General features: G+C 38.3%; 1 long non-coding RNA gene across 3 annotated transcripts; it reads right to left on the minus strand.

Moving 5' to 3' along the window:
- Positions 1-26,333: 26,333 nt before the first annotated feature.
- Positions 26,334-28,791, minus strand: LOC108638837. 3 transcript variants are annotated; one of them, XR_001920103.1, is made up of 3 exons: positions 28,712-28,791; positions 26,667-26,723; positions 26,334-26,557 (listed from the first exon to the last, which is right to left on the minus strand). It is a non-coding gene; the product is annotated as an uncharacterized LOC108638837 (long non-coding RNA). The 3 variants fall into 3 exon arrangements; XR_001920101.1 differs by having other exon boundaries at positions 26,334-26,569; XR_001920102.1 differs by lacking the exon at positions 28,712-28,791 and adding an exon at positions 27,042-27,121 and having other exon boundaries at positions 26,334-26,569.
- Positions 28,792-72,089: the final 43,298 nt, after the last annotated feature.

Below are 72,089 nucleotides of genomic sequence, written 5' to 3' on the forward strand. Positions count from 1 at the left end.
TTAATGCTGACAAAGAAAGAATAATGATGGTCTGTACTGTAAAGCTCTGAGCACTTTCCACTTCTTTCAAAGGCTTGGATGAGACCTTGACAAAGCTAAAAGACCTTAAAAGTACAAAGGACATTTTATATTTTTACTAGTTCTTTGTGTGGGTTTTTTTTCTTCATGTGCATCAGACAATAGTCACCAGATGAGGACAGGTTGACAGACCTCTCGTGTGATGGGAGTCTTCAGTCTCAAAATATCTATGGAGAAGGAGAGTAATTTTTGTAAGTCAGCAGTGAATGTTTTGGGGTTTTTTTTTGGTTAAATGCTTTTTTTAAAGGTGTCATATCTTCAGTAGATATCAACAACATAACTCCAGAAACAAATGTAGCTACAAGGAATCTGTATCAGACCAGAACTTAGACATCTTCCTTTTTCCATCATTTTTCCAGGAAGTATCTAGCCATGTGGTCATAAAATTAGGAGCCAGGGGATTATAAGTACTAATTTTCACTCTTTTCCTCAGTAACCTTGGATATTTCGAGGGAAGCAAGCCCCTGAAATTAGCAGTAAGTTTCAGATATTATTACTCCAACACAGACTATCAAAACATGGTTTGTAATTCCCATGTTCTTTAGTTGTCAAACAAAGAAAAACTATGTTATACAAAATGTTATACTTTCCAGCCTCAATGTAGTACTCATAAACTACAGATTGCAACTATACGTGTGAAAAAATGCATATCCACACATTGTATATTATATTCTATGCACATTCCATTTTTTCTACTGCTTGAGATAGAATTTCAAAGTCATGTCTAACCCTTCATTCACAGGGCTTATGCAAGTTTGCATTGATGGATGAAACTCATACTCACTATATATATGGGAAAAAGCACTTTGTGTAATCCTCATAAATCCTGTAGTGATGTGAGTGCAGTTTCAACTGAGATATTCCAAAGGAAAACGGAAGATCAAATTCCAACTGCATGTGTTAATTAGATAATATTCCTTTTTGTGCAGTTGTTATCTCATGGGACTTGTATAAGAATAAACAAATGTGTGGTTGATTGGGATATTGACTGATTGTCTCTGGAGGCCCAAGTCCTACCAAGAGTCACATGCATTCAGTTATCTCTCTTACTTGTCCAACAAAACCATGACTTAATGTGGTAAAACTGGTTCTTTTTGTTCAAGGAGAGATCAAGGGCTGTCCTGACAGAGATACTGTAGTTCAGGCCTGAGATGTGCTGGAAGGTTTGTGAGGAGGAATCCAGCAGAGCTGCTTCTACCACTATGCCCTGCTTAAGAAAACGTATCTCCATGGGGTAGTGAGGAGAAAAACTGGAAGAGCACCAGGAGCTATTTACACAACTGGAACCATTCCACACTCAGTCAAGTGAAGTAAAAAGCTTTAAAAGCATTTTCTATTTCATCCATCCAAAAACAACACCACAAAGTGGACATCATGAGAAGTCAGTTGCCATGGGCACACAAGTGTCTAACTGGGAGAACACCCACAGACACTGAACTTTGGTTCAGCAAATTTAAACTCCACTTCTCTTTAGTGCAAGTGCTGCTATCACTCAGCTTTAAAAGCAACCTAGGAGCTTCAGGAAAATGTATGGAGACATTGATAGATCCACCTCTGAGATGAGACAGGAAAGAGGCAAATACTTAGACAGAGGTGGGATGTCTTGTTTTCTCACACCAGGCTCCACAGACACTGGTTCCACTTGACTAGCTCTTCAAGTCTGTGTGTCCAACCTCACGCAGGCTGCCCAGTGTTCAGTTCTCAGGGAGTCTTTAGATAAATTCTGATAGTGATGGATAATTGTTGTAATTAATTCTAGAACTAGAACCAAAACCTTGAGTGAAACACTCTTTGGAGGCCCACCAAGCTTTGAAAATCTTACCTATGTTTTTTCAGTTTTGAACATGGGTAGCAGATTTCTTCCTCTGCTTGACAAACCCAAGAAGCAGAATTTGACCGAACTAGTTGGACAGTAAATTCCTGGTTTTACACATTATTAAAGCTGGACTAAATGAAAGAGGTAATTTTCCTTGTGGATGCTCCTGCATGTTCTCTTTATTTTAGAAACAAATTGTTCCTTTTTTTTTTCCTTTGAATGAAGAATGAACATAAATTCCTATAGCAGCACAGTCGTTCCATACCAAATGCAATAAAATGTCATGACAACAAAAGAAATGATAAGTAATCATTTAAATCTGTTGCCTCCCTTCCTCCAAATTAAGCTTCCCTCTCTGTCTGCAGTGCCCCCAGCCTTCCTTTCTACTCCTCATAAAAGAAGTGATTGGAAAAGATATTTTTAACCCAGGGCCAATGTCTTTCCCTAGACTTTATTTTTTTTATTTTTTTTTCTTTTGGACTTGCATCTTTCTGAAGAACATAACCTTTGCAAACTGCCAAAGCAGAGGTTTCATCTCAGAGTCCAATGATCCAAACTGAAACACACTCACCTAAAGAATATGCTCCACAATAGCCTCCTGCAACAACTTTATGTCCCAACCAACAGAAATCAAGACTGTTACTCTTTGGAAAACAAGATCTGCAAATATGTTAATTTGAGATGTGATCTCTGAAGTAAGCAGTTTGAGTATTTAATCTAGGAACACCTAGTTATTGTAGGTCATTTTTAGAGTTCAGCTTCTCTCTAAGTGAATTCTACGTGTATATTCAATTTTGGCTTTAGGAAACATTGTACCATGGGAGTTGTATTTATTCAAATAAAGTAAAGCACAGCAGATGCAGTGCAGAACACAGTCTTACTGTGATACACCAGGCAGTAAAAATAATATCTTCTACCTAACATATACTTTGTCACTCTCTGATTTGGCTTCTTCAGATTTCTCCCTTGCATTCCCAAAAATTTCTAGTGTGCTTTCCATCAGGAATTATTGCCTCACTCTATCAAGAAGCCCATATATCAGTCACCTAGCTACAATATGGATTAGGTGATACAAAGAACTTTCACAATAAACAAATGGCAAAATAGTGATGTATGGACACAGTAAAGAGACCCTGAACTGTGTCATGCATCTGAGAAAATTGAGAAACTTGAATTAGGTTAGGTTAGATTAAATCTAAGAATAAGATTTAAAGTAAAATCTGAGCAATTTTTATTTTTTTTTCCTTCTTTTTTGAGAAATGGTAGAACTCTTGAGTTCTGTGTCCAGGAAATTTTATGAATTTGGAAGGAAAAAAACTAGTTTCTTAAATCTGCCTTAAAGACAAACAGAAACAATGTCTCCATTTTCACTCAGTGATAGTAGAATTCATCCAGAATTTGGAAAACAAAGGATCAAATTTGTTTTCTAACAACAAAAAGCAATTCAAATTTTTCTTCTCCACAGGAATCCTCTCAGTGTTCAATAAAACAGGGTATGATTTCAAGTTAGTATGGCAATCTTATAATGTCAGAAATTTTGGAGGTTCCTCTAGTCTCTCCTTTGAGAACTCTGATTTAAATATATATTATTCCATATAAAAATATTAGCACTAGTTATCCCAACCACTTTTTTTGAGTAATTCACTTGGGAAGTGATAGTTATGCTCCACTTTTGTGAATATTTATTTATAGAACATGGAAGAGTTGAACCATGATGCTGCCATGAAGTTGCACTTGGAGTATTCTTCTGGGGGGACAAAATAGGTTCAAATGTCCTAAGACTGAGTCATGCATTGAACCTGACCTTAAAACCCTGAAAAATCCTAAAAACCTTGAATCCTGCCCAAAGATCTGTTAGGCTATACTGACAACATATCAAGTCAGAAGAACGTCAAGCTATTTTCCAGTAGTAGTTTTTTTTCAGAACTCTCTTTTAGATTGGGTTCCTGGAGAAAGGAACAGGTTTTCAGTTTTTAGCCCTTCCATATTTGAACTGATTTGCCTCCTGCACCTAGTCATATATGGCCTTCTTTTTCTCCCTCTCTCCTTTTGATTCCGTTGTGGAACGGAAAATAAACAAATTTACAGGTCTAATATTTTCACAGCCCTCCCTCCACCTCAGTCTATGCCAGCTAATTTTTCTCACACCTTTGTGGGCCTCACAGTTGAGACAACTGCAGGAAAGTCTGGAAGAAGGAGAAGACAAGGACTAGTTGTGTCCATCAACGCACAAGGAGGGCACAGAGCATCGCCCCAGGCTATGTCACTGGGGACTGGAGTGATAGGCAACAGAAACTCAAACTGAATAGGGATACAGCTGATGCTCTGACAGCAGGAAAGAGATAATGGACATAGCATGATCTATCTGTGCTCAGGCGTGGTAGGATGAAAGGAGACCTCTCCATTGATGCCAGTAGTCAAGTCAGCTTCAAGACAGAGTGTGTAGGCAATCACATATTGAATGGGACAGTTTTCTTGTCAGTCACATATTAAATGCAACTTTGGAGGAGCAGTCCAGTACCTCTGAAGAGGCTGCACTGTTCATGAATAATATGTAATGTTTTGCTGGTTTGGATGCTTTGGGATACGCCTGTAACTCAGTTCCCCTCCTGGTTTTTCGTAACATTTGCTGGCTGTTTTCCCTTTCTCAACACCAGACCAGTTCACATAAGAAAACCAGCCAATTTTTCTCTATTAAAAAAGAATCAGGATTATAAGAACCATAAAATTACGTAAAATACTCAGCCAAAATATCTGTCAGTGATCAGTTGAAAATTGTCCCCACAGTAAGAAAAGGCATATCTCCAGCTCAAAGGAGACAAGGGACCCTCTAGTACTACGCCTTCAAGAGCTGCAGAAGTGCTAAATTAGGTTGGCTTGTGATATTAGTGTAATGTTCACATTTAGATTTTATGCTGCAGTAATTCCCATGAGTTTGCCTTTAAATTGCCTCAGCTACTGTAGCAGAACAAACTAGTGCAGAAACAATGAAGAATTTTTGCATACTACACTTCCAATGACTGTGGCAGTGGTCTCATCGGAATAAACACAGCAAGGGTTACAATCTCAATCTGAATGAATTTGTCAGTAAGTACCATTTCAACTCTCTCTGTCAGAGAAAATTGAATAGTTATTTTATTTCATTTTATTTATTTTTTATATTTTATTTTACTTCGAAGTCACTGGGAAGACTGTGACAAGACCTATCCCATTGTTGCACTGCCATTAAGTTAGATTAATTCCCTGGGGAATTTTTAAGAGCTTTGCTGATTCTGCATGCCCAGCTGTGTGAACAGAGTTTAAGAACTTGGGTTTCATGTGGGAAAAAAATTTATTTTCTCCCATAGCTTTGTGATAATTGACTTTGGGAAGAAGAGGACTTCAATTTTTAATGTTTTAAGTCATTTAAGAAAGCCACAATAAATACATTGAGTAAAATTATCTGCTCCTGTTAGCTGTAATCTGGGCACATTCTTAAAATACCCACAATCCGAGTAACTGTGCTGGTCATGTACTGAAGCTGTGTGGAATCTGCAAGATATGTTTAATTTTATTGACTAAAAAGGTCAATATTCACAGTGTATATATTCAAGATATAAGGAAATCATGATGCACTTTCCCTGCTTCATCACAGAAGTCCCAAGACAGAGTAAAAAAGTTAAAATACTCAGTGAATTATTCTTTTTTTTGGGAAAAATGTATCTCTAGGGGAAGCCATATTGTATTGTCTTAAGGTCCAGCTTTAATGAGTGGAAGTTCAGGATATTTGGAGCCTACTGGGACTGTGCTGGCTGTTTGTGATCTTACCCACTTAGCTGGTTTGGAGCAGCAGGAGATGCTGTCTGCAGAAGGATCTGCCATTCATGTTAAAGTTCACTTCTTCACCAGAGTAACTGGAAAAAGAAAAGTAAACTTTCTCCAGGTTCATGTTAAAAAAAAAAAAAAGAAAAACAAGGAAAACATCATGAATCTACTTACAGTTTTTACATGTAAATTAATTAAGGTGGGACAGTTTCGATCTCTTTGCAAAAGAACATTTAATACTAATATCAGAAAGAAAGTGACTTTGCTGAAGGTAGGTTTATTTCACATTTATTTTCATGTTGAGGGGATTTGACCCTTCTCCTTAATGCCTTTGTCATTCAAGTTATTACTCTGCAGAGACCACCGGTCTAAATTCAAGTGATACATTTGACTTATGATTTTGCACACTTTTTTGCTGGTTTTATTCCCTTTGTGGTTGTCTTTTTCAGAAGTACATCAAGTACAACTTGCTTGTTCTTATTTTCAAACTCTTATGAGTCTATTTCTAAAGTTTCTCACATCCCAAAGGAGATGTTAGTCTCAACCATAAGGCTGTTATATGGTAATCAAGTTAACAGTAGTCATCTTTGCAAAATTACTTTTCTGGCATTTTTTTTAACATTTTCCCAACCCATGGTACAAAATTCAACATAATAGAGAGTATTGAGCATTTTATGGGGTGTGTGTGAAAGAGCGCCTGGGAAAGGTCAGGCTTCCACAAGGCAGATCAGCCACCAGTGGAGCAACAGAAATGTGCTCTGCTTCATCCGTGTCCCACCTCATCAGTCCTTATTTTTGTATGAGAGTAGAAATAACTTTTTGAGTGTCTCCAACAGAAATTATGAAAGGCACCAGTATGGGCAAGGGATAATAACAATGTTGCCAATGGTTGTTCCTTTATAATTTTTAAAACTAATGTGTATTTCTGCCTGTAAAGCAAAAATTGACAGTCCTGCCCTATCGCCTATTCTCAGCATTTAGGCCCAGCTTCCCTATTTCTTTCATCTTAACCACCACATTCTAGAAAAACTCTTTTTAAATACAGTCCAGGCTATGCCAAGATAGACAATATTTCTCCAGGTGATGCACTGCCTCACAAAATTTCTTTGCTGTGGGTGGATACTCCACTGTGTTCCTCTGTTGTCACTTTTCTTGTGCTTCAGCTGCAGACTCTCTGGCTGTGTCTGTGTCTGTAACAATGGACAAAGGCTGTTCTGTGCTCCTGACCCCCAATGACACATGGCATGGCCTGACTTCACACTTCGTCTCCTTTCTCTCCAAAGGACACCAAGATGAAAACACCCAAACAGCCCATGGGAAACAGACACAGACATGTGCTGTCCCTTGAACTGTGCCCAGGTATTGTCTGGTCAACGCTAAATGGCACAAGGCAAAACAGTGGCAGGGACCATGGCAATCGTTAAATAACAGAGGCATTGCTGTGCTCGTGCTCCTACCTGTTCCTTGGTCACAGTTTTGTAGACTATTTACTACCATAAACATAATCTCTGGAGCTGGGACCAGCTTTTATTTTTGTTGGTGAAACAGTGTTAGCCCAACAGGTTCTTTATTACTGACGAAAGCTCTTTGGAATGATGGAAATGGTATCCTGTTACTACAGTACACTTCTGATTTCCCTGGGAAACTTGGCTGGTGAAATTAGAGTAGGATGAAAAGGAGTTTGCAACGATATTTTTCTGCATTTTTTTTAAATTGTTATTTTCCATTCTGTAACCTGAAATAAAAAGTTTTGTAGTCTTCTGAGTGAAACTACTAAGACTGTTTGCAATATTTTATGTTCAACTGGAAAACAGAGAAACATTTTTCTTTCTGAGTACCATCGAAAGTGTGGCTGTCCACACAGCCCCTGTCAAGAAGTAATATGGATGATCTAAGAGAAAGAAAAGCAAATCAGGAAACTGCCTGCAGAGATAAGAGGGAGGAGGATTTAAAAGGATAGTGTTTCCATAAATCAAGGCAACCGGTGACAGCTTTAAAGTAAGGGTCAAAAACATTGCGAGAGGTGTCACTTGGATAAGAAGTTAATCCAAGTTTCCATCTCTCTGTCTTTAGTGCTTGTTCAAGTGGAAGTTAAAGAGCTCATGGCATTATTTCAGGATCATAAGAGATTGATATCCTGCCCAAATTCTCCCTTTCAGAATCATCAGAGACCTCTGCACAAGTATCAATACACACAGATTTATGCGATTACTATAAACAAAGGAACACATTTGTCTGCATACCATGGCCACAATTTATCCTGTTTGCATGGCACCAGGGAATGTTAAACGCATGGGTTCGCAATAAGAAAAAAAAATATAATAGAACTCTCTATCACAGAGGATTCCAAGCAACCATGAAAACTGAACATCAATCTCCCAATATCTACTGAACCAAATAAGAGGTTTCGCACAAATTTCTCAAAAAATTCCCTGAGATACACTGTCTAGGGAAATATGTTGTCACATTCTAATAGAAATGACTATTTCTACCTCAAAAAGGTGGAAAATACTCTTGGGGATCTGAAACTAAAGAACTGAAATGTCAACATTATAATTTAAGAACTCTGATTTTGCATTGCCCTACACAGAGTAGCCTTTATTCACAGGGACATCCTTTAATGCAGGATTATGTTCTTGCAAATAAGTTCAGTTGGTAGGTTTTGAAATGGAAAGTATATGAGATGATTGGCCTGAGAAGGAGGCAAATGGTGCTTGTGTTTCAATGAAGCAGAAGTCAAACACGTGTGCTACTCCCACAACGTATCCTCGACAGCATACGTATGATGTAAAAATGTAAAAAAGAATTCTTTAAACTAATCTCTAGAAAGTAAACTAATCTGTAGTAAATTTAGGTATGACCTAATCCTGATTCATCCTTCCTTTATTTTACTATAAGTCAGTTGAGCTGCTAAAGAGCTTTCATTAGTAAGACATCTATCAAGTGAGTTAATTTTGAAACTAAAGCAAAGACTGGATTTATTATTGCTTTGTTTAAAAATAATAAAAAAGGGTGTTCTGTGTTCATATTATTTACAAAAAGAAGGTATATACAAACTTGCTAAGGGAGTATGGTGCTCAGAAAGGGAAAACTGAAGGCAGTGCTAATATGATTTCATTGCTATAGTGCTGCCATGAGTCTTACCCTTCTATTTTCATTATCCAAATGGAAAAGGGGGAAATGAAAAAGGTCAGGGAAGTGACATTTTTTCAGTATTAATAGCAAAAAAGAAGGAAATTAACTGAAAGGTATTTAATAGCTGGAAAAATTGAAAATTCTGAGTCTGATTTTCCTCTTACACCAGCCTTACACCAGTAGAACTCACTCCATGGGATCAGACTGTTGGACAAGTCTCAGGGCTTGATTCCCAGAATGATGATGAAGTGGAAAGGAGTTTCTTTAGGTGGCTGAGTTCCTTTCTAAATGATTATTTGAATGCTAAAGAGATTTTGGTCTAAGTGGACTTCTGGTAACCTGCAGTCTTGCAGAGAAGCCTTTATTATTCAAATCCCAATATAATAAGTCTTTTTTGAAGACTCTTTTGGCCTCCACCAACTATATTCTGACTTATCCCAGTGGAGTGAAAGCAGTTCTTTCTAAAGGGAGCAATATTGCAGGTGTAAGGAGGAATTTAAGTGGCTGCTCTAAGGGAACACACAAGCTGGAGAGGTTATGATGGGGAATGTCAATTCACAAAATCCCTGGGGTGGCAACAAGACAATTTGGATCTGTATGAGATGATTTCAGTTTTAAATTGAAACACATGTGTCAGTGAGTTTGAAGCAAACTGACAGTATCTTTTTAATAGAACGAGCAGCAGGAATGGCCTGACCCTACAGAGCACTAACATTTAATCTATTTATCGAGATAACAATCAAGGAAGAATCAAATATAAAAACAGTGGGGTTCCTTTCCAGGTAACAAGTAAATAAAGGGGAAAAAAGGCTTCCTGATTGATGCTTCAGTGATTCCCCAGATTATGGTAACTGCCTTTGCTTTGATGGCTAATTCCTGGTGGACACTGAGAGACTGCTTTTGTGAAAAGGTGTTGAGGTAGCAGAAAGGCTTAAACACTTGAACACTGGTCAGCTGCACTCAGGGTAACTAAACTCACATTCAAGACTATGATTGAAATCTATGCAATACTATTATGAATTCTTAGAGTGAGGAAGCTGCCAGGATTAACTCAGCAAGAAAGCAGAAAACAGTCCAAAGAGTCATTACTGGAGCACTGTATGTTTGGAGTAATTAGAAGACAAATTAAGCATATAATTATATTTTAAGATATGCAGATCCCTGCCATCAATAACAGTTTTGAATTGTACTGGAAAATTATTAGTTTAGTTAGGGAACCTTTACGTGGCATGCAGATTGTAACAGTTTGCTGTTACATGAGTATTGTAAATTATCTTTAAAATAGTCATGGGCAGCACAGCTGGAGACAGTAGGCATCACAGCTATCTGTTTGGGAATTTGTTTAAGCTCTTAGGGCTGCAATGAGTACCATTGCCACCTCACTGATGAATGTGTCACTCTGTAAATAAATCCCCTGTAATTTCTTAAGTGTTATTCTGTGTTATCCAGGAACAGAGAGAAGTAGAAGAGTGTCAAAGTGTCAGTGGGATGCCAGAAAGAAAATATTACCCGTCCTTTCTAAAGAAATAAATTAATTTCTATAGAAACACTGTGTTAAAAATTGACTCTTCAGATAAATTATATTTCTTTTAAAAGCTTCTGGAAAAGCACTGGAAATTATTTAATAAGACTTTTCACATGTTTGAATATGTGAAAATTAATATAATAATATAAACAATAATAATTTTATTTGAGATAGAGCCAAAAAATGACTTGCTGATCTGAGAAAAAATATTTTGTTCTTAAATGGAAGCAAGGGCTCTTTTGAGCAGTGAACAAAGAAATCAATAGTTCATAGTTAGCTGCAGATCTTGGAGCACTCTGAGCAAGAACCACAGTTCCCATACTGCAGATAGGGTGGCAAATTGGCTTCATTGCAGCTTCTCTGCAAGTCCAGGATTAGGGTGTGAACAGAGCTGGAACATATCTGGTCTCCCCAGGAGAGTGAGGCCACGCTGGCTTAACAAAGCTACTTTCAGTACATCGAGGTGTTTGTTTCCTGTGACTGGGGGATCTCTGTGGGTTAAGTTGCCCAACCACGATCAAACTGTTTGCAGGTCGGAGATCTCCCCATTACACACTGCAGACCAGAGAACAGATTTCAGGTACCACATTGGAAACTTTACCTTCAAATCACAGCTCTGTATGTCTTCCCGCACTGCTGCTCTGTGGTGTTTTGGGCAAATGTGGGTTCTTGGTCATGAAGCAGCTACATTTTCAACTTTACACTCGAGTTTCTGCCCCCAAGCCTCTGTGTGCTCCTGTCTCATATTTGATGGGGACAGAGAACTCCTGCTCTCCTGCAATTGTCCCTCATGGGGACAATTGTGTTCAGCCTTTGTGATGAGGGAGGGTCATAATTTACCTCCCTCTTCACTAGGTGGGTGGAAATGCATGGCAGGCAGCTCTCATTTCTAACAGCCAGCTCTAAGCGGAAAGCAATCAGTGCCTGTAAGAGAGCTGCCATCAATCATTTTCATGCTCTCAGGGAAAATGTGGACCAGTTGGATTCTTGTTGTGCCCTGGGAGCAGCTATGCTCTTCTCCCTGCTCAGGCTCACATTAGCTTTAAAACTGAACTCAATTCAAACCTTTTTTTTTCCTTTTTTTTTTTTTTTTTTTTTTTATTTAATGGCATCTTCTGTAAAATTCTATTCTATTCCTTCAGTTCCTATTTTTCAGGACAGTTCAAGTATTGCTGGCTGCAATACTCAAGTCAGGCTTTGGTTGGTTGGCATTTCTGTCCCTGGGGCGTTTTGCTGGATTACTCTTCTAGTGCCAGTGCTGCTACACTGTGGGGACTGAAAAGTGCCAGAACAAATTCAGGAAGATGTGCCAATTCTTGGTACACACTAAAGAATCCTGAAGCAACAACAACATTTGGCAGAAACAGAAACATTGTTAATACAGCAAGTTACTAAAATCTGTGTTTAATCATGAGAGCACCATCTCCCCACTTGCAAGAGAATTTTAAAATGAGAGGGAAACTAAAAAGACAGCCTAAAGTGTCACACAGAGTAGGAACAAAGTATGGGCTCAGAGGTTTAAGTCCTTAGAGCAGAATTTCTCCTCTTAAGACATTTTTGTTTTACAAGTTGCAAAAAGATCAGGCTCAGGTGTACGTGGTTTTATCAGAATGTGAGGGAAATGACCATATTTCAGTTAAATCCCCAGATACCCACTGGACCATACTTGTGTTGAAGGAATTTTTTAAAATATGGAAGTAAAAGCGACCTATTAATGATACTTCTGTTGGTTTCTACAGACCATTATCTAGTATTTTGGGTGGGATAGGGAAGTCACTGTTAGCTCTAGTGAAGACAACTCCTTCTTTTTCTGTGAGTAGAGAAATTGTCTCATCCACACTAACATATTGCCCCAGATTTGTATTTTTCTATAGGTCTAATTTGTAACTTCCCACCACACACACCACTGAAAAGGAAGTTTCATGCTTAGAAATTGCTGCAATAGCAGAGGAATGCAAAATAGTCAGCAAGATACGACAGATACAAAACCCGTACTGGCTTGTTTCTAATATCCCTCCATTTCACAAGAGTGTTGGGGGAGGGTTACTGTTTTGTTTTGCTTTACTCTTGCCAGGTTAGGTAAGTCAGTTGTTGTTTTTAAGGTATGCAAAACATATGGCAACTGGAGATGTGAATCTGCCACTCTAAACAGAAATGTGATGCCAAGTTTTCCATCCCAGATCTGCAATGCTATGACCACAGCTTTCAAGAATCACATACTTATCAGGATTAATCAGCGTTGCTCACTGAAGATTGGTGAATTTACAACAAGTGAGGATGGAGACCCTCTTCTTAGCCATGTGCAGTATAATGATTGCTTTCCACTGAAATGCAGTGTGCAGTTGTGAAATGTTTGCCAGGTAGAGTTGAAAAGAGTAAATAAAGTTATATATGTGTAATCCTTCCACCAGACAGTTTTATAGGTCAGGTTAAGTTTCTAGGATCATTAATAAAAACAAATTATATCCCCAACTGAGGATCTTGGTAAAATTATAGCGAACTATCTAGGTGCTCCTGCAATCAAGGAGACAAATACACCGTTTTCTGAAGGTGGACTTAGAAATGTGGAGTAATAAAAAATAGCATAATATACAATAAGAAGTTGTTCTTTGCCCAAAGTACTTCCGAAAACATTTCAGGTCTTCTCCTTTAATTTCTTGGGAAGCAACTGCGTGGGCGACTGGCTGCTTCCCAGACATTCTATATTAATGCTCCATTCACGATTTGCAGTTTCCAAGGTTTTGACAGCAGTCATGAAATATAGTAAGGACACATCTAAGTTCCAGCTGACCCAGAAATGTGAGCTGCCATTCACTGTGCTGAGCTGCTTTGCTCCACTAATCACCTTTATTTTCCAGTGATTTCTGCATTTTACTGTACATGTAGGAGAGTACTTGTAGGATGAAGGACCACACACAGTTCTTCCTGCTAGGAGGAGACTTAATAGTCTCTTCAATATTTCCTTATGGTTTGCGACTATTGCACCTCTAAGCCACAAAATGTTGCCCTAAATTAGGGTAACACCTCAGCCCAGGCATGCCTAAACATAATTAGTTTGTTCAGACTTTCACAGATGATTATTATTACAGATATAATTTCTTCCAGGTTACAACAAGCTAACGTAAACAGAAATGTTCCCAAACACTTTAGTGAAGAAAAATCCAAACTGAACTTGATTCAAGCTTTCTCCTCAGACCCTTTAATTTAGCTCCTATCTTCACCACTAGATTCCAACAGAGTTCCTCCATGCTTAGGTTTCCTTCACTCTGAATGTGTTCTGCTGTTGGTTTGGGGGTTTTTATTTTTTGGAAGTTTATTTTATGCTTCAGGTTTCAAACACCAGAAGTACATACCTGAAAATATCAAGTACTATTGCAAAGCAGACAGAAAGAGGCACACAGTAAACTGAAATAATGTCAAGCATTTCCGAAAAAAATCCAGCGTCAGGAAGAAAATAAACACACTGTGCCCAATACAGCTGTAAAAATGAGACAGCAAGGGATAAATGCTTTTCAGTTACAAGAACAAAATTCTTCTTTGTATTTATTGAGTTGCCCTAGTATTAAAAAAAAAATCTAACCATGCCTTGATGTGAATAGCTGTCTCCCAAATACATACTTTGCTTTCCATAAGTTGCATTGTGTACTTTTATATAATGTTACCTTTTCTCTTCAATTGCATAAATGCACATGAACAGAAAAGATTTCATGCAAATGAAACTAAGAACACATGTTGCATTAATGCAAAAATTGTGCTGGACCATTTTGTTTCCAAAGGGATCTCTCCACACCTGATATTACTTCCACCAAACTAAGACCAGCCTCCCATCAGGTGGCCTGGACAGCATTCCATTTGGAACTGCTGTCTAACCAAGGTCATTAGGCAGCAAAATACAACATTTTGGGACTGAGCACACTCAGGAATGTTTTTGGACTGTGAAGCACAAAGCCAAAACCACAGGTCAGCTGGTCTCTTGTGAATTAGTGTGGAGTGCTATCAGCTACTGTTGTCCACTGCTGACTTATATCCATACACTAGACACTCTCAGCAGTTTTCCTGAGTCTGTATGTTTGAACCTGGTTAGGTGAGAAGCATGTCCCTCTGCAGGGCTATTTAGATCTATCAAAGGACTGTCATAAATAAAATTTATTGACAGTTCAGATTTAGATTGTCTAAAATGCATGTAAATTGAGGAATATGCATGCAGATTTTTATACATCCAGTAGCTGTCTAAGATCTCATAATTATAAACAGAGATTTTGATAAAACACCATCAAAAGCATATGGAAAAGCCATTCAGCTCCTCTGAGAATAGAGATCTATGTATAATATATGCATCCAATGCCATGTAAGACATGCTGTTTATCAGGTGATACAGAACAACAGGGAGATGTATGTTCAGATAGAGTGAGATACTATGAAATATTTCAAATGGCATTAGATTAGGTTAGTTTAGACAACCTGGCTTTTGGGCAACTGTGATTTCTAGCTTCTACTATATTGAATTAATTTATCTAAATGAAGGTGTCTGACACCAGTTGAAATGCCTTAGAGAGTCTGAGACTGTTGCACAGGACTGAAAGATACATCACAATACCCACAGGAGAGCCATGTCCTTCTCAATTGGCAGAGGGAGGCCAAGCAGCTGCCATAAGGTACCTCAAATGCCACCAGATATCTAATAAGACTAAAATCAGGTGGTGCTCTCCATTGATTTCTATGAGAGACAGAACAACATCTCTCACTCACCTGAAGATATTTACATCATAGACTCCTAAATTTAGGGGTCCAAATTTAGACCCAAGTCCTACAAATTACTAACTGCCTAATTGTTAACAGTTCTCATTTCCTCCGAATTTTTAATTTCAAAGTAAAAATTTGTGGTTTTATTTCAGGTTGTGCAGCACAACACCATTCTGATTTAGGTCATGGAAGTAACAGTAAGGAAACTTCTGTGATTTCCGTTCAGAAAATCTGTCTGTTAGTTACTTTTAAAATTAATTTCTTCTTATTCTGGTATATATTTTCTTCTTTAGTTTGTCTGATTGATATAAGTAAAAGTAAAAGGATAATATCAAGATAATAATTTGACATTCCAATTAAAAATGAAATGTGAAAAGTGAAATGTGGCAGATGACAACTGACAGACTGCTCATAAAAAAGACAAACGTTGTGATCAGTGACTGGTTACACTTAGATGGTGGACCTCATACACAGGGCTATGAATTAAGCCTAACAAAAGGACAAGGTCTGGAAAAAAAAATGAAAGAGAATATTGTGCTGCTTGTCTCTAACGTGTTGAAGAAGGCTAATTTAGTAGTTTCCCTGAATGGGTCATCACCAGTGTAAAGACTGATCTAAAAGTATAAACCTTTGCTCAGGATTTAGTAGTCTTAAAGACTACAAGTCAAAATGGTCTGAAATCACTTTATCTAATTGCAACAAAGAATGTGACTTAAGTTTAAATTATTCTAATATTAACTATAACCCTACTGTACAGCCACATTTCCCATGAAAATTCTTTGCTTTGCTGAAGCTCCATCACTTATACCCTTATACAGTCTAGTTACAAAGCAAATTTTTCTGCTAAAGAACTGTTTCTAATTATTGTACTATATAACTGTTCTGAGGTTTTCTACTTGTACAAAGTAAAAGTGTTATTTACTGCAACAAATTCAGCTGTATGGGAATAGGTTTCTATGTGTTTTAGCAGTATCTGCATTTATGTCCATGATATAAAAATTAACATGGAATTATAGACAGGAAAAAAGAAATTGTCTAAAGCTCTCAACTCTTTAGCTGAAATGTTGTTCAGCAGAGCAAGCCTGCTGATGCTGTACATCCCACGCAATGCTGCTCCAATTCCCATTTGTTTGTTTCCATTTTACCCAGGTTTTGTTTTGTCTTGCTTATCTTAGATTGGGTTGTATGGGATTTTTTCCATGTATCAGATAACAAAACTTAAGATTGACCAGACAGAAAAATATTATCCAAGCTCTAGTCATCACCATTGAGTGAAAAAATTCTCCAAATGAAAAGACCAGAATAGTTTTTTCAGGCAAATGAAACACAAAGCTATTGGGTTGGTTTGCTCTGCTAGATTTCTGAGGACCACATGAAACAATCTTAACTTAAGAAAAACAAGTCCTGGACAGTGGAATTTCTTATCCAGTTACTGATAAGGAACAGTGGTTGACTCCGGGGATGTATAGTAAGATGATGTGTTTCAGATGATGTGTTTCTATTGTAGTACTTAGATCTCCAAGTCTTTCAGGTGTCAGTATTAATTAATCCTACTCATTTCTCTGTGAATAGAAAATATTTCATAGTAAAGTACAATAATTGAAATTTTCCGGAACCTTCACACTCAAGGAATCATAGTGGAAAAATTGTCTTCCTCTGTGTTTTAAAGATACTTCCAATGTTATTCAGTTTACAGGAATTTTTATGAGCAGCCCTACAAATATGCACAAAACTAACTGTAGTCTGACATATGTATTTGGAAGAGTCAGCCTGATCTCACTTTATATTTAACAGACTGTACCCAATGGTTGATATTGCCTCTCTGTTTGATGACCACGCACTGGAACCAGTTGCCCAAAGAGACTGTGGAATCTCCCTCACTGGAAATATTCCAGAACCATCTGGACTCAATCCTGTGTCACATGCTCTAGGAGGACCCTGCTTGAGCAAAGAGGTTGGACCAGATGATCCACTGTGATGCCTTCCAACCTGACAAATCCTGTGATTCTGTAATTCTGAGATTGTAATGGGGGACTTGAATCACCTTGAATGTCACTGCACAGGAGTCTAGACTGCAGTACCTATAGAATCCCACTATGTATGTGAGGTGAACAAAGTAAATCTTGTCACCTCCAGTCTGGAATTCAGGCTCTCTCATCTCCAACAAAAACCCCTCACACTTGATACTCCATAAAACCACTAATTTTATTTTTTTTTCATTCACAGTGTAGAATATGAAAGTACTGATTTTACTGTGAGTGAATTTGGGATCCTGAGAATGACTGTGTTGCCAGTGCTTAATATTTTAAAATACTAAGCTAAAGGTAAAGAAAAATACAGAACTCTAACAGCCATCAGGACATACAGAAAGTAGGTTATATTCTCACTCATAAAAGAGAAACTGTATGAATGTTATTGTGTAAAACATTTAGGTAATGATAACCTCTAGCTGCAGAAAAGGAAAAATCAAGGTGTTTCAGTTAAATGGCTTATACATAGATTTAAATTAATGTGACCTTCATAGGACATAATAATTTGGGCTTTTCTCCCTAAGTTGTGTAGCATTTTGTCCTTACAGCAGAGTATTCAAGCTCCTGAGTTGCCATTGGCAGTACCTGAAGAGGCACTAGCATTTTTATTCTAAACATTTAAATAACCTCTGTGATGAGTCATTTGTTAGCTTGCTACTCAGATATCAGTCTGTTCCATGCTCTAGTTATAATGAGCAGGGATCTGTTTTCAGAGCTTTTACTGGGCCTTTACAATGTACAAATCTTGTGATGAACGCACTGTCAGACACATGCATTTTCCAAACTACCCATGACAAATATACTTGATCACATCACATGGAAAAAAAAAGAGATTTTGTTACTTTTAGAATTATTTTATTGGACCAGGGTTTAGCTTTCAGTAAAGGAGGGAAGTGTTTTGTCTCTTATTATTTGAAAAAATCAGCTATTTCAGAACACTGAATTTTTCATTTAAGCCTGCTTTTCACATTCTTGAAGAACTGCCAATTGGACATCCCAGGCCCTGAAATACTCTTTCTATACACAATGCATACAAAAGCTTCACAGGCCTCCATAACCACATGACTCAGTCTTGAGCCCCCTTCTCCCTCAGATATGCCTATGTTGAAGCAGAAATGTATGACTACTTTCTGGAAGTATTTTGGATGTCAGTGGTAGAGTATCTCTGGTATCTTAACACCAACCCCCTGAGGATTTACTCAGTGTATTAGGCTAATTTATATCAATGTGAAGCCAAGTTGGCTGCACTGATCCTGTTACTGGAACTATTTAATTTAGGGTGTGCGTCGTATCTAAGTTGGCCCTTCAGAGAAAAAGGTTCTGTGACCCATTAAATATCTGCTACAACAGTAGTAGGCCATCAGATTTTCATTGTTTTTAAGTAGAAACACAAAGAGAGTGTGAGATGTCAATGCTACTAAACCTAGAACTGAAATATCAGTTAGTAGGTCATGATTGCTTTCGTAATTGGACAGAAGAGAATAAGTTCCTTGAATCGCCTCAGTCTCAGAGTTCGTTTATCTATATCCATTATTTTCTGTATATAGAACTGCAAAAGTCTCCCTGAAGTCCCTGAGTAGGTAAAGGTTTTATTAATTCTGAAGAACATGAAACAACCTAGCCACGTGCATCCAAATCCCTGACTATTGCTCCAAGTTCTACCCATGTTCCAAAAGCATGATAGAAAAAATAGTGTCATTGGCCAACCTGATGAAAGGAAAGGAGTGTAAAACTCCCTCACATGGATATCATGAAGATATAGGAATATTTCTAAATGGTTCTATAAATGCAGAATATTATCAATGACCCTTTGGGTTACTTCTGCTCATTACAGTAAAAGCACGTCTAGTTATATGCATTAAGCAGAAAAAAAAATGTCTTTAACCTGTAAGATAATATTGTTCAGTCACTGAACTTCTTTTCTAAGGCTTCTAAAGAGCTTGGGGCACATTAAGACCCTTAACCTTTTCCACTGATGATTATATGAGCATTGTCCTAAGTGATTAAGGATCACAATCATACAGGGAAATGGACAAATAACATTTGACAGATTGGAAGAGAAAAAGTCTGGGTTGCAGGAAGTATCTTATCACCACCCAGCTCACAGTTCTTGCCTGAATACAGATGTTGCATGCCAAGCTCCATGTTCTAAAAGAGCTCTTCCTTAGATTAAGCATCTTAGTCAAGAAATGCATTGTGTTGTTTTATTATTTTTCACCTCCAAATGGTTATTATACACTTGATACTGAGTCTAGCTTATGAGGAAAGAAAAAGAAAGGCCAAATGAAGTAAGAAAGAAACTCATTTGCTCCTACTTTCAGACACAGGTAACTGCCTGGGATGTTAGCTTGCAGAGCAGATCTGCTTTTGCAAGTAAATGCACTGAGATAATGGGTGTGGTTTACCTTTTTTTATGTGAGGCATCTTCCATCCCACATTATACTAGGCAACCTAACATTACATTGAATATTAGACATCGTGGACATTCACAACCTTCTTCTGCAATATTTAAAATTTTGTTCTGTGCCATCCCAATGCAAATAGGATCTTTGTCACACTTTATAGCAAGGTATCAAAGGAGGAAATTGTTTATGTTGATTAGAAAGTCCATCGGTGGATGAAAGAACATCCAGAAATAAAAATGGTTTTTGATTCACAAAGCAACACAACAACGATGCATTAGACACTCAAATAGATTACAAGTGCAATCAAACTAGAGCTTTATGTTGTTTTGGGGGTGTTGGTTTGTTCATTTGGTGTTTGGGTTTTTTGTGGGTTTTTGACTGGGTTTTTTGTTGTTTTGTTTGTTTGTTTACTTTTTGTTGATTTGTTTGGGGTTTTTTTCTGTTTGTTTTTTTTTTGTGGTTTTAGTTTTGGGTTTGGTTTGGTTGGTTGGTTGGTTCGTTGAGAATTCTTGGTTTTTTTTTAATATCTCCTACCAGGAGACCTTTTAGAAAAAATAACAAGTATTAATACAATGTGAACAGTGATTGACTATTTGGCAGCAACATTGGAAACAGCCATGTATGTCTTTCATCAGTTAGCTTACAATTCAATCATTGTACCAAAATTAAGGTTCAATTCATAAACTGCAGCAATCAATTTAAACAGAGTAATTTAAACCTTGTTGTTTAAAACCTCTTCAACACTTAAAATTTGAAATTCACAGCTGGGGCATTTTAGTTCCCCAGTGTACGTCAGCATGGCTACACATCACTGTATTCATAGGGCTTGGGAATCAGGAGTCAATAACACTGCTCCATCCCCACTGCCTCCCATGGCCATTGCTGTCTCAGGCTGATTCTGAACCTCCTCCCTGATTTGGATCCTGACTCCCACCCATAAACCAATATCCCAGACTGGCTCCATCCTGTCCCCATCCCCGTGGAGGTTTCTAATGCCCAGGTTTGGGGCTGCCCCAGCTGCCCCCTGGCCTGCCCTTTCTTCTGGTTGAGGGAGACTGGCCCTGTATGAGATGTTTCACCCTGAGGAGTCTCCTCTGTCCCACAGGAAGTAGATGGCCCTCACTACTCTCTGGTATACCCACTTTCCTTGGTAATACTTTCCAGAACTTTGCAATCTCTTGTTCACTACGTTTTTGCTGAATTGGTTTTCATGGAAATATGTGTAATTGACTCTTGAAGTGACATTTCCATCATCTGTGAGTAGGTGATCTGAAGTAATTCTGAAGTAATTCTCATGCTGTTACTACTGTCATAGCTTATCAGAATTGTAGAATGAATGCAACAGACTAGTTCACTGCTGTAACACAGAGCAAATTTATTCCTTCCTTAAATCAAGGTAGCTGACGGAGTTTTATAAAAATGCATTGATGAGACACTACAGAAGTCTTTGAGTGTCCTGAATTTGCCTCATCTTCCTGGCTGCAAACCTGTATGGCCACAAATTACTTCTGCCCCCCTTGTACTTTACTGAAGGGTTTACAGCAATGATACCTGCCTGCTGGGGATAATATTTTTCATTGTAATCTCTAAATTTATCTTATTCTATGGTGTATGCTCCATGTTCCACCCTCTTACATGGGATCCATCTTCCACGTGGAATTCCCACATCCAAGACACCTCCCTGAATTTTGGTTCCCCAACTAGAGCTCCTCCGTGCTCTGAGCTCCTTTAGCCACTGCATCCATTTACACAGGATGGAATTCACCTTTTTGAATTCATCTCCTGCACATCTTCACCTACCTTCTCCAGCTCCAGATGTCACTTTTTTTTCCATCCTAGTCTTCCAGCTTCAACACTTTCCAATGCAAAGAGAAGTTCAAGATTTATTTTCCTGAGACAGTGTAGTTTTAAGTCATAAATTACCTACTACCATCTAGGAGCAATTTCTGTTCCCTTTAGACCTTTAACCAAACCCTAGAATTTAGCTAGAAGCACACCATCTCTTTCAATCCCCTAATTCCTCTCAAACTATAGACCCTCTAATGAACTTGCAACACTGATTTATTTGGGTCTTTTGCTTGAACATGTGTTATGTACTCCTCCAGATTTATCTAATCAGCTCGAATTCTGGAGTTAATAAGAAGACAAATGATATTCCAACTAGAGAAAAAGAGTAAGGTACCTAATTATAAAATTGGAAACTCCTACAATGTAAGTTGATAAAAATAAGGAAACAAAATCTGTCTTATCCCAGTTGTCACATGGGAAGGTATTTCTCAACTGGTATACTGAGGAGCTGCTGAATGAATTTATTCTTCCAAAGTATTTCTGTCTTTCACTTACATTTGAGGATTTTCTGCTGAATGCTGAGAAAGTTTCAATCTATGTCTTAGGAATCCTTTTATTTCCCTACTGTTTGAGAACCCTGGGAATAACATGGCCTTTCTTCTAGTTACTTGCTGTCTCTCAGAATGCAAAAGGAATACTTCTAAGCTTATTTGAGACTAAATCTCTTTAGGTACAGAGGAATCACAGAGTGCTGATTCTTCTGTCCTGTTTACCTTTTCTCTCAGGAAATCAGCTGAATTGCAGTGATAAAAATGAGTTACAGTAGTAAACCTACAATGTACCATTCTGCAAGCTACATATCATGAGATGTTTTTGGCACAAGCAGCCATTTTATTTCTGGTTTACTGGCACATTATAGAGGCTGCAAATAATACATTAATACACTTTTGGGACTGGGTCACTGTGTCAGAGTCCTATTCAGGAAAGCACTTAAGCATCTGTCTAATATGGATCATGTGCTTAGGTCCCAGAGGTGCCAATGGAAATTAAGCAACTACTCCAGTGCTGACTTGTACAGAGATTTATTCTTAAAACATGTCCCTAAAATAAAATATTCTTTAAACTATTCAAGGCAGGAATAAACTAAAATGAAACAATTCTCATACAGGATTTTTGTTGGTTTTTTTTTTTGTTCTGAGGTTGGGGTTTTTAAGAAACTTTTTCAGAATACCTCAAAGTTTACTATTTAGCACTATGTTTGTCTGCAATTATGCAAATATTAAAATTTACTTAAAGCCTCTCAGACAGCTAACTATTGGTATTTGTACAGAGATTAATCCAATAAGCTTTCACTGAAATATTGCCACCTTCATTTCTGAAGAATATTATCAATCACAGCAAGGCACTTCAATTAGCATCACTCAGTGGAGACAGAAGAGTTGTATATGTATGTACCATAATAGCATACCCAATTCAGACATTCTTCAACACCTTACACAACCTATTACCACTCGTTTTTCTTTAAAAACCTGGGACTTTTGGAGTTCACCCTTATTCCATGCTTAAGCCTGTCTCCAGACTTGTCTCATCTTCACTGTAAAATTGACTCCCTAGAGCATCCCAGAAACCTACTGTGACAAGTTAAGCCAGGGACTATTTCTACCTCTATTTGCCTTCCCAAACTTGCTCCTTCATTAATGTGCAGAATGAACACCAGCTCAGCAAGGGCAGAATCCTTGAAGCAGCAACCCAACAATTTTACAGCATCCACTTTGTAGTTTTCTGTTTTCAGCTCCTCTTTCTACTATTCTCCCATTTTCTCCTCCTTTTCTCCCCTTTCCCTCTCTCCTTCACTCCCTCTCCCCTCTCAGACTTGCAGAACTTTTCCACGAGGTCTCCATCGGGGAACCAGTTTTCTTGTTCTCAAGAAACAAGCAGCACAAAGTTGGCATTATCGTCTCATGTCACCTCCCAGTTTTAATCAAAAAAACTTTCAAGAGCATAAAAATGAAAGGAAAAGGAATTATGTTTCCAACCAGAAGCCAGAATTAATTCAAGATCTCTATTGGAGAAATAGGTGGTTCTTTTTCTTTTCCAATCAAGCTGGGAGCCTGGGTCTCATTTCAGAGCTGGTAATTTCTAATGCTCTTGGAAAAAACAGACAGCCTGCTGTTCCCAGTAACTTTTATAATATTTTCCAGCACTGGAAATTGTTGACTAGCATGGCCTTTGAACAAAAACATTCACTATGCTAAATTTAGGCTACAGTCCTGTAGAAAGTATATTTTAGAAGAGCAATTACTAGATCAGAACCAGTTTAACCACCAGCTGGATCAGAGTAAGACTTTTTTAGCAGTCTTTCAGAAAGTGTTCTCTTCTGGAAGGAAAGATACAGGTAACTTGTCCAGCTGGTACCTTTTATGTATACATGGGGTCAAGTGGTTTAACTAGAAGGATATTCAGAGGAACAGCAAGAACATCCACAGAAATATCTGCTCTAACATATTAATGACTCAGTTTCAGCAGCTCAGAGGTCCCAGTTCTGCACAGCTTGTATGATGTGAGCATTGGGTGCATTAGATAAAAGTACAGGGAATAGAGAACTGTCAAAAACACAGATCCAGGGTTTAGTCTATGGGTGTCCACCACAGATGGAGTGTTTCAGAGGGAACTGATTCTGAGAAGTGTAGGCACATGCCTTGTCTTTTCCTTGGCCTTGGCATCAGGTATTAATCACAGAAATTGCATGGTTTCAGAAATATAGAATTTGTCAAACTGTGGACCACCAAATGAACAGATGAATAACCCCAAGAAGAAAAGAAGAAATTTGGATATTACCTGAATAGATATAATATTTAATGGGCACCAGATAGGCCAGCACTCAAACTTCCCAAATTTTTTTGCCAGAGATATTTTGCCTCTCTTTCTTAATGATAGAATACATTTACATAATATAGATTACCCTCTACTTGTGAAATGTAGAATTCAGACTAAAGGTTCAATTTAGATCTCCAGTGTAATTTGAAATAACACAAAGTGATGCTTCAGGAGATCATTGATAGTGTGTAAAATCTGATAGCTCTGTCTCTGTGTCTTGAATACTCTAAAGCATCCCAAATGGCTTTAGATGCCTAAGCCTAAAATATTGAGATTAATTTATTGTGCCTCTTTAAAGGTGAATTATACAGCTTCTTAAATTCTATTGATGGTGTTGGCTATATTCACTAAATATGAAATGATATTAAATTCCTCACATGAAAGTGTCTTTCATGTAAATATATTAATCTTGATCTAAATGCCATGTCAAATCTCTTTTTTGAAAATGCCAAAGTATCTATGTTGTGTGAAGAGAGGAGGTGCACTGGAACTTGAACCTGTATCGCCAAAGGCTGAAAAGTAAATGTGCAGGTGAAACAGATATACATGGGCATCCCAGGGCTTTTAAGAAAATTAGATAAAATTGCTCTATCTGGGGATGACTAATAATGGTCAAAGTTCTAAGATTGATGTTTGCTTGCTTATTTGTAGGTAGCCCAGGGAATGGTTTGAAAGTTAAAGAGATGTGGCATGAGAAGCAGCATGGAAAGGAATATGAATATGGTCTTTCTGAAGCTGAAAAAGTGATCATATTTTGACATGTTGGAAAGGAAAGTATTTGTGTACTTGTGAGGTTGAGGTTGGAGTCAGTTCCACTAAACAGAGCTGTAAAAAGAAGTCTTTAAAAAAATCATACAGTTTTCTAAAATGCATACATTCCAATCAAGCCTCTTCCATGGGATTTCTGGTATAAAACTAGTGATTATATTGGAATTTCAGAAACATCTTGTAGAGCTCCCAAAACACAGGGAGGAGTCCCTCCCAGTACTGGAATATTAAGTTGGCTGAAAGAGTTGTTGGCTTTACAAAACATTCAGGACCATATTGTGATCATATTGAGGCTTTCTTACATTTTTTAAAGATTTACATTAGAGCTCTGCAGGGATACAGGCCACTTATCAGATAACTCCCAGAAAAATAACTTGTTCAGTGTGACAGGATTTCTCTGAGGCTGCCAGATATATTCCATGAGCACATGTAACCTGACTTTTAAAAATGCAGTTTCTTAAAACATCATTAGCAGCTAATAACTATGTAAAATGTCATTGCATTATGGAAGATAATGCATAAGCCATACATTTATTGGAATCAATTATTTGTACGCAAATCTGTGTTTGGAACACAAAGAATCGAGTTTTATTTATTGCATTAATTTAATACCTTTATTTCATACATCAAGTTCTATGGAAAGAATACAAAGTGAAACTACTTCTGGCAAGTCAGTCTAAAAGAATAAACTCTATCTAGTGTGTACTTTATTCTAATTCAGTTGTTAACATTCCTGCCCTGAAGCCTCAAGTGGGAATTTTAACATCATAATGAAACTTTATGGGAAGAGACTCCTTGACACTGAAGTTTATTGTGTGTTTCCAGAATGTGAATGGTTCAGGTATAGATTCAATGCCTCCACAGTTGTGAATTATTAAATATTTGCTGCAGGTTACTGTAACTGGAACAGTTTGCATCTTTGATTGCAGATTCTTCTACAGGTTGAAAGGAATAAACATAGCATGTGGTAAGTGCACATAGGAAGTTTGCATGTTTACTTAAAAAGTCTGACCTTTCATAAATACCTAACACCTACATCAGAATTTTCTTGAAACAGATCATTTTTTGCTTTCCATTTAGACACTAGAGTGATATTTCAACACCAGAAAGACTCTACTGGGAGTAGATAAGTCTGTTGGCTGTTGAACAATCAAAACCCCTCATTTCTCTTTCTAAATAGACCCTTGTGTGTACACTAACCTGGTTAATTTACATTGGAAAGAAATTTATAAATATATTTTCCTTTCAGTTACCGTAATTTGAAAGACTCAGAAACTGAAATATTCCATCTTTTTCTTCAACACTTGTTGGAAAATCAATTAACAGCATTATTTCACAAGTGGTTTATTGAACTCAGATTGTTTTAAAACATTTCCACTTCAATGGCCATTTTGCTAACACCAAGAGAGGGTTAAGTGGCTTCTCCTTCCCTATAAAACACAGTCAAGCCACAGCTTCCATGCTTTCCCTTGGAAGAGGGATTCATCTGGTAGACTGTAATCCCTGCTTTGTTGAAGTCCCAGACCTTTGGCTGGGCTAAACTCTTAGAATTACAGTGAGGATTCCAGTGGCCCCAAACCTCAGTTTTCTGGAACAGAGTCTGCATTTAATCAGTCTTTCATGATTTTTCATGGTTTTGGTGCCTTCAAGGATGGTCTTCCTTGAAGAAAGGTACAACTGCTCAGTGAAATACTTACTCAGTTTTGGCCAATTGCACCAGGGTTAGTTTTAATGAAACTTCAAGACCTGGTTCCCTGTCCATCAGGTTTTGTGAATAAGGAGAAAAAAAAAAAAGGAAAAAAACCAGAAATGAACATTGCAGAATTTCTGATCCATGTGTTACTTTAGAAGTATGTGATTTTGACCTCATTAGACTAAATCTGTTCTTGCAATAAAATATAACTTCTCAGAAACTGGACTGTCTGCCTTTTCTCAACAGAAATTCCTTTGCTCTCGTCTTCAAAAATCATGTTGATTTGGAGTGGGAAAGTTGCCATAGCCAGTTTATAAACTCATTGCTGGGGCAAATAAAGATTATTTTTTTCCACAGACATAAAAGAAATACCCCATACTTTTAAGTGATTCTGATTGTGTGTAGATCCAATGGCTCAATGACTTGAGTACATAGGATAAGTTATTGCATACTCACGTGTGTCTACTTATTTGAGCTCACCCTGCTTCAGACATGAGGCAAAGCAAATCAACTAGTTTATGACCTCACAACTGGTGATGGCCTAATAATATCCATTACTGTCTAGAAAACAGTTTGAGTTAGGTGACAGGCAGTAATGAGTTAAACTACGATGATTCAATCTTGTATCCTATGTACTGATGCTATTATTTTGAATATTGAATAAACAACATATATATATTTCTATTTTTGTCTTTCTCCTTGTTTCTTTCTCATGCAGTTGAAAAAATCTAATTTTTTCCTTACCCTGTGTCACACATCTGAAAATATGTAGTGTTCCAGAGGCAATGGTTTAATTCCTACAGGATCTAATCTCTGTACATCCAGAGGCCTTGCTCAAAACAAGGCATGGTGTATTGCCTCCTTAATGGAGGTAAACTATACCACAGAAGGATGGTTGTTCTATTTTTGTTAAGGTTTCTTTCCCCCCTCCCCAGATTTTCTAAGGTTTTTGGGCACATAAATTAAAGTTTGCTGTCAGACACATCTTCTAAATGAAACACTACCTTATTTTCTTATCACATTTGGAAATCAGTCATTTTTCCACACCTTTCTTTTCTACTCTACAGAAATGAACTAATCGCTTAAAAATACATGTTTTTATGAAGTGAGATAAGATACACTCTTGACACTCCCTCCAAGCTATTTGGGTTATCTTTATATCAAACGTATCAAAACTTTTGGTTTGAATCCAAGAACTGTCAATTATCGGCAACTCTGAAAGATACAGAAAGAATCACTTGGCCTTTTGCTTGTGATTTTATCTTCTTTCATCCTATTGAGTTCTCCACTGTAACAATTAGTTGCTTTTCCCTCTCTGACCAACACACCCTCTCTTCAGCTTAACTGCTCTAAATACAACTTTTTTTTCCTTCTAGTACTTTAAGGAATTCCATCCTCCTCAAGACTTACTATAGCTTTCTTTTTTCATGACTACATCAGGCAGAATTCTTGCCATCACTTAACATTTCTGAAATTGGTCCTCATTAGCTCTCATACCAGGCTTCACTTCCTGGTCATGAATTTTTCAATCAGCACACACAAACCTGTGCCCCTGCATGTGCAACTGGAATCCCTAGTGAGAGAAAATAAAATTATCATAGCCCTAAATTGATTCTTTAAAATTCTTTTTGTTAAATAATGCAGGTCTTCAATAGCTGGACAGATTTGGATTGGAGGCTTCAGGAATGTTTGTTCAATCACTTCTGTGCTATCTGCAAGTTCCTAATCACAACTGACAATGAAAGTATAAACACTTGTGCTCGGATTTCTGCAGCAGACATCAAAAGCTGAGTTTGTAAATGTCAGTAGACAGAAATAAGGACTTCCAGGGTATGATACACTTGACCTATTTTCAACATCTATTTTAAGATGTGATGAAATGTACCTCTGCTAAGTAACTCTATAGAGAGAGTCTCAGGTGACCAACCATAGATTTTGATGTCTAGATTTTATCAGTTATATCAAATACATACTTCCACTCTGCATGAATAATTTGAATCCTTAAAGCATATAAGGTAACACAAAATAAGCTATGATTTTAGGCCTTACCCATAAGACATCAAAGCATTAGAAGTTACCAAGAACACACAGGCACTGATAATACTAATAAATGTAACTGGTGGCACCAGTCCAGTGTAAGATCCATAGCCTAAAGATCATAATCATAGAATTATAGAATCATAGAATCAGACAGGTTAGAAGGGACCTGTGAGCTCATCAAGTCCAACCCTTGACCCAACACTGTCATGGTTACTAGACCATGGCACTAAGTGCCACATCCAGTCTGCTTAAAAACCTCCAGGGATGGAGAACCCACCATTTTCCTGGGCAGCCCATTCCAATGCCTGATTACCCTCTCTGTAAAGAATTTCTTTCTAATATCTAACCTAAACCTCCCCTGGCACAGCTCAAGACCATGCCTTCTTGTCTTACTGGTAGCTGCCTGGGAGAAGAGACCAACTCCCACCTGGTTACAACCTCCTTTCAGGGAGTTGTAGAGAGTGATGAGGTCTCCCCTGAATCTCCTCCAGGCTACAATTTCAGCTCCCTCAGTCTCTCCTCATAGGACTTGTGCTCAAGTCCCTTCACCAACCTTGTTGCTCTCCTCTGGACCTACTCCAGCACCTCAATATCCTTCCTGGACTGAGAGGCCCAGAACTGGACACAGCACTGCAGGTGTGGCCTCACCAGCGCTGAGCACAGGGGAAGAATCACTTCCCTGGTCCTGTTGGCCACACTGTTCCTGATCCAGGCCAGGATGCCATTGGCCTTCTTGGCCACCTGGGCACACTGCTGGCTCATGTTCAGCTTCCTGTCAATCCAAACGTCAGCTTCCTGTCAATCCAAACTCCCAGGTCCCTTTCTGCCTGGCTGCTCTCCAGCCACTCTGCCCCCAACCTGTAGGGCTGCAGGGGGTTGTTGTGGCCAAAGTGCAGGACCCAACACTTGGCCTTGTTGAACCTCATCCCCTTGGAATCAGCCCAACTCTCCAGCCTGTACAGATCCCTCTGCAGAGCCCTCCTGCCTTCCAGCTGATCGACACTCCCCCCCAGCTTAGTGTCATCTGCAAATTCGCTGATGATGGACTCAATCCCTTCATCTAAATCATCGATAAAGATATTAAACAGAACTGGGCCCAACACTGATCCCTGGGGGACATCATTAGTGACTGGCTGCCAGCTGGATGCAGCACCGTTCACCAGCACTCTCTGGGCCCAGCCCTCTAGCCAGTTCCTAACACAGCACAGAGTGCCCCTGTCCAAACCGATCAGCCAAATATTAGAAATTTGGTAGTTTTTCAACCAGAACAGTATTTCCTGGATTTGTTCAGAAGATTCATTATTTTAAACCCCTGAATAACAACTAATAAACACAGAATCTTCTTTTATTACATCAAAGAAAAAAACATTTCTTCCCTAAAAGTCCATTTTCATCTGACATACAGAAGATCACTTTCAGAAATCTAGTGACCAGTTTAATAGCAAAAAATTAATGATTTGGATGAAAAATTTCCTTCTTCTTCTTCCAAACAATGATTTATTTGTTTGTTCACAAGAGAAGTTATAAGGTCTGAGATGAATATTTGTATGGACATAAGGCCTTTATAAGCATCTTCTTGGCAGATAGGTCTGGATGCCTTTCCCCCCATGGTGTGGGGCGGCCCAGTTCTAGTTCCATTTCCATCTGAGGAACCATTTCCGATGGCTTGAGGTGGATAGGGAAAGGGAACTCCAGCGCCAGGGGTTACTTCAGGTCCTGAGCCTGGAGGGGAGAGATGCCCTCCCTTTCTCCCCCCACCCACGTGGTAGGTACAGAGACAGCACAGCGGCGTGGAGAGGAGGCAAGAGAGAGTTTATTGTTGGGAGGGTTACATTTATAAAGTTAGAAGTACTCACAGAATAACCAATTAGAAGTCTCAAGGGGCTTACAGGAACACCCAATCACAGGAAGGGGTTAGCAAGGTCCAGTGAGAACACCTTAGGACATCTTCCCAGGACATTCCTGCATGGGATAACACTTGTCGTGGGGGGTCTTGGGAAGAAGAAAGCATGAGTTAGCAAAGAGACTACAAAAAGCCATTTTGAAACATGTTTAAACCACAGTTTTCTCATATACTGCAGATTTACTGCCACAGATAGGATTCACTCAAATAATTTATTTGAAGTAATCCATCATACTAGACACTGGCCAAATTCAAATTACATAATAAGTATGGTTCATTGTAATTTTTCTAGATCTGATAACGACAATATAAAACTGAAGGACTGTAACAGATTAACTATTTTTTAATTTCCTTATTTCTGATCAAATGTGCTTTTCTAATTACAATTCCCACCAAAACTTGTGTTTTAATTCATCCAGCCTCAGCCACAGGAACTCTAAAAAATTTGTTAAACTAAAAAATAATAATGATAAAATTAAAAGTGCCTGTACACCTCAATTTAGTATAAATCTAGAAGTGTTTCATGAGGTGGAATGAATGCCATGGCTCATTAACTTACGCTGATAACATTTGCAGAACTTGAAAGCTTTCTCTGAACCAAAAACCAAGTGCCTCAATTTGTTAGACTTCCAGGATAATCATGATCTTTCCAAGCAGATTTATATTCAATGTGATATTAGATAGCCCATTTCCACTAGCAAGGTCTTTAACGTTTCCACTGGGACATGCTCTTAGAATTTAAGGCCCTTGCCTGCCAGTGCTTGTGAGTGTGATTAAAGCATGGGCAATGTTTGGAGTGCTGGACTGGTTTAAATGGTTTTTTTATCCAACCTATTCAAAACAATGACACTCACACATTTATTCTTTACAGTGATAAAACCCAAAGATTTATTCTCACAAGATAAATGAGGGTTAAACTGGGTTAAGTGCATCTGTATTAGACATTTCCTCCTTTTGTCAATGAAGATTTCTAGTTGGCAGTCTTTCCATGAGTTTAATTTAATCATATAAGCACTTCCAGTCACGTCAAAAACGTCAAATCCCAGTATTGAGTATAATGATTGACAGTACTATTGTGCAGTATCAGACACAGAAGGTGGAGCTGGGGCTTGGTGATTTTAATGGCTGGTCAGAATTATCATCCCAAAAGAATACTTTTATAGGAAAGCTTATGATTGTGTCTCGATATTACAGCATTCACAATGAACTTTATCATTGCCAGTATTTTCCAGTGTTTTTTTTATGAAAAGGTCAACATATAAACATTATGCTGTTTAAAGATATAAGACTTTTTGGATAAAGTTATGCATTTGCCTAATAATGTCTTCTTTCTCCACCTGCTCATGCTAAATTGATGAAAAAATTGTTTATTTTTCACAGGTTTAAGAGTTAAATAGATCTAAATTACCAATATGCTTTTTTGTTATCAATATTATTTAATTATCTCAGTTCTTTAGTTGTACTGCACTTGCTAGTACTTAAATTTCAAGGAATTTTAATTGAATATTATTTTCATGAAATGGTAACTTTACCATCAAAAAGAGGAAATCCATTGGATCCAAGAAATAATTTGAGAAGCCAAGAGATTTTATCCTTATTTCAGAATATAGATATGAGCATTCAAATGTTAATTTCTGATTCAAATAGTTCTAGTCTCTACTGGGGCAAAGACAACAGAACTGAGCTTCACTCTGAAAGAGCTTTCTTGGCCCATACCAAGTACTGAAACCAACCAGGTAATTAATCCCAGAGAATTTTCCTCTTCTACAGAATTTCTGTTTATCATCCTTCTCTGTATGTGAAGGCTTTCTGGCCAGGCACTGCAGTAGGCAAGCCAATGTCTATAAGAACATTACTTATGTCAGGAAGGATGTCAGGGAAATACTTGAAAACACTTGCACGTCTCATAAATACAGGATCATATTTATTTCCTTAAACTTATTACTATACTAGTATAGTATGCTACTTTTAAAAGTTTGTCATTATTTGGTGATGGACTTGTACAGGGTCTGCCTAGGATGGTATGATCTTTCTTCACTCCAGCTGCTTTGATGTTGTGCTTTGCATTTGTGGCTAAAAAAGTGTCAAAACACCAATGTTTTTGGTTATTACTGAGCAGATCTTTCACACCATCAAGCCCTTCTCTCTAACTACCCCCACCAAGGCAAGTACAGTAGTGGTGGGTAAGAGGTTGGGAGGGGACATAACTGGGACGGCTGACCCAAACTGGTTGATAGGATATTCCAAAGCATATGACATTATGCTCAAAAATAAAAGCAGAGTGGAAGGGGAGGATACATTTGTGTTTATGGTATTTGTCTTCCCAAGCAACTGCTATGCATACTGATGACTTGCTTTACAAGCTGGACATCTGCCTCCTCATTAGAAGTAGTGAATAAATACCTTTTTGTTTTGTGTCTACACACATTTTTTGCTTTTCTCATTAGACTGTGTTCATCTCAACCCACAAACTTTTCTGTCTCATTTTCTTTGCCGTCCTGTTGAGGAGGGGGATTGAAAGAGTTTCTGAGTGGGGGTTCTAGCAGACAGGCAAGGTCGATCCACCACACTGTCAACTACATGCAGCAATTAACACCTGATCAAGTGATTAATTTAACAAAATATTTTTGCTGAGTCCAGAACAGTCATAGGCAGGGTTCCCTGTGACTACCTGGTTTAACTTGTTGAGATTGTTTTTCAAGACAAATTAAAGAATAAATTATCTCTGATAAGGTTCTCTCCTTTTCCTTTAAGCTCTTGTTTTATGCTTTTTGTAAACATTTCTATTTAATTCAAGAAGATCCTTTCCACTTTGCTAGTACATATTGCCTCTTTGTTGAATGCCTGCAAAACTAAAACCTTCACTTCCCAAAAAAACCTTCATGTGTGTTTTGAACACCTAACAGTTTCAACAAGGGTTGTAACCATTCATATACCAATAAGTCATTTGCTGGCAAATAGAGATGCTGTTCAGAACTCAGAATCTGTGCCAATGAAAAAACATGACAATATCATAGTGGTTCTTCTTAGTGTCAAAATAAGAGTAGTAGAAGTAAAACAGAGAAATGAGAGAATATAAAGGGGTTATTCCTTTCCTCCCCCACCCTCCCAAATTCTCAACTTAATATTACGAAGATGAGGGAAGAGAACTTAGAAAACAAAAAGAGAAGGGAGAAATAAAGAAGATACCAGCAAGGCAAAAGTCTGAAATGATTCACCAAAGTCCTCGAGGAAGATGTAAGCCTCAGGAGACCAATTAATTTAAATTTAAATTTAGAAACAAATATATAAATATATACACATAAGAAAAATCAGTCTTAAGATCAGAGTTCTCAAACTAGAGGCAAAGAAGGTGGAAAATAGAGGGGGGCACATTGCCAGGCAGATTCCCACCAGAAGCAGCGGTAGTTAAAGTCAAAAAGTATCTATCAGTTGTGGAAGTAATTTTGACTAGGGGCACAGATGGACCGCACAAGCAGAAGCAGAAGACAGGGGCTATAGTTCCTGGGAGCCATAGAGCCAAATAATTGTTACTGTGTCCTATCCCAAGGCCTCCCATTGAGAAGCAAAGGAAAACTAGTTTGAGAACCACTGACCTATTTAGAAAAAAATTTGGGTTATTGCTGTCTGAAGAATAATTCCCCCAGTACCCCCCACTGCTGCCTACAGGGAATTTGTTCAGTGGTGCAACTGGGTGACCCAAAGTCTAATAAATTACTAAAAGCATAGAGAAGAGGACTATATTTTCTTTGAGTTATGCCAAAACTATTAAACATGATGTGAATAAGTTACATCCCCTATCAGTCGTCATTCTTTTTCCAACATTCTTATACCATCAAACAAAAATTCTCCATTCTTGTCAGAGTTATCAGTTGTATGTCTTAGTACACACATGTCCAAACCTCATGGTTTTCTTCCAAGATGAGGATTTCCTTATTCTTCTGTGATGAACGTAGTCTTCCTTGTCTTCTGACATCCTCTCTTCTTCCCAAGGTGTTTCTGGGTGTTTCCTTAAGCCTTATGTCACACTGTAAATAAACTATGGTAGTCACTCTCTATGGTGCCTCGGAGAACAGATTCTGTAGACAAATAACTCTTATTCATGGCAAAAGCAATACTGATCTGGGGCTCTGAACACCTTGAGATCAAAAGTATTTCCAGAGAAGCATATTAATGTGTCTATAACTACCCTGCACAGCAGCAGAGTGTATCATATTCAATGATTCATTCAAGTTTCTTATTCCCCTTCCATCCTTGCCCAGAGCTTAAAAGATAGACAAAGCTTTGACGACTTCCGCCACTGTATGAGTGTTATCCAAAGTGTACAACATAAATCAGGGCAGTGGATGAATAGTTGATTGTGCCTGTTCTAAATATTATCCTTTCAGTAGTACAGAAGGGGACTCCAAGCCCTGGGGGACTCTTCAGCCATGATTGTTGCAAAAAGACATAGTTCTTTTGAGGAAACCAGAATGCTTCTATTAACTACCCAATCTCTGTAGCTGAATCTTTATCAAATTTCCAAAGTTACATAATATCCCTTTCTGCTTCTAAAAAAAGAACTGTGAATGAACTTTTTGTACTTTTCTTGGTAGTTAAGCCAATATCCTGGGAAACACAAAGGTTGAATATATGTACCATCTGAACTGTGTTCAGGAAACCACCAGCATTTAAGGCCATACTTTTCCCAAGTCAGTCAGCATCCTTTTACTACCATTAGCGAGAGGAAAACTGGATGAGGGCTGGTTATGAAGTGGTATAAAGCATAATGAGTTGAATTGTGTGTTTTGTAGATCTTCCCATAAGTGTTGGAAGAACAAAAGTGGCTTTAAGTTACTTTGATGCTTTTTATATCCTAGACTCTGCCAGAGAGCTGATTAGTCAACAGTGAGTTAGAACTGAGTAGAAGAAGTTGTGTGCAAGAGTAAAGTTAATCCAGGAGTTTCTTGTCTGGAGCTACTCTCAGTTTTAGTCAAAAGAAAGATACACAGTTGTGTTAATGTGGTTTGTGTGTGTGGAGAGGTTTTAGTTTAAAATATTGCAGTGGATTTAACATATTTTTATCAGATATATATTTCTGATTTTGGTGAATAAAAAAACCTTTCTATGGAAATTTAATAAAAGGTAACAATGCACTGAGGTTTGCAGTATATGTTGTAAAGAAAATTAATTTAAATTATTCATTATACTATTCACAAAACATCTTTTATACTTGCATTTTCAAAATTCTTAGTATGACTTCTTCTCCAATTTTAGTGCACTGTCAGTGAGTGTTGCCTTGCATGAAGAACTGCAGCAGAGACCCAGTGTATCATCTCTGAAGGCAGGTGAAAACCAGAGGAGAAAACAGCTGGCTGAGAGAAATAAAGTTTAAAAGAGGAGTCTAATTTTCAGTTTGGAGCAGAAAATTCATTTCAACTATGCAGTTCACTAAAGGTAATCTTGATTAATATATGAATTATAAGATGCAGTATTTTACTGCTGGGATAGCAGCATTTCATAGCTCTGTAATTTCCCATGGAGTCGACCAATAGATTTTAGCGTAGCAGACCTCCTGAGTGGCATGTTAAGAAAAAGTAATCCTGATATAGTAGATCTGTATCTACACTGCAAGCCCAATCATGTTCTAAACCTGCTGAGCTCCCTAACATTATCTGACAATCCAGGCTACTGATCACAGATTAAAACACAAGAACAAAATGCAAATTAACATAGGATACTGTGCCTGAGCCTCACCATTGTTATCCCATTCTTGGTGAATGATCATAACTCAGGAGGTTTACAAGCCTTTGAGATTTTACTGAAGTATATCATGCAAATGTTTCTACTCCTCAGGACAATTGATTACAGTGCTCTTGACAAGGGATTAAGTAAATTCCTGGATCTCTTCTAGACCTCATTAAATAACAGAGAAGAATGCATTCTTCTGATTATTAGATTTGCAGGAATATATATTGTGCTAGTTGATAATGGTCGTTGGTGGTAGTTATAGCTTACCCCTGCACCCTAATTCCTAAACTCCATTATAAGTTGGGAAGCAGAATCACCCTTTTTTGTTTGTTTGTTTGTTTGTTTATTTGTTTGTTTCCAGAGAGCGTTTAATTTTGAGTGCAGGAAAGACTTGGTAGCAAAAGGAAAAAAACACCTCAAAACTGAAACATTTTGAAGATGAACTTCCAGTAAATGCTGGAACTGAATCATTGTGAAAAAGAATACATTTATGTTGCATGTGCACATATATATCTTTCAGAATCTGCCCAAGAGCTATTCTAGGAACCCTGTATTTGAAGGGAACACAAAACTTCCTCTTACCCAGCCTGCAACAGTGTGTAAGAAGAATGACAAAGTAACTAAAAAACGTTAGGTAATTGCCAGGCATACCTTGCAGCAACAGTAAAGCAAGTTGAGGTCAAGAAAAATGTGTCCTAGTGACAGAGGTCTAACTTATTTGTATGTTTTTCTCCAACCTCCTTTGGTATAAATATAGCAATCACAGGTCAAACAAAGAACTTCTGCCTTCGAGGCAGAGGTCTTGAGTTTATGGCCTGCCCAATAACCTAAGTACTGAAAATTTAAAAAACCAAAAAAAAAACCCCAAACAAACAAACAAACAGACAAAACATGAGGGAGAGCTGAACCCCTCTAGGGACATGAGATCACTTTAATGGGTAGCCCATGTAACAGGCAAGTTTATAGATCTTAAGGGTGACACATCATTTAAACCTTCAGATAGATCTGTAATGGTCCTGTAATTCAGCCTAAGCCAGGCTAAATTTATTTTTATATCTTCCCAATGCCTATCAACATATACATAACTTTGCTTCAAGTCAGAATATTTTGCCCCCTTCAAATTCAGAAGCACTCACACATGGTTTGTCTAATACCTGGGAGATTATAACAAAGAGATAGTTGATGATTGATCTTCTGCAAAATATTCCCTACAGATTGACTTGATTATATTGCAATCATCTGTTCCCCCTCAAATTCCTCCTTCACACACTTCTGCTATGAATTGTTGGGAAATTCCCAGCCGGCAATGAACATTAGTGATTATGTGAATAGGTTTATGTACATCGCAATTTATAAATTTTAGTCTTCTCAAAACTGTTTATTTGAGTGTATATATAACCAATATTCAGACCACATGTGTGATTATGTCCTCTAATTTCAGCTATTTGAAAGTTAGAAATCTAAGATCCTTCTAGCCCAAGGAGAATAAAATGGACTTCCCTGGGATTGATTCACCTTGGCATAAGAGAGAAATATGAGATGGGTAAGAATAAGAATCCTCTGGAAGTAGCTTTTCCTCTTTTGTCTATGAAGGTAGACTAAAGTCTACAGCACTGAAAGCAAAGTTGTGTGGGATGAATCATATTTCACCTGACCATGTCCAGATAGCACTTCAAGTACCAGTAGTTTTATCCTCGTTATCTACTGATAAGGAAAGAGAATGTGTGTCATTAAACTCAAGTATGTGCAGCTTTTGCCTGGGGTAGAGTTAATTTTCTTCACAGTGGCTGGTATGGGGCTGTGTTTCAGATCTGTGCTGAACACAAGGTTGATAAAATAGAGATGTTTTTGTTAATGCTGAGCAGGGCTTATAAAGAGCTAAGGCCTTTTCTGCTTTTCATACCGCCACAGTGGTGAGGAATTTGGGGGTGCATGGGAGGCTGGGAGGAGACACAGCCAGGACAGGTGACCCAAACTGACTAAAAGGACATTCCAGACCATGTGACATCATGCTCAGTATTGAAGCTGGGAGACAGAATGAAGAAGAGGGGGAATGTTTGGAGTGATGGCTTTTGTCTTTCCAAGTAACCTTGACATGTGATGGGGCCCTGTTCTCCTGGACATGGCTGAACACCTGTCTGCCCATGGAAAGCAGTGAATTAATTCCTTGTTTTGCTTTCTTTGCTTTACCTAAAAATATCTTTATTTCAACCCGTGAGTTTTCCACCTTTTTACCATTCCAATTCTCTCCCGGATCCTGCTGGTGGGGGAGTGAGTGAGCAGCTGCATGGGGTTTGACTGCTGGCTGGGTTTAAACTAGGACAAGTAAAAGGAAATTGATGTAAAAAAAGTATACAATTTCCAAGGATAATATAAAAAAATCTCTGAATTAGGAAGACCTTGGAGGTTGCCCTATTGTTCTTAGTGTCACCATGTATTATGTATTATAAGTGTGTTATATATTATTTATTAAAATTATACATTACTCATTTTTTAGAATCAGTTTTTTAAACCCCAAAGGAAACTGACTATATATATGTACATATATCTCCATATGTTATGTTGACACCAAATCTGACATAATACAGCACTGAATCAAGTCAAGAGTCTTATAAAACTCCCAAAATTATGATAAAAGTCAATTCAAGATTCCAACAAATAAAAGACAAATACCAATGTAACTGTAGACTCCCAAAATGAATAACTGAAACACCATTTTGACTGGGATAGCTCTGTCTTTCAGATGAATACAAGCGATACATTCCTATTACATCTTTCTGTAACATATTTATTCTAATTTAATTAATTCAAAAGAAGGTATTAATAATTGAAAAAAGAAGCTGAGTAAATTATAGGAACAAGTCAGAAGTATACAGAAAAAGTGGAAGAGAAAATTTTTCCAGCACGGAAGGTACTAAGTGAAACATTTGAAACTTTTACAAGTAAAAACTTCACTTGATGATTGAGTCCAGAATTAACTGGCATAACTCCACTGAAATCAAGCTAACTATGCCAATTTGCATCAGCTGAGGACCTGACTCAGTATTATACTGTGAAGTAATATTCTTTCTGTCTTCCCGAAAACACTGCTATGAATGTGTGATATTTTGCAGGTGGATCAGTCTTTTAGTGTACAGTATAGTTACATGATATGAATCTGAAGTATCTTCACTATATTAACATATCTTAGTGTTGATCCATCTGGAGTTTTATTTCACCTAACACAGCAAAGCTAAGCAGTTGAATGATTTTTTAATTTATTTTTAGGTTTTCCTAATGTCTTTTGTTAGCAGTCTCTTAATTTTCTCACATACTTTTCAAACTGACTAAATCCATTTCCAACTGTCTAACCACACAGGAGCGTTTCCAGTTGTCCTTTATAATGTTCTGCTGCTACTTTTACCTTTCCTCACAACACTGTCTGCTTCTCTACTGCTGTCCATCCTACACCCAATATTTGCTGCTGCCAAAAGGAGAACCTCCATCAATCTACCAAATACCTCTCCATAAGTATGTGTCTGGTTATCCATCGCTGTTCTGGTAAGTATTTTAACCAAAGATAGGTCAGCACTATAATCATATGAGATCTTTGTTTATACTTTGGAATACATGTTCTTTCTTGTTTCAACTCCCAGGCAAAGAGATTGTATCTGCACTGAGTGAAAGTTTAATGACTGATAAACCTTGGCAATAACACTTTTACCCTGAGTCATATGTTAAAAACCCCAGCTATTGACATTTTATTTTGAAGAGCTGCAGCACCCAGAAGTTTTACTGCCAATGACTAAGTTGCTGAATATTCCATTTGGAACAAGAAAATAAAACCTGTATTTTGGACAAGAAAAAAGTTCAGAGGATACATGTGTGCACACAAAAACACATGCATGCAGTGTCAAAGTCTCTGTTTACCTTCATGTCTCTGCAGGGAGTAGTCTTTAAACATATCTCAAGGCCATTCAGTAAATACAGTTAATTAAAATCTTCTTTTGGAGCCAAGGTTTCAAACTATGCTAATTTGTAGTAATATTTATCACGCTGAGTTCTCTCAAGGATGCCAGATGGATACGCTTTAGCACACATGGAACTGCTCAGATGAAATATCTTGTCCAAAAGGTAAGAATTTAACTGTCTTCCTAGACTGGTGAGCTAGTCTGGAAATATACTTCTGAAACAGCACAATAAAGAGCAAAGAACACACATGATACAAGGCTGATTAATTAACATCTGCTCTCAGATTGCACAGTTTTTGCTTTCACTCAAGTATCCTAAAGTACCACATAAAATCTGAATTTTTACGATGTATTTCAGTGTACTATGCCTGCAATACGTCACACGTACAGATGCTAAACCACTCTGGGATTTATTTGACAGAGAAGCCTTGGAGCTGGATTCAAATGCTGAAATGGAAGTACAATTGCAATTGGAAAATTGTGAAAGTAGAGTTGGATAGTGAGAAAAGACCCCATCAAGTCAGTGGCAGGATATGAAGGCCACCACAAAGTCACTTGAAAGGTGATGGAGAAAACACACATTCCTGACAAATCGTAGAATCATAGAATATTTAAGTTAATATATAAGTTAGAAGGGACCCACAAAGATCATCAAGTCCAGCTCCCAACCCTGTACAACAATCACACCATGTGCCCAAGTGTTGTCCAAACACTCCTTGAGCTCTGTCAGGTTGGTGCTGTGAACACTGCCCAGGGGACCCAATCACATACTGGGCAAAGAACCTCTTGCTAATATCCCAGCTAAACCTTCCCTGACACAACTTCAGACTATTCCCTCAGGTCCTGTCACTGGTCACCACAGAGAAGAGGTCAGTGTCTGCCCCTCTGCTTCCCCTCGTGAGGAAGTTGCAGACAACCATGAGATCTCCTCTCAGTCTCCACTTCTCTGGGCTGAACAAGCAGTGAACTCAGCTGCTCTTTGTATGACTTCCCCTCCAGTCACTTTAGCACCTTCTCATCCCTTCATATCCCTTCTTTGGATGCTCTCTAATATTCAGATCTGCTACAGACATCTACATGAGAGACATCTAGCAGTGTTAGATAAGATGCACAACACATAATTTCATTTATTGCAACAAGACCAATTCCAACTACAGCACTAGTTGTGCATTTATGGCTGCAACACTTTTTAATTAATTGTCCTAAGAAGAAAAATGTCTCCTGCTGTTGTCTACTGACAGAGGTTTTCTTTAGCTCAAATAAATCTATTAGAAAAACCCATTGTGAAAACCTGCCTTCAAAGCAGATGATGATTTTTTTACTCTACATAATGAAAGCAAGATTTCATTCCCAGGTTCTAGCTCTGAAAATGTGATACAAATGACCAAATCTGAAAGGTTGGACTTTGTGTCTACCTTTCATTCATCACAAGTCATCTAATATTTATGTGTCTGCTTTGCCATTTCAAAGGCAGAAATTATTTTTCTGCAGACAGCATATGTTCACCTCTTGAAGTGATGACATGTTTGGTTTAAACTTGTGTCTTAATTAAACCATAAGAGGTTGGAGAAGATTTTTCTCCTCATGAAAGCAAACATACATTTACCTTTATTCACAAAAAGTGTTTTACGCAGGAATCATTTAATTAGTTTCTAAAATGTAGTTGACAGTAGTTAGCAACTGAGAAATTGATTGTAAAATTTGAAGTATCTGGATATTTATTAGATGGACCTGAAAAATCATGGCAGGATTCTGATTTAAATAGGCCTTAGTATCTGTCTTGTAATACCTTTAGTATCTATCACTCAAGCTGAAGCCTTTGTACCTTATTCTCGTAAGAGCGTGCTGGTATATTTAATGACCCCTGTGCTCTAAGCATAACATCATCTCTGGCAGAACAAATTCCTGTGCATCCAGCTCTGCTTTTGATTTGGTTCAGACTGAGAAATGTAGTGGTTTTTTGAACTTTTTTTACTAGCGAATGAAAAAAAATCACTTTGAGAGAACTCTTCTGAGGTCTAAAATTGCATTGTATATCCAATACATATGCAATGACCTTCTGTGAGAGAACAATATGTTCTTAAGCATTGTACAAGACTGAGCACACAATCAACACCCAGGCGAGAATCAGATAGAGCAGAAACATCCTGAACAAGACGCTGTAGTTGTGCAGACAATGACACAACATATTTAACGCAGGCTGTAGTACAAGGAACACAGCAAAAGTCATTTTTCTGAAAATCACGTAGGCTTTCCTCTGCTTTGAGAGCCTGGTACACAGGAAAGGTCTAGATTAGAAAAAAAATATATTATATTAGGAAAAAATTATATTATATTAGGAAAAAATCTTCACTGCAAGGGTGGCCAGGCATTAGAATAAGCTGCCCAGGGAAGTGGTGGAACCACCATCCCTGAAAGTGTTCAAAAAAGCACGTGGATGTGGCACTTGTGGGCACAGTTTAGTGGTAAACATGGTAGTGCTGACTTAATGGTTGTACTCAGTCTTAGAGGTCTTTTCCAGGCTTAATGATTCAATGATTATGATTCTAAGTGCATCAATTCTTCTTTCCATAGTAATGTCACTGTTTAAATGGTTGGAGATATAGAAGTGACCTGGGGTGAGCAAGCAACTGATTTATCTAAATGTAGCACAGGTTCTGGAAGCACCTTGCTTCTGGAGATCCAGAAATCAGAAGGAAAAAAGGTGATAAGAGGATCATGGAACAGACAGTGAGCAGCAAGACTAAAGATGAAGAACGGCCAAGCACAAGGTGAAAACCTTTACGATAAACAAAGACGGGCTTTGTCACCTGAGGATCTTCAGAACAGGACTGTGCTGGAGTCCTTTTTCTGTTATCAACTAAAGTCTCAAAAAAAACTTTTGTAACCCTTGGTCAGCAAAATCATATGTGTAAGAGCCGGTTTTCCTGTGATAGTATCCCAGATCATAGCCCAATATAGTGCTACTATTTGGATGAGAGCAGAGAGAGTAATATTTAAAAAGAGTAAAAATGATGGTGTAAAAAATATTCAGGTGAAATGATTTTTCATTCTTCTGAAAGAAATTCAATCAGAAGATGTGAGTGTACTTCTTGATAACAAAACTCAGAAAGCATTAGAACAATTTTCTTTAGCCTGACAAAAGTATTGGAAAAAGAGGGATCAAACTCCGTTTACCACAAACCGGTATTTACAGCAAAAAGAATGTAATAATACATCTCTTTACAAAACTGCAACTGGAACACATAGAAATAGAAAACTGAATGAAGCCAGAAAATGAAATGAAACATTAAGTTACCCAGTACTTTGTTTTTACCACAAAACTATCCTTTCACTCTGTGTTGCTTTACAACACGCGTAGCTGGGCTCCCAGCTGGAGCTGAAGCTGCAATGAAATGCATGTTTGTTATAATCAGAATGGAAAGCAATCTCTGTCACTAAAGCTACACCAAGATTTCTCTGAGACCTCTTTCAGTTCCATGTACCTCTCTGTTTTAATTTTTCCATCTGGAATATCTTGTTTCTTCTCAGTCCAAGTAGTAGTCCTAAATGTTTTTTTCCCTAGAAAGTCCAATCTTCAAAAATAAGGGATGGATGGAAAACTGTGCATTTTGCATTATTAGAAAAGCTTACCACTGAATCTCAAATACATCATGACTGCAGGATTCTACTTGAAATGTAATAGGAAGGTCAGAAACTTGTTGGAAAGCAAGTGCAAACTGAATCATATGTCAAAGATTTAAGGACATATATAATACCTTTTGTATGAGCATAGTAGATTTTCTAGAGTAGTTTTTAGCTCACAGAATCACAGAATCATAGAGTCAATCACAGAAGGATTTGAGTTGGAAAGAACCTTAAAGATCCAAACACCTGCCATGGGTAGGATGTGTTTTCACTATATCAGGTTGATAAAAGCCCTGCCCAGCCTGGCCTTGAACTCTTCCAGGAGTGGATCATCCACAAGTCCTTTGGGACTTGGTCTTACCATACTCATTATAAAAAAAATTCTTCCCTCTGTCCAACCTAACCCTTACCTTTTTCAGTTCTAAACTCTTATCCATTGTTCTGTCACTCTAAGTCCTGGTGAAAATCCTCTCTGTCTTTCTTATGAACCCTGTTTGTAAATTGAAAGGCTGAAGTAAGTTGTCTCTGGAGCCTTCACTTTTCCACGCTGAGTAACCCCAATTCTCTCAACCTGTCTTCATAGAAAAGGTGCTTCAGCTCACTGACCATTTTCATGATCCTCCTCTGGACTTGTTCCAGCAGGTCAATGTCTTTCTTGTGTTGGGGGCCCCACAGCTGGATGTAACAAGCCAGGTGGGGTCTCAACAGAGCAGTGTAGAGGGACAGAATCACCTCCCTCAACCTGCTGGCCCAGTTCTTTTGATGCAGCCCAGGATACAGTCGGCTTTCTGAGCTACAAAAGTACGCTGCTGGATCATGTCCAATTTTTCATCCACCAGCACCCCCAAGTCCTTCTCAGCAGGCTTGTTCTCAATCTGTTCATCCCTCAGCCTGTATTGATACTGGGGATCACCCTGACCCGGGTGCAGCACCTTGCACTTGGCCTTATTGAACTTCACATATTTCCCACCAGCTTGTCAAGCCTGTCAAGATCAAATGGCAGCTATCAGTCATACTGGGGGATGTCAGGCTTTGCAGAGCAGTTCTTCATAACAATGTTCCAGGAAAGTAAACATATTTCCTTGTAGAAAATTTGCATTACCTTCAAGAAGAAAAGGCCTCCCCATTCTCCCCTGTGAATGAGAATTATAGTGGAGCAAGTATGGCTCCATGAGGAAGGAGAAACATTAGGGGCAAAATTTAGGGGCAGCCTGCTGCCCTACCACAGTGCCAGGAGTCAGCAAATATCAGAAGTGGTAAAACTCCATTTTCCCAAACATCTGTCTCCCTCCACATAGGGTTGGTTAATGGAAGTACCAGGCCCTTTGGCTGTGGAAGGCAGTATCTGGCACAGCAAAAAGACACTTCCACCTATTTTGTCACCATCTCAGTGTTGAATCACAGAATCAATTCTATCATTTCAGTGCTGTCCTTTCTCCAGACTACTATCTAATATTTGCCCAGGAAATAGAGCTACAAAGTGGAATTGCTTCTTTCTTCTACCGCTGCACAGTTCAATAAAACCAGCATGAGTCTGTCCCAGTGAGACACTTGGCAGGGAAACAGCTGTTGAAACCCAGAGTGATCTGAGGCTTTGCTAGATGGGCCTGTACTGTTTGTTCCACAGTGCTCACGTGCAGTTTGCTTGCTGAGCAGGGACAGCCAAACTTAGCACTGTCCTGCAGTGCATTGCCCCCAGTCATGTTTGCCAGTCTTAGTTCTGTTACATTCATTGCAGAGAGACCACCGTGTGTAGTGATTTAAGCCACCAAGCACACAAGAGACTAATTGCTCTATGAATTAGGTCACTGGAGTGCAATGTGAGACAGCTGGATATTTTTTGAGCCCTTGGGTTTTGATCCCTGTTTCATAGAAATAAAGTGTCTTCTTCTTCCTCTGCAAAATGTGGGTAATACTTTTCTGCCTCAAATTGGAAGCTAAGGAGGAGTTTTGTCTTACTGAAGATGCACTCAAATACTGTTGGAATAAGAATCAGAGGGCAAACAACAAACAAGATTCCTCTGTACAGACTTCATCTAGCATGGAGTAATGGAGGCATAATGCTATAATGAAGGGTAACAAATGAAAAAAAAAATGCAGCGGTCTCACTCATGAAATACTGCTCATCATGTGCTCTGATTTATTCTGTACTGCAGGAAATAGAGACTCACACAATAAAATAGGATTGCAATACATTTGTTCAAGGGGGCACGTAAGAATCTGACTTTTTTAAGTATGGGTTTTCTGTTTATTTTGTCCTCCTCAGTTCATGTTCCTTCTTTCAAAGTTGTAGAAGATATTTGACTATAGGTGCTGAGTTTTTCAGCTATCAGCAAAACCCAACACTGAATGAAAATTTATCTAATAGGCTAGGAAGTACAGTAGAGGATGAACTCTGGATAGAGAGGAAAAGGTGTAAAACCCCACGTCAAGGCCATTGCAAAGCCCAGACCTATGTGACGTTATCTGCGTGAGTAGTCAGATTCCCATGTTTCCTTCTTCTGGCTCTTCAAATTCATTATCCACACTTTTCATAAATATCTTGAAGAAAGAAAACTTTAACTATGATATCAGCCTAATTATTGACAGGGTCATATGTTCATGCTGAGGTGGAATCACACGGACAAAGATACCCCAGTATAGGCTTCCATATTTAGTGCCATGTCTTCTAATCTGGAGGAAGTGTAATTCAATCAGTGTAAGAGTTAAACCCATTTTCATGTAATCTCTGGAAACAGAAATAGAGCCCTAACAATAAAAAAATTCCATGAGCTAGAAGAGAACTGAAACCCAAGACCGCACTGTGTTTTTCTGAAGATTTGAGTGAAGTTGTTTTATTCATGGGAGTTATGCCCCTTAAAGGCACACAAAGGAACAGAAAAAATGTAATCAGTAAAGGAATAAAAATATAACCAGTAAAGAAGAAAATTGGAATTATAACAGGATATGAACTAGGAAGCATCAAAATGCAATTGATTCAGAGTCCTGTTTCCATGTCAAAGCAGGGACTTGAGATGCTATTTCATCCTTTTACTCTCTCTGGTCATGCCTACAACTCAAAGAAGTTTAGTATTTAGGTTAGTTTACTACTTTTGCTCTCAGCTCGTGAAAGAGTTTTGCAATTTTATCCATTAGTCTTGCAAAAAGTATCCATTTCCAGGTAATTATGTGTAGTTCTTTGAAGGTAGTATATACATTCAGATGGAGAAGTTTTCTTAGAGTGATTATTTCATACCACTTATAACCAAATTTTGCTCTATTTTACTGAATACAGAAATTAGGTGAAATACATCATTCTTCTTACATCTGTATTCATTGTCATGAGTTTTTGCTACATGAGTAGATCAGGAGCCTGAGCTTGCAAACATAATAGCATGAGTACAAACCCCACAGCCATTTGCAGAGCAGTTTAGGCATTTACTTCCCGATTCATTGACAATGTGGAAAACAAAAGTACCAGCTATGCTCTGGCTAAGGACTACAGATCCTATTACAAGCCCTGTTTTTAAATTGCTGGAGCAATCTATGAGTTTAAAATACTCCACTGAACATATTTACTTCTTTTCTTTGCCAGCTGCAAGTTTCCATGTGCTCAATCTTCCAGTCAATTTTTTTTTTTTTAATTCTATGACTTCATTAAAATGCTTATAATATTTTTGGCTTGTTACATGTATTTTCATTCTTTGACTATGATTCTTGATCTAGCATGACCTTTGAGTCTGATCAAGCTTCTGTAGTTGTTATTTTGTTTTTCAAAGGCAGATGACCAAAGTCAGCCTTCTTTCAAAAAGAAAAAGTGAGACTCAATTTATTTTGGGTTTTTTTCACAATTTTCTCATAAATATAAGAAAACTAAATCATTATTTTCTTCTTCTGTGCTTTTCTAAGTTAAAGCTGAAAAAACAGAGAAGAAAGAGGATGTAAAACAAAAAAAAAAAACAGTTGCACAAAATAGTTGCAGATAGAAGCTTCAAAATTCTCATGGAACTCAATATTTTTAAATTAGTTCTGCTTGTCCTGTAACAAAGGAAAAAAAGCTTAGCACCGTATTATACTTGTATTTGAATTCAATTAAAAATATTACCCAGAAATCCAAATCAAGTGTGATTATTGATAGTCTCAGCATGTGTAGTGGAAGACAGCTGAATGAGTATGTGTGTGTTATGGTATCTCATCAAGCAGTAAGATAGCTCATCAAGTATTGTATGTATTTGTGCCTTATGCTGCTTATCTCTGGCATGTCAAAAACCATTTGGAGTGTTTTAGGATGTGAAGTGTGATGTTTGTATTTCCTCTTCAAAGAGCATGATTTCCTCATTAACATGAGGAGCAGTTGCACATGCTGGGAAGGAATTCCAGGTATCTAGGCAGGTGAAGCTACGTGGTTTTACACATTAACACTTACTGTATTGTACCATTCACAGTGCCTACAGCAAATTGATCACCTTTCTCAGAAAGAAGCTGCACAGAAGAGATTAAAGCACCACAAAACAGTGTTTGAAGCATTACAATCCCTTTTCTTTGTAAATTAACTGATTAAATGATCTATGGAGGTAATATGAGGCATTCAGGGTAATATGAGGCATTCAACTGCAGTAAGAGATGTGAGTAAGGATGAGTTCAAACATCTACTTATCCATGTTCACTGAAACACTGTAGGCAACATGAGATGAGCTGTCTTGTCATAGGAATATTGCTCCAAATGACTAAACAGTTCAATCAGTGCAGTGGGGATACTCATGCATGTGACAAAATCCAGCTCTGCCTTTCAGATCAAATCTCTGAGAGTTTCAATATCTGTCATCACAGTGGCTATTGTGCATCCAAGTTGCAAGAACATCACTAGAAACTTAGGCCCTTTGTGCAGGAAGATGGTGTTGCAAAGGGCTGATCATCCTCAGTCAGATCAGTGCAAATACCCTGAAAATCCCCATGATAATGTCATGGCAGATGGTCTATTTTGGAGATGAACATGTGGCTTCTGGAATCTTGAAGAAACAGACAGCTGTGATCAATATGAATTCCCTCTCTCTTGAAATATTACAGAGGTAACAAAGAATGTGTTGGAAGAGTATGTATCTGAAGGATGAAAAATTTTAGTGAAAGGGTCCCAGGTTTAATTTGCTATGATAGCACTGTCCATAAGACCCTTTCATAAAAGTCCAGAGCATTGGCCCTGTGATGAGCTCTCAGAAGCAGGTGTATGACCTCTGGTTTTCCATTCCCATACCATCACCTCTCTCCTCCAAACAATGATTCTCCATAATATACCCTCCTTTTACCTTCCACTAGAATACCTTTGGTTCACTGGGATGAAAATGGGGATCCAATATTTATTCCCCTGTCTGTAAATTACTGTGGTGGGTGAACAGATGAAAAACAAAATGCTGCCACCAGCAGATCAGTGTTACTGCTTAACATCTGATGGGGCAGCCACACGTGGGGTTGCATTGTCTAAACCACAGTGCTGGTGTGAAGGTGAAATGTGGAGTTGGCACATGGGACTGTAGTTGGGACCTTTTCATTTAAAAGATACTGGGTGGGATATAGGCTACTGTTCCATCTCAGCAATGAACCAGCATCATGAAAGTGATGGGTTTCTGCACAGGAAGGACATAAATCTGTTGGAGTGAATCCAGAGTAGAGCCACAAAGATTATTAGAGGTATGGAACACCTCTCCTATAAGGAAAGGTTGAGGAGATTGTTCACCCTGTAGAAAAGAAGGGGCTCTAGAGTAACCTTACAGCAGTCCTCCAAAACATAAAGGGGCCTGCCAAAAAGCTGGAGAGGGACTTTTCCAAGGGCACGTAGACATAGGACAAGGAGGAATGGCTTTAAGCTGAAAAAAATTAGATTTAAATTAGATATCAGGAAAAAATTATTTCCTGTTTGAGGCACTGACACAGGTTGCCCAGAGAATCTATGGATGCCCCATCCCTGAAACCGTTCAAGGCCAGGTTGAATGGGGTTTTGAACAACCCAGCGTCTAAAGGAAGGTGTCCTTGCCCATGGCAGGAGGTTGGAACTAGGTGATCTGTAAGATCCTTTCCACCCCCAACCATTCTATGATTCTGTGATTTTAAAGTGTAGCTACTTAGTTTCCTCTCTATTTCTTGTTCACTAGAATATAACATAGAACATCTCTGTCTATATTTACTGATCTTATGGGGGTCAACAGTGCAGATATAAGAGTTATACAGCTTTCTTGGCCTAGGTCTGAGAAGCGTTAGTACAGACAGCAAAGGAAATGACTCCTAGTTGAGAAGTGGGAACAGATTCCTATGTTCCTCTTTTGCTATCATACATAGGGAAAAGTACATTTTGGCTTCTGGACTGATGACTTCCCAGGAGCTTATACTGATTAAAACCAATGCCTTCAGCAAAAAGAAATCCAAAAGTCTACAAACATTTATGTCAGAGTCAAAGCCACAGAAAGAAGAGTATAAAACAAATAAGCAAAAAATTTTAAAAAAAGCAAGTACAATGGCTGGCAAGTGAGGCAGACTGAATTCCATACTGCACACAACCCCACTATGAGGATTTTGCAATAGGAAAAGGTGATGCAACAGAAGACTTTTGGAGAGAAACCCAAAGGAACAAGAGATCTTCTTGCTTTCTGTGTGCACAAAAAATTCTAGCTTGTACTTTTTCCACCTTCTCTGGATGGGAGAGAAGTCTCCCTGTGCCAAAGGTTCAGACAATACAGGCTCTCAGTGCAGAGGTAAGTGTAGTTCCCAGGATGTTTTCTCTGTTTAACTGCAGGACCGTAATGTTCTATGTTTTGTCTGATCCAAATAAACCTCTTTAAAAGGTGCTTTGGTCACAGGAAAGGAGAAAACAGTTACTATTGAGTTTCCATGGATCTTCCCTTTTCATTTTCTTCTGATCAAGACAACATTCAGCTTTCTCTCCTCTTCCACTGAAAGAAAAGATGTAGCTTTTTTAGACCTCAAGTAGGTCTAAATTTCATTGACTTAAAGGCTTTACAGTTGTACCCTCTCTGTGTATAAACCTTGACAGGACTCCAGCTCATTTTCAATGTTCAGGGACCGAACAGGGACACAGCACATATCCCTGAGGTAGGCACTTCCAATGAATGTTTTAAGTCTACTGATGACTTATGGTGATCAGAAAAAGGAATAAAATTTCATGGGTTTAAATAAATGGTGGGGTTTTTCCTTCCCAAAGACAGAGAACAATTGTTATGATTATGCCACATTGGCTATGTCTGGACAAAAACTGTCTTAAGAGCTATATTCAAAACTGATTTACGTGACATGATGTATTTATGTGTCAGGAGACACCTGTAAATCTAATTTTTAAAAAAAAGAAAGATTATACCCAATACTTATAGGCTATATAGGCGCATGACTAATTGAATATTCTTTAGCAAAAAAGAAATATTAAGAAAATTAATGTCCTATGTGACTGACCCGGTGTGAATGGGTAAATACCTACATGATGTATCTCATATATACCATTTGTTTTTATATATATATAACTACACACATACAAAACTCATTTTCGATACTTCATAAAGTTTGAAATAGTAGCACATTTAAAAATATGCTAGACACAAACAGACATTTCTGAACAGCAGAGTAGCACTAATCAGCCTAACTTAGAGAATACTTTTTTAAAAGCTGCCGTGGATCTCATATTGTGATTAGACAGGAACTCTTATCTCCTGCATCTTCATTATTCATGGAGGTTTGAGGCTCTCACACCATATGCAAGCAACCCTGTGTTGCAGAGAGATTTCCTCCAGCCTAAACAGAGGATTCAGAAAGAAGAAAAAGAAGAGGCTCTGTTTCCTGCTTGGGAAATACGCAACATATAGGAAAGATCTCAGGTACTACATTGATCTTGAATTCTTTAGGCCTTATTCCCAGTTCCCTCCCTTGTCCATATTTTCAGAGAAGCACTGCGGCCTAAAACTTCTGGAAGGAGATAAATACCCATCTTGAGCAACTATAAAACCAAAAGCCATTTGCTGGAATGCGCTGAAAGTCAAGGAGCCAAGGGATGTGCATTCAGGAAGATTGATGGGCTGAGAAAAGTAGGACTGGATGCAGAGGTATCAAAACCACATCAGAAGAAGAGGAAGCTGAACAGCTGTGTGGGCAGTCCATGTCACAGACCTGCCATACCTGCCGCGACAGGCAGTGCTGCTGAGACAGGCTGCAAAACAATGTCCTCCCCTCCTCCTAAACACCAGCTGAAGGATATCTGACAAACCCCTCTATGCCTAAAGGAACAAAGCATCTTTCACTGTGAGTTAAATGATACAGGGAGAGGTCCCAGAATGGTGGTTGAAGACAGAGTAGTATTTGGACATGTATAATTGAATATCATATGAATGCTTGTCACATCGTGTCCTGAAGTCATATGATATTTTGTTGTCCAATTACTCCATTCTTACCTGAAGTCTCCTTGAGTTTGCTCTTGTCATTCAGCAAACCTCTGCTTTTGTACTTCTTTTACAGTTCATTTCTTTCCCCTCATTCCTTCATTTCAGAAATGAGGAAGGGGAGGGAGAGGGAAAAAAAAAAGCAAAAAAACCAAAAAAGCATGTCTGGAAAATGCATTCTGATCAAACAAAACTGAGCAGGAAGCCTTCAGGAGGAAAGTCAGACTGGTAAGGGAGGATCACTCCTTACGAATCACAGGTCAAATCTCATACAGACAGACAGATAAAGGCTCCATCTTCTCCACTGTAGTTATGTTTCATGGGTGTAAATGCAGAGAAAAAAAGTTCAGGTTGGCTTAGTCACACTGATCTGCAGGAATAATCACTGAGAAAGGAACATTGTGACAGTGTGAATGCCTATGCTTCATAACTTTTAGTGTCATGAGGGCAGGACAGATCTCAACTCAACAACCATAGGCCTTCAGATACTATTAAGCCACATTTTTTCAAGGCATAGAAAATATGACAGTAACTCACTATTACATCTGCCCTTTGTCCTTCCGGGCCTCTCTCATGCTCATCATTGGACATTTTATCCAAGTAAGGAAGATGGAACAAGTCGGGACCAAATGGTTAATTTGACTGCTTCTGGATGCACAGATATTTGCTTAGAAAGATCTGAGCATAGAAAATACAGCAAATTCTTTCTGTTTCACTATTGTACCTCAGTCTTTTTTCGTTCTCATCTCCAGGATGGCCTGGAAGTTCCCTAGATCTCCTCTCAGAGAAGAAACTTTTCTCATAAGAATGGGGTGTTCAGAAACAGCAGAACAAAAACCCACCCTATTCAAGTTTAGTAGAGGCCATTTTATATCCTGTTAGGGCAGGTTTCTCTCTCAAAAACTGGAAATATATTAGCAGAGCAGAACATGGTTCTTCTCTGACTGTGAAGAGGGAAACATGCTGATGTTAGTTCAAAATAATATCACCATACCAAATTTCTTTAAGCCTTGTCTATGCAGTTTTCCCATTAGTAAATTAAACCTTTTCTTATCACTTTACCCTTCCTGGTAACTGTTTACATGCAGCATACAACATCATTGATAAAAATATGGAACAGTTCCTGGAACAAAAATTTTCAGTGCATTCTCTCCTGAAAACACCAAAATTTATTGCCCTTACATTCAGCAGGGAGGAATCAAGCTGCAAAAGAATGAGCTGTCCATGCAATGCTTTTCCTTAATGTTTTATTGATTAGAATGGAATTCCCCATTTTTCCTTCTCCCTTCCTCATCACTCAACACAGCTTCTCAGGAGCCAAATCACTCAATCCAGCAACTCATACCGTCTCTAACACCTCCTCTTTTCTCTTCACACATTTAAACCTTCCCTTTCTTATCACCTCATGAGAACAATTTTTTAAATTTTCCTATAGGTTTTGAGAGTGATGAAACAAATTTGCCATTAGGTTTTATTCCTATAAGCTCTTAAATCTTCCAAGTCTTCTCCTTTCATATACTGATTTTATATTCTGGATTTACAGATATTTTATTTTAGGTCTCCCATTACCATCATTTATTACAATGCACAAACTCAAGGAGACCTTCACTGGCTTCTTTGTAGCTCTGCAACTGTCTGTATTTACCACTGATGAAGTCCAATTTCAGGATCACAGACTTCAAAAACAGTTGGCCAGGAAGCTGCATAGTAGTTTACATGAAAGACTTTTCTACCATTCTCTTGCTTCTCTAGAAGCAAAAGAGGGATGTACAACTAAAATAGAAATTCACTGCATTTCAGGGAAACCCTGAAAGTGCAACTTCTGCCTTCCTGAGTAATTAGGAGATAAGACAGTCTCGTAATGTCTAGTGAACAACTGATGGCTATCACAATTGTTAAGACAATTTTTATCTTTGTTTCCAGGACTACTGTACTAAATAAACTCTTTCGGTTGTGACAAGGAAGAGAGAAAGGAGGGGGGAGAAGAGAACAGTAGGGTCAGTAAAATAAGATTTTCACTGACAACTTGTTCTCTGTTCATAACATTGCAGCAAGACATAAATGAAGATGAAAGGTGGTCTCATTAAGAATTAAGAATGAATGGGTTTCTTGGCAGAACTAAAGAAAAAAGGTATTAATATGCTGACTAATAAGATCTACAGATACCAGTCAAATAATAATAAACTGCATTAGCCAAAATAGTAATAGATGTGGACAGAAAGAGCAAGCCATGCTTTCTGCATTTTGAAATATCGCTCTGTTTAACTCAGACCATGCTGTCCTTCATCTTATAGATGGTTAATTAATCTAATTTGAGAGTAACAGTAAGTGTAAAATCATTAGAAAAATAAATATAAAGCAGTGAATTTACATTTTCATAGAAGGAAAAATTCACAATGGATCTGACACAAGAATGAAACTGAGGAGATGGTTTTAAATTGCATGTGACTACAATGAAAGAAAGCCATCCTTAACTGGGCTGTTATCTGTATCTTCAACATAGTGGCGCCTGTTATCATTCTTATAAAGTAGAGTCTGGAAACCTTTCTTTTAAAACCTGTTTTTCAGGTGTATGCAACCCTGTCGTTAAACTGAATCAGAGTCCACAATTGATTTAACACATTTTCATTTGGTAGAAATACCTTCTCTAAATTTTATTTTTTTTCATTTTATTATGGAAATACAAAATGTCACGGTTTAGAAAGGTTATTTTTCAGGTTCATAATTAGCACTCCTTATTTTGAAACAAAACTTAATAGGGCTCCACTCTTAAGAGATATAGCACACCTGCAAATCCACTGACCTGAAGAGAAGGTAGGCAAACCCAGCCTAGGAGGAAAAAGAGGGTAACACAGATTATAAAACTGAATTTTATTGAAAATATTCCTGAATGATAAGGGAACATCCAGCCCTTTGTGAATGTAGGCTGAAGAGGTGTAATTGCTTATGAAAATCTGAATCAGAACTATAACTTGTAGCATCCAAACCATCATTTGACAAAACACTAAATCCACACGAAAGCAAAGGAATTTTATCTTGGTATCCATCCCTAACTTTTGCATCCACCACTGGGATCTCTATTAAAGACTGATGGAAATAGGCTCCTCCTAAGGGATCAGTAAAAATATGTAATAGATAAGTACAACAAATATATTGTATTTTTATCTTACAGGGAAGCTCCATGAAATGTTCTTTTTTTGTTTGTTTATTTATTCTCAACTTCTCATTCCACCCTTCCTGACCCACCCACAAACATATCTTGCACTCATCTTACCTAATGCCAGCAATATTACATGCATTATTCCTGAATGCTAATTCTTCTCAAGCAATTTCAGAGTAATCAGACATGGGAGGTTTCTGGAACCAGACTGCATCTGAGTCAATTTTAACAAGCATATAGTAGAAATCATACAAACAGGGTAATAATGGGACAAATAGAGACATTTGAACAGCTAGAAGGTTTAACTGGTGTTCTTAACGGTTTGCCAGACAAGTTAAAAGTGCTCGTGGCACAGATAAAAGTTAAAAGTGCTCGTGGCACTTGTACATCTGTTAAAAACAGAAGCTCTGAACACAGCATTTTGCTTCTTTGAGCTACTTACATGACCACGGTGCAGAGCTAATTACATTCTTATGAATAACACCAAGAACCTGGGAAAGGAAAATCGTTTCATGGCATGTGGCATTGTGTCAGTAAAGAAGAGAGGCATTTCTAACTAGGACATAACAAAGACAAAGAGCCAGCTGGTGATATTCTTTCCCATTGCTCTGAGTGTAATGTCACATGATCTGAAATTCTGAAGACCTAATAAATGAAATAAAATAAATAATTAAAAAAAGTAATTCAATAACAGAATTTGTAATGGCAAAAATCACAGTAAAGCATGAAAATTAGATTTTAAAGCTACAGTATATATAGGGGGTTTTTTTACAAGTATTTTTAGGCTGAACTTTAGGGGAGTGTTAATTTCTCAATAATGAAATCATGCAGCAGAGCCAAAAATGACATATCTGTTACCATCTCTACCAAAGCTGTTCATCTGGTCTTCTAACTTTGGCTCCTTAGCCTCCGTGTATTACCTTTTCCTTATATTCTTTTTAATAACTGAGTAAAGCTCTAAAGTGATCTGAATATTTTGTGTTGTATAGGAGTTTTCAGAAAAAAAATATTCCCTCTTCTCCAGTAGAAGAAAATCCAGACTGGATCAGAAAGAGTCAATGGTTAATTCAGATACTTAATCCATAAACAGTACAAATAAAGTGTTCAGTCAGTTGTAGTGATAATTGTACTCTCTGGACACTTATTTGCCCATGACAAAAAAAAAAAAGACCAGGGATTAACTGAACATTAAAAAATTCCATTTTGTATAAATGGAAAAAAAAAAAGAGAAAAAATAGATTTAGGGCTCCACTTATTTGTAGCAGGGAGAGGTGAGTTTGTCAGATGCAGAGATCTCCGGGTCATTACTAAAAAAAGCCAGAAAAACATGTGTCATCCTTTACACAAACACATTGTAAAAATTAGTATCAAAGACACTACCATGTTCTAATTCTTAAGCCCTACTTAATAGCACCTGAGCCAGTAAGAAGTCTTTGAATTATTTCTTTGTCCTGTTTGCCTTTGTATTCATTCCATGTGATACTAAGTTCTTTTATTTATTTTCATTAGCAGAGAGAAAAATTAAAAACTCATAACTTAAGTTCTTAAAGTTTGTTCTCAGGAACAATCAAGGGAACCAAACAAAAGAAAAGATCTGAAAAAGAAAATTTTCAGTAGAACTTTTTAATTTGGATTCCTATAGAGCCTTTTTCTTCCCAGGATACTATACTGATATCTATGAATCTTTATTTATGTAATATGAATCTATTTAACTCTTTATATTTTTTCTTTGAAACATCTTGGTCACAGGGGACTTAAATAGAAAGGTAGATGACCTAAAATTGTGGGAGAGCTCTCTGACTGTCTTGGTCTTCTGGGCTTCTTATTTGATGCAGGGAAATCTTTCTTCCCCATACTGCCAATGGTTACTTCCTTCAGTACTATCAAGGTCTTCCTGAGCCAGGGTCAGAACTCCCAATGTCAGAATATTTGGCAGAATCTTGAGAGTTTTGTTTTCCAGGAGAAACTTCAGACTTTCTGGGTTTTGTTCAGATTTAGAATAAAACTTCTCATGAAGTACTGAATTTTCCCATAGAACAGACTTTTCAAATTTGGGTCTTTTTTAGTATGCTAGTATGTCTGTGTCATTATTCTGATCTCATCTGTAAGGAAGGTTACACACACTTAAATCTAGTAAAATCTTCTTTTAAAGTTACAAAAATCAAATAACCAGTTTTCTACTGTACTGTAGAAACTAGCAGACCTAGCTGTATTTCTACCAATTAGGAAAACTGCTGACTGTTCATACTATAACCAAAGGTTGCATAACATAAAACATGGAAAGTATGGCTTCAGCTTGCTTTAAAATGGTTTACTTTTGTGTGTGTTTTATCTTCTAAGGTGAAATATTTATTACTCTTTCAGAAGGTGGATATTAGGTCACCAGTAGAGAAGTAATCATGATGTTTGCTGTGTTACTACAATGTAGATCAGTAATGACATTATCTCATCAGTAGTGTGACATACCATCAATTATTCTGTCATCATGGATTTGCAACTGAGTCACCAGAAGTAGATCGAACCTAACTTATAACTCAACAGCTACTTTCAAATAAATTTTCATGGCTATTCAAGGTAAGAACATATGGCCTTCTGATATATGAAAACTGAAAAGTATTCCATGAAGATTTGAACTACTTTTTTGAGCCAGGGATGATTTTGCAATGGACAAGTACAGACTAGCATACCAGAATTTGTTCCGTTTGTCAGCTGAGTTATAATTCTATATATCAGTCCTTTCAGTATTTCTGGATTTTTTTTGCCAAAATTAGCTTGGCTTTAGATTCAGCAATTATTCAAACCGATGTAAAGGCAAATTCATGTGAAAAAAATAGCAATGTTAAGATCAGGGAATTTATTTGGCAGCCTTGTTAAACCTCACTAAGGCATTTGATTGCAAGGAGCATACTCAATTTTTTATGGCACTCTGTATCTACAGCCTAAAGGAATATTTAGCTTTATCTCTTGATATGCCTTCTTTAGGCAATAAATACACAAAGGGTGCTGGTTTAAGATAACATTTACCTCATGATAGTTATTGCTAACCACAGTTATCTACTCATCTTCAGCAAAGTTCCCCCTCCAGATAAACTACATTTTTAAACCAAGTACCATTTGCACTGTTTTCTCCAATCATTCAATTCAATTTCAAAATTATAGAAATTACCTGAGCTGAATCATTTCACACATATACAAAGACAAATGAGAGAAAGTGCAAGAATGAAGCTACATCTTATCAGCATCTTTGGGTGTAAGTAATTAATTCTAGTCCTTGAGCTTACAACTAACCTGAATTTCAGAGAGAAACCAAATGAATCTTTGTAGCACCTTTCAACACTGAGCCTTTTCGTTTTTGTAGTTAAAACTAAAATAGGTGCAGTTTCTATTTAACAAGGACACAGTCTACCCTGAGCACCATTATCTAAAATTTTCATTCCATTAACTTCTGTAAGGTTTTTCTACAAAAAATACATCTGTGAGCTACATTTCCTCACAGTTGAGTGAGGGAGAAATTTGGAAGCCCATTCCCCCACTGTGGTACAGCTGCTGCACAATGCCAGCCAGAGCTTACAACTTCACAATTGTTGCGTGCAACCACAGCACAGAGCATCACTTGTGGGGTTGAAAAGTGGGATGAACATGACATATGGTTCCAGTACTGACTTTTTTGGAAGTGAATTGTGGGCTTATACTCAACACATCTTTATGAATGTGTTTAAAAACATTCCATATGACTCAGTCTTCCATTTGAATATTAATTCCAATTTTTAACAATTTCATCTCCTGGATATGACAATAAATATCAATTACCAAATGCAACCTGGAATATTTGCAATATAGGCTTCATAAAATATTGTTGTAACTTTAAAGATAAGCTAGCAATCTCTTGCCTCCAAAATAACATCAGTGTCCCAATGGCGTTTGGCACATCTGATAAAGAAAAGAGGCAAGCATTAGGTACAGGAGCTGGAATGTGTAAGCAATCTTCATCCCATCTGTGGATGCATGCCACAGATGGGTTGGCCAAAGTTACAAATGTGATTGACTTGCTACCTAAATTGCTCTCCTTCAGAAGCTGATGATTATGGGATGTAGACCTGCATGTTGAGAAAGTCCAGATTGGCTAATGGCAATTTCCTGCTGTGCCTTTGACACCGCTTAACTCTAAATCAACAAAAGGTTCCTTCTATATAGAAAATGTCTACAATTTCATTTGACAATGCTAATTGAACACTTCCTCTGCAAAATTTGAACACTGACATAGAAGATGTAATTGTGCGTTGACTTCCAATAGTGAAAAGTTTAATTAGCATGCAACAGTTCAGGGCAGAATCAAGTTTCACGTGCACAAAAGACAAAACAACCTTTTTCAACACCCTATTCATTTAACATTAATTTCAGAAAATAACGAGAGGCCATGCAATAGACCAAGGTGTTACTGTCTTTCAGGTCAGGTTTGTTTGCTGGGAAAGGAAGGTTTAATTTGAGTTGATCAGCTAAAACAGTGTCAGCTCTCTTCATTGCTAAATGATGCAGACATCTAGACAACAAACTCATAGATACTCTGACTAGACTGTTTCCACAATACTGGTAGGAAGTAAGAAACCCTTCATGAGAAAGGATCACAGAATTAAAAGACAAGGAAAAAGTAATCAATCCAGGAAGGTAGCTGGTGGTAGAAAACACAAACAACATATTCTTTCCATGTGCAAATTAGTTCAGTGCTTAAACAACACTGGTCTTGGTGCATTTCTTGTGTTTAGTTATATACTAAACCTGCTACACTCTTCAAAAGCCACAGCTTTCCCTGGACAGGGAATTCTTTCTGTGCCAAACCATGTGGTGGTTTTATACTGCAAACAAATGAGAACTGGTGAGATCAGCAGCTCATTTTGGGTTATGATCTAAGACAGTATGAACGGTGTTCCCCAGAGATGCATAGCTGATGTTCCTTTCCATTGCACTGTGTATTAAAATCTTTTAACAAGTAGCTGTGACTACAGTCAGTGGAAAAGAAATGCTCATCAATCTAGGAGGTAGAAATGAAAGGATAATCCTTTCCTCCTACTCATGATGGTTAATATTTCAAATAAAATTTTAGGTACAGCAGAACTATCTCCTTAGGGCAATTAAAGCTCTCAGGTATTGACCATACTAGAGACCAAGTTCCAATGAGGACACGTTTTCCTAAATCCTTCTTGCTAATGAAAGAGCTTCAGGCTTTGTGCATAGTTTTTGTCAGCTGGAAGCAAAATTTAAATGTGTTATTTCTTTTTGTTCATAATTCACAAATGTAGGCCTTTTTTTTTTTCTCTATTTCCCCTTCCCTCTTCCCCCCCTCGTTACAGTTAAATAATGTTACTCAATCAGGGAAATAAAGCAAACTAAAATAAACAAATAAATCTCTTCTATAAAAATGCCAATGGTTGCCTTAAATATTCTTCCTCTGGTTCTTTTAGATTTACATAGATCAGGGTACATTACTACAAATAAAAATGTCACCAAAGTCAGATTGCATCTCAGTTACATTAGATGGAATTAACTGGATTTCAAAAACCAATCACTATATAAAATTTTCTTTGGTCATTTCAAAACTATTACCAAATTAAAAAAAGAGAAAGTTACTTAGATAATAGTCTCATGTGTCAACCTTTAATTTTTACATCCCCAGAGCAAGTGGCTGCATTTAACTCAATGGTTAGGGTTAGGTTTACACTAAAAATCCTCTGTATATGTCAAACTGAGGAGAATTGAACTGAGAAGGAGAAAGAACTCTGCAGTCTAACAGTTTGGATAGCCAGATCCTAATTTCTTGCTATTTGAGCACTCAAGTATTTTGAAGAATAGACCAGGTGTCACAGGAGATATCAGCATTAAGGAGTTGAAGAGTTTATGGAAGAAAATTCTCAGACTAGAGTTGGTGGTAAGAAATAATGTTCTTCTAAATCTCTTGTTCTTACTAAATACTCTTTCAACTATTTAATAATTGACTCAGAATGTTTCAAATCCTACATAACTCTGGTCTATTCAGCAAAGAACATGTTGTAACATAATCTCTCCTCAGTCTGGAATCAGCCTTTTGCATATACTTTTAGTGCCCAGAGGGGAAAACACAGGGGGAAGGAAAGTTTTAAAAATTACTATCATATCATTCCATAAAATTTTTGTTCAGACACTGGAGTAAATACCAAATTGGACAAGAACCTGACAGTGACTGACACTCTAATAATGAAAAATGTTTCAATCCCCAGGAGTCATTGCAAGCAAGGTATGGACAAATGTAATATCTACAACTCCAGAAAAATCAATAAAACTAAAGCCTACATTAATTGCGGCAAGAGATAACACAGGTGTGGGGATGATTAACAGCAGAACAACAAAAGTTCAAAGAGAAAGAAATTTGAGGCTACTGAGCAAGAAGATGACAGAAATTGCTTGAAAACTGGAAGTGTGGGAAACAAGAAGACAAAGTCAAATTACTTCCAGAATATGAACGTGGAGAAGTGAAGCTTCCAACAGCTATGGAGAAGAGCGAGCAGAAGAGATATCAAGAAGAATTGGTACTTCTATCTCCTTAGAAACACTGAAGTTTGAACTGGCACTAGGATGTCAAAAGGGAGATATAAAAATAACTTCATACTGACTGTCTAATCTGGAAATGCTGAGATAAAAGAGTAAATAAAAGTAATCCACTTTAAGGGAGTCATTCATATCCTGAGGTTATTAAAGGGAGAGGCAAGCAAAGAAAGACAAAATGGAATGGACTGTACAGATTTTGAGGTAGTGAAAAGAGAAGAGAAAGCTGGGTAAACAATGATCAGACTATACAGAAAGAAAAAAATATAGACCACATTGGGCAAGAGGAAGGCTGATGTGAGGCTGTGTCAGAGGCTGCAGTGAGGCAGAAAATACTTTATTTATAAACTATGAGAAATAAGTATGTGGAATAATGCCTAGGCAGTTTGGTCAAAGTGAGGAGAATGCCTGAGTCAGTTGAAAGAGGGAAAATGTGATTGCTCAGGTCAGATTCACAAAGTTTTGGAGCTGAGTGATTAAATGTCCTTTCAGGCTTAACTTGGTGGGTTAGGCATTGGGGATGTAGCTATGACAGTAGGAACACTTTGACTGAAAGACATGAGTGCAAAGGTAACATATTCAATGTGGAGAGGTTTGTAAATGCAAAGCCAAGAGAATAAGGAAAGGGCCAGACTCATGCTTTCTTTGAATGTTTAAAATGTAAATCTCATTAGATCATTATAGACCATGTCTGGTCCCTGGTAGCTCAAGCCAGAAAACAATGCTACCTTTTAACTGCTGCTATGCACAGAGAGATATTCCTTTAATTCATGCTCACAGGGGCAAAGTCAACAAAAATGTTCCTATGCTGTTCCCCACTACTGTCTTTGTCAGGCAATTACTGTGAAAGGGATAATATAATAGAAAGGACAAAACAACTACTGTGTCTCTGTCTTGAACTGTAACTGCAGCTCCTTTAGCTGTTCAAAACACTTCTTAGGCACCCATGCTGAGAGTCAGCCTTGGCTGTGCTGACAACTCTGGACATTTTCAATGCAGTATAACAGTAGGAATTGTTCAAAGCCACAGTCAGGACTTCTTTATTTAGTTGTGTTTACTCCTGCTATGATGTTTTGGATTAGTTTAGATGTCAGAGTGATTTCATGCACTGAACCTGCAATATATTGAACTGTGACATGAGGTAACAGCTGTGTTGTATGGTTAACCAGAAATGTAAACCCATTACATGTCTGTTGATGATAACATTTTTGGACAGCAAGCTTCCCTTTGAACAATGGCAATATCCATGAAACCTGCTTATTTCTTTCCCAGTCACTATCCCCTATTCATTCCTTCTCTCTGCATCCACTTTAGAAAAAGGCTCCAAAAGGCTCTGGTCAGTGCCAAAGCCCTAAGGAACATAATTTGAACCAGAATTTAAGCCTATACATCAACCCCTACACTAACACCAGCTCCTTATCAAGCAAATCATTAAACTTTGATTCCAGTATGAAATTCCATGTGGATTCTAAAACAAACTCTCATTTTAGGGTTTTATACAGTAATATTTGGCAGTGTTTTTCTCATACACTTAGTAACAAGTGATCTAAAACTCCTAAGACTTGGAAATCTGGGCCAATTTCCATTCAGCACACACTTGAGTACTTTCAATAGGTGAGACTTTTGCTTTCAAATTCCTTTTCAAATAGAAACTTTCCAGAATATACCTCCAGCCTCAGTGTGTAAGAGAAGCTCTGTAATTATTGCCAGTCAACTGAGAGGGCTCCTTCCATTCCTTCCTTTGAACTCTGCCAACAAACTACTTGACAACTATTAGAAACCCTTAGTGAGCTGTGAGATTTGCTATGGCAGTTGACTGAGCCTGCTGAAGCTCTTTCAACCCCTTAAAGAAAGCTGAATGTTGCTGCCTTGAGGATGAGAACTAAGAGGGTAACAGGCACAGTTAAGGAGGTAAGATCCAGGCTGTGTTTGTGGAAGACATTCCTGAAGAGCACTTCTTCCCAGGGAGCTGGAAGGGTCATAGCTGTAGTCACTGATGATTCAGGGAGAAGCTGGTTTAATAAAATCAATCATAGAATGATTAAAGATCATATTGTTCCAACCACACTGCCATGGCCAGGGACACCTTCCACTAGACCAGGCTGCTCAAAGCCCCATCCAACCTGACCTTGAACTCTTCCAGGGATGGAGCAGCCACAACTTCTCTGGGCAATCTGTGCCAGGACCTCACCACTCCCGCAGTGAAGAATTTCTGTGTAATATCTATCTAAACCTACTCTCACTCGTCCTATCATGACATGCCCTTACGAAAAGTCCTTCTGGTTTCTTGTAGCCCCTTTAGGCACTGCCAGGTGCAATAAGATCCTTCCCTTATCCAGGCTGAATAAACCCAGCTCTCAGCTTGTCTTCGCAGGAGAGGTGTTCCAGCCCTCTGAGCATCTCTGTGGCCTCCTCTGGGCTCACTCCAGCAACAACATGTCCTTCTCATGTCAGGGTCCCCAGAGCTGGACACAGTGTTCCAGGTGAGGTCTCACGAGAACAGAGTAGAGGAGGGGGAATAACTTCTTTTGATGCAGCCCAGGATATGGTTGGCTGACAATCAGTAATCATAGCCCTCATACTCTTATCTTTCCCCTGGGAGCAACAACAAGCTTTGCTTTTCCAAGCTGGGCAGAGAGGTCATGACCTTCCTGGTGCCCACAGCACCTCCTGGTGCCCTGCCCAGCTGTCTGCTGGGGTCGCTGCCAAATGGTCACCGCAGCAAATCTCTCCTTGGTACAAAGGCACCCGGGGGTTAAAGAGCTAAGGCAGTGCCATGAACACAGCCATATTTTGTGAAGCTTCTTCATATATTCTATCAACCTTCAAGTTCCCTGGATATTTTTGTAATGTTTTGGAAACAAACAGCAAATATCTATCCAAGGAGTCCTGCGTCCTGCACTGCAGAGTCAGGAATACCGCTCAATTTCGTCCAGCTGGTGCTCGTTGCGACAGAGCAGGGACACTGCTCTGTTTGTTTTTAAATATTAGAGGAGACACTTTGACTATCATCTCACCAGATAAACATTTGGCCTTTTTTTGTACTGAGAGAAGAGTTTCCTTGATGCAACAGCAGATTGTGTAGCCATGTTCAAAGGCCCAGGAGGTGATAATGATTTAAAGTATCTGCCATAAACAATCACTTAGCCACAGCCAGGGGCAAGGGAGAAGAAAACATCAACGAAGTGAGAAGTGTCAGATTCCATCCTGGCAGGGGGTGGGAAAGAGATAACATCCTCTAGGCCACAGTATCTGCCCATAAACACCCCATTTGAATTGGTCAAGTAAGCACAGAGTTGTGCTGTCCACCTTTGACATGGCTTCAATAAATCAGAACTACAGAAAGATGCTTGACAGGTTTTTAAATACGATGGGGAGCGCTATGCTGAGGGAGAGGATGTTTTCCTCAAAATGTAAGATTTGGACTTTTCAAAAAAGATAAGCAAACAAATCAAGGAGCCCCTTTCACAGATCAGCATGAAGAAAGTAAATCTCCAACTTTTTTAGTGCTAGTAAAAAGATACAAGTTGGGACAGTGAAAATGTTCTGAAAATATCAAAAGCATGTATTTTGATTACAATGTTAATTTTTGCCATCTGTTTTACTAGCTGAATTTGTAGTCCAGAGTTTATTTAATCTAAAAGCCTTTTTTTTCATTTACAGAATGTTAAAAGAAAATTTTCTGAGAACCATTTCCCCAAATACTCCTTTATGAAAAAAAAAGAAAATCCCTTTATGTGTCCTGCATTTATAAGAAAAGTCCAAAACTGTCTTTGACTGGATTCACTGCCCTTCTGTGCAGAGAGCTGCCGCAGTGATGTCCTGGCTCCAGCTGACTCCTTCAGTTCAGGTAGGTGACACAAGGATTTGTAAGATGCACAAGGTCAGGTAGGGACATGCAATCATATAGCAGCTAATTCCATTTTGATGCCAGCAGCAGGAGCAAAGCTAGTAGGTGACCTCCTGGAACTAAGCTAGCCAGTCACATTTTTTGGAACAAGCTTAAATTGGCAAAGTGACCAGCATAGTGAGTAAACCAGAAACACAGACTGGATGTGTTTTGTTTTGTATGATTGCAGAATTTTGATCATGTATTAAAAGTGTTATAAATAGTTTTATTGTCTCATGAAGTCATATTTCATGTCCTTTGAACTGAACAGCTTTTGCTGCCCCAGTTGGAGAAAGAATAGTATTCAATATGTTAATTATGACAACTGATTGTAGTTATTTCAGTTATTAAATATGGGACTAATCATGTTTGATGGAAAATATTCCGTAGAAATTGAATTTACTTTGTCAAGTAGATCTATGAGAATCAACAGATTTATTGCAGCTTTAGTATTCTTTTCCACTGAAGGCAGGAAAATGAAAGCACTCCCAAGTAAATTAACAGGCAGGATGTTACTGTAGATATATTTACTTTGATTATCAATGCAGAAGACTAGCATGAAAACTAGATGAAATTTTCTCTTCCTTCAGGGATTCCTTTACATAGAGGCTTCCCTAGGACTCATTTCAGCTTATTCTATAATTGCATGGCTATAAATTTCCTGTCTGTCTCCTGCAAAGAATAATATGGCTACAGGCATATAGGAGGAAACCCAAAACTACACCACACCTGCCTGGCTATACCCATAAGTAGTTGTAGATGGCTTAGATACTGACAAGTTAGTTCCTCTCCTTTACTGACAAGATTTATAGGGAAAGGGCTAGGTCCAGTGAAAGGCTTCATTGTCTGCAAGTTAAATGCAAAAGTGCTTCATTTTTAGATATCTTGATCTCCTGGAGAGGAAATCAGAAATGTCTTAGTACAGCAGACATCAAATTTTCCAACAGAAAGTTTTGTGAGAATGAAGTACCTTGAAAAAGCACTGTGTGCCAGTCGAGTCATTTACACAATTACCTTAGAGAAATAGAAGCACAAGGTTGTAACCAGAAAAATCTGATACTTGACTGAAGGCTGCAAGCAGTCACCTTCTACTTCTTACTGGTCTAAAGATCAGGACCTTCTCCTAAAAACAAGTGTCTACCATGCTAGTTCAGAAAACTTAGCATGACTGCAATTTTGCCTATCCAGCAAACCAGTCAATTCTGAACATTAAAATGAAGGACAAATTTGAAAAAGCTCATAGGAAGGAATGATTCCGAGAAGAAAAGTCCTAAAGGTTCCACAACCTCAGTATGTGCTAAGCTGAAGGGTGTCAAAGATGATTTAATGAGAGTAACATGAACAACAATATGTGGTTTGTTTGCTCCTGTATTTTCATGTTATCTAGCAGTACTGTCATTATCAGGGAGCCCTGTGGCTAGTAACGTGTTGCAAATACATCATGGATGCCTCATGTGAACGCTCAGGACTCGGAGGTTCACCCCTCTGTTTATGTAAGAAGTCAACGAGGAGGTGTTACTGTTACCAGGGCTAACTCAGCTGTCCGGGGTGATGGAACGAGTTTGTCTGTGTGTGTTAAATGCCCTTCGAGAAATAAGCCTTTCAGAGGAGTCTGTTGGAAGGTTATGCATAGCTGCAAGATGACGTTTTGTATAGGGAAGAAATGCTAAGGTGTGATGTTTGGGTAGCTTAGGGTGTGAACAGCCTTCATATAAGAATCTTTAAACTCTATGAACAAGCAAAGGTACTTCAAGGTGCCTGTATTATTCTCCCTAAGTATCCAGCTCTGGGGTCCTCAGCACAGGACAGGAAGGATGTCGACCGGTTGGAGCAAACCCACCAAGATGATTAGAGGGATGGAGCATCTTTCCTATGAGAAACGTTAAGAGAATTGGGATTGTTCAGCCTGGAAAAGAGAAGGCTTCAGGACAACCTAATTGCAGCAGCCCAGTACCTGAAGAGACCCTACAAGAAAGATGGGGAGAGACTATTTACAAGAGCATGTAGTGGCAGGACAAGGGGGAATGGCTCCAAACTGAAAGACAGTAGGTTTAGATAACAAATTCTTTATTGTGAGAGTGATAAGGCACTGGAAAAGGTTGTCCAGAGAAGTTGTGGCTGCTCCATTACTTAAAGTGCGACTTTGAGCAACTCGGTCTGGCGGAAAGTGTTTAGCAGGGGTTTGGAATTAAGTCATCTTTATGGTCCCTTCCAACCCAAGCCATTCTATTATTCTATGATTCTCTGTTTCTATGATTCTTAGATCTAGCTTTGAAGCTGTATGAAGGTTATGGTAGAAAGCCCTCTAGTGCTTGGTATGTTTTTTCATGCCATTAATACCGTTTTGGGGTCAACAAGAGCCTTGATCCTAATTATCCATTCCAGTGACTGCATGAAGCACTGATAAACCTCACTCTCTTCACTCTCATGACCAGTGACAGGACTCTAGGAAACAGCATGAAGCTGAGTCAGTGGAGATTTAGGTTAGCTATCAGGAAAAGGTTTTCACCTAGAGTGTGGTCGAGCACTGAAACGGGGTCCTAAGGTACTGAAACAGTACCAATCCTGTCTGAGCTAAACTCTCTCAGGCACATGGTGTGCACAGGATGTCCTGTCCAGAGCCAGGAGTTGGACTTGATGATCTTGATGTGTCCCTTCCAACTCAGCATAATTTATGATTCTATTATTTCCGTGTCCTGCAAAATACTTTAAAAACCTGACACTTCAGAGCAGCAGTATAATACCCTGATCCTTAAAGCAGCACTTTAGTGTCACACAGTTTAATAATAAGCTCGTGTCTTTTATCATCCTCTCTTCTCTCATCCTTTCTAAAGAATTTTCACTAAACATGTTCCAGTTCTGCTGTCAGAAAAGCCATCATCCAAAATTAATGGAGAAGCTCATGCAAAGGCTGTCCAGTGAATTAAGTATCAAATATTGATGTGTTTTTCTTATCAGAAGAGAAAACAGCTTGATTGAAAAAAAATCGATAGCACATATTCCTCCAGAAACCAGATTGTTTGTCAGGTCACACAGCAGTGCAATCACCTCTCATCTTCTGATAAAGTCACAGATTCATCTCCTTTATCATCAGCTGTCTAAAGGTTAGGTATCTGGCCTCAGCTCATCAGCTGGGCTCCCCCAGTAGTCTCTGATGAAAGACAGACTTCCTCTTCATGCCTTATACACATCTGTCCTTGGAGAAGATGAATTGTCCTTTGTAGGTGACTGCCTTTTCATAATCTACAGAGTCCTGACATGGCTTAAACTCAAGGCCTAGCCCCTAGATAGCTGAAATGAGGTGAGATGTATCTCACCTCCACACAGGGGACATGATTTCCTACTTCTATTTCTGTTCTTTCAACCTTCTGTAAGTCATACCAAGAACTTTTATTCTTCCCTGAGTGCCCATTGAAAACACAGGGACAGACATTTGTCTTGAAGGAATGCTATTCACTTCAGTTGGACAATCCTGATCCAAGCAAAACAACCCAAGCTCAGAAAACTCTGCCTCTCCTTCTGTGTGGCACCTTCAGGTTTGCTGGTTTTCAGTCTCTGCAAATCTATTCCTTTTTGACAGTGACAGAAAACCTTCTTAACCCTGTGCATTATGAAAAGGAAGGACAACAAAGGCCCCAGTAGAGCCCCAAAAGAAAAGAAGATAGTTTTGATAATGAACTCTGAGATAATCCCATGAAAAGGGTCCTGCTGTATCCTTTCAAATCTCCTATCTTTCTGTTGTCTTGGAGAGAGGGAGTGTGGATATTCATGGATCCCATTGTCCAGGAATCTGTCATTCAGATATGCATGGTACTACCCCCTCAGGGACAGTCTCAAGCAACTGTGAGATAAAGGGGGATTTAAGGGGGTTTGTTTTTTTGGGGTTTTTTTGTTGGTTTTTTTTCAAGTAAAAACTGCCTCAAGGGTCTGGAGATCAGAAGAAAGAATTCAAAAACTTCCATATTTTCTTCCATTAACACCTGGATTTTTCTGCATGCCTAATAAGTAAGGTAAAGTTTAAAATCTGTAATCTCTTTCAAGATCATGGATGAAAAGCTCAGTAGATGCAATTGAATGCTATTTTTCTGTGAACCTATATACTATTTCTTCAGTTTGCTGTTTTACGACTTTAATGGCCTTCCATATTTTAGATTTCAGTGATAAATGTAAATATATTTTTTAAGGTTATAGTCTGATGATCTGTATAAATTGGGTGGTGGGCTGTTGGTTGATTGGTTTTCTTGTGTTTTTTTTCTATTTCTGACAGAGTGACAAGCATTGTTTCTTGTTGGCTTTTGTGATTGATTTTCAGCAGCACTGAAAGTGCTCCATGCTTTTAATGAGCCAGCCACATATTTATTTTAGATACTTAACTTCTGGCATCCAACTTTGAATGCCTTGTTCAAGGATCAAAGTCACTGAATTTGGCAGATCCAGCTCAGGTTTTTTTATTGAAGGTTTTATGCTATTACACAATTTATGTGCACTATGTTGGTGAAACAGGTAAAAACATGTTCTTATAGAGAAAATAGAGCAGAATAAAACTTTGGTTGCTGAGGAGGCAGGAGGAGGTCTGGGACTTCCAGTTCTAGTTTCAAGCCAAATCTGGTGGCTCATTCTGCTGCTCCTTCAACCTGTTTCCCAGAGGGAATAGGTGTTTCTTTCCTCCTTCAGATCTCACTCCCTGCTCCCGGCACACCAAGTATGTGAGGTCACGAACATGATGTCGTGCAGTTACTGGGTTAGCCAGAGTCTCACCCTGTACTTGTGCAGGTCTTGGAGCAGAGTCATCACTGCAAAAGCACTGTGGAAGAGAGATATAGGCCTTGCCTGATGAGAATGTCCCACAAGGCCACTTCAGACACAAGAAGCGGAAGATGATGATAAATGGGAATGGCTCCAGGAGAAACAGAAAACAGGAGATAAACATGGAATTAGTTGCTGACCACAGTTACCTCTGAGGAAAGTTAGTTCCAGGAAGATCAGGGTGTTGGGGAAAGCAGGGGAAGGGAAAAGTGAGTGAGCAAAGTAACACACAAGAGAGGAATCTTTATGGGGACACTCCAGAAGGGAGAGGGGGAAGAGGAACAGACAGATTCTTGCCTGACAGCAAGCAGCATTTCAGTTAAAACAGACACCAGAATTCTCAACAGAAAAAACCTAAACACCCATTTTCATTGTTTCCTTTGCTCACGTCATTCCTGATTTAAACATCAGCCTTTTGCTGCAGCAGGATAAATGTAAGCTACCAAGCAAAATGTGGTTAAAGAACCCCACTAAACTGAAATGGAGAAAACTTTGATCACAATGTCTGTTGGTATTGTTGTCTGAGCATTCACCTTCTCTTCCCATGTAGTTCAAAAATAGGGATATCATTCTGTGTTTGAGAGAATAAAGAGCTTGCTGGAAGGCAGACACCAGCTCAAAAAAATATCTGCCTAAGCATGGTTAGCACACTTTTGTTCTGGGGCTGCCTCTGTCAACTCAAAGGACAGGTAGAGCCAGATCACAACAAACTACACCCATCTCTGTACTACATAAACTTCTTAACTGTACTACTGCATCTACCCTACAGAAAAATTTATTACCTAGTAACTCTGTTTTCTTATTGATGGTTCCTTCACAGCTGGGGTCTCCAGGGTGAGCTTTGATAGAAGTTCTCCCTTTAATGGGCAACTTCATTGTGTCTCACCCTTTCTTGTGAACTAAGCCTCCAATAAAGTCTTTCACTCAGTGGAAAACAAATAGGTCTCCCCCTTCAGTCAGCTCCCTCAACATGAAGGGACAAAATATCTCTGAAAACTTTGGATCTCTGTCAAAATGCACCAAGTTTGACAAATGGATTCAAAAGGTATTGTGGGGAAGGGGATGAGACAAAATGTGTAGATATACATGAGTGATCCCATAAACTCTCTTTTCTTAAAAGACTAAGCTAACCTATCAATTTGTTACTCTCTGAAGCTTTCTTCTCCCTAGTCCAGGGATCTTCTTTGCAGTCAGGAGTATAACCTTCTGACCTTAAGCCACCTCCCTGAATAACAACTGACCTGTACAGCTAATCCTTCAATTTTATGAGTGGACCAAAATAAAACCATAATTATGCTATTTGTATTTCTCTGTTCTACAATTTTAGGCCATCCT

The sequence above is a fragment of the Manacus vitellinus genome, unplaced genomic scaffold, assembly GCF_001715985.3.
Source record: "Manacus vitellinus isolate BGI_N305 unplaced genomic scaffold, ASM171598v3 scaffold_13_pilon, whole genome shotgun sequence".
Taxonomy (NCBI): Eukaryota; Metazoa; Chordata; class Aves; order Passeriformes; family Pipridae; genus Manacus; species Manacus vitellinus.